The sequence below is a fragment of the Sorex fumeus genome, unplaced genomic scaffold, assembly GCF_029834395.1.
Source record: "Sorex fumeus unplaced genomic scaffold, SorFum_2.1 ptg000131l, whole genome shotgun sequence".
Lineage (NCBI taxonomy): Eukaryota > Metazoa > Chordata > Mammalia > Eulipotyphla > Soricidae > Sorex > Sorex fumeus.
The window spans coordinates 33,978-106,066 of record NW_026606188.1 but is presented as its reverse complement, the minus strand read 5'-3'; the positions used below and the strand labels follow the sequence as shown (position 1 = coordinate 106,066).

General features: G+C 41.7%; 2 protein-coding genes and 1 pseudogene across 2 annotated transcripts; 1 reads left to right on the top strand and 2 right to left on the bottom strand.

The window, feature by feature from the left end:
* Positions 1-24,784: 24,784 nt before the first annotated feature.
* LOC130046066 (regenerating islet-derived protein 3-gamma-like) lies at positions 24,785-26,676 on the bottom strand. Its single transcript, XM_056138985.1, has 4 exons — positions 26,607-26,676; positions 26,206-26,324; positions 25,134-25,251; positions 24,785-24,852 (listed from the first exon to the last, which is right to left on the bottom strand). The coding sequence occupies exons 1-4, from the start codon at positions 26,674-26,676 to the stop codon at positions 24,785-24,787; spliced, it is 375 nt and encodes a 124-aa protein (XP_055994960.1).
* A 3,496-nt stretch (positions 26,677-30,172) lies between these two features.
* On the top strand, positions 30,173-66,942 carry LOC130046065 (regenerating islet-derived protein 3-gamma-like). The gene is made up of 5 exons (XM_056138984.1): positions 30,173-30,263; positions 65,380-65,498; positions 65,726-65,863; positions 66,474-66,591; positions 66,875-66,942. Exons 1-5 carry the CDS (start codon positions 30,194-30,196, stop codon positions 66,940-66,942), a joined length of 513 nt encoding a protein of 170 aa, XP_055994959.1. The 5' UTR covers positions 30,173-30,193.
* On the bottom strand, positions 60,632-62,548 carry LOC130015782 (regenerating islet-derived protein 3-alpha-like; annotated as a pseudogene).
* Positions 66,943-72,089: the final 5,147 nt, after the last annotated feature.

Genomic DNA, 72,089 nt, shown 5'->3' with positions numbered 1-72,089 from the left:
AATCGAAAATGGCTGGACTGGGCCGGCTTTCCAGAAGGCCAACATCCAACCACTGTGCTTTCGCTCCAGCCCTGAAATTCATCTGGAACAGTAAACCCCCACGAATAACTAAAGCAATCCTTGGGAGAAAGATAGGTGGCTTCACCCTCCCCAACTTCAAACTGTACTACAAAGCAGTAGAAATTAAAACATCATGGTACTGGGCTAGAAACAGACCCATAGGCCAATGGAACAGAGTTGAATATCCTGCCACAGACCCATAAATATATGATCACCTAACCTTTGACAAAGAAGCAAGTAATGTGAAGTGGAACAAGGAAAGCCTCTTTAACAAGTGGGAAAAGCTTTCCCTCTTCAGCTGGGAATACTGAATAGCTACCTGCAATATATATATATATATATATATATATATATATATATATATATATATATGAACTCTGACCTCTCTCTACTGTCAGGCACAAAATTCAGATCAAAGTGGAGTAAAGACCTCAATATCAGACATGAATCCGTAAGGTACATAGAGGAAAATATAGGCAGAACTCTCCATGACATTGAAGGTAAAAGCATCTTCAGGGACGAAACAGCACTGACCATACAAGTGGAAGCAAACATATACAAATGCGACATATCAAACTAAGACGCCTCAAAAGAAACCTTAAAATAAACAAGTGACGAGAATACAGAAAGAGCCCACAGAACGGGAAAGAATAATTACCCAATATCCATCTGTTAAAGGATTAATATCCAGGATATACAAGACACTAGTAGAACTGTAAAGAAAAAAACCTCCGACCCCATTAAAAAATGGGGAGAAGAAATGAACAGAAGTTTCCTCAGAAAAAAATACAAATAGCCAAAAGGCACATGAAAAAGTGCTCCATCTCGCTAGCCATGAGGGAGATGCAAATCAAAACAACAATGAGATATCATCTCAAACCACAGAGATTGGCACACATTCAAAAGAACAAAAACAACCAGTGCTGGCATGGATGTGGGGAAAAAAGGGATGCTCTTTCACTGTTGGTGGGAATGCACACTAGTTCAGCTTTTCTGGAAGACAATATGAAAGTTCTTCAAAATCTAGAAATTAAGCTTCCATAGGACCCCGCAATACCACTTCTGGGAATATATCCCGAGGATGCAAAAAAGCACAGTAGAAATGACATCTGTACCTATATGTTCATTGCAGCACTGTTCACAATAGCCAAAATCTGGAAACAACCCAAGTGACCTAGGACAGATGGCTGGTAAAGAAACTTTGGTACAACTACACAATGGAATACTGTGCAGCTGTTAGGAGATGGGAAGTCATGAACTTTTCTTACAAATGGATAGACATGGAGAGTATCATGCTAAGTGAAATGAGTCAGAAAGAGAGGGACAGACATAGAAGTACTGCACTCAATTGTGGAATATAAAGCGACATACCATGGCGCTACACCTAAGGATCGTAGATACACGGATAGGAAGATTGTTCCATAGCTGGAAGCCTGCCTCATGAGCAAAGGGAATAAGACAGCTGAAATAGAGAACAGAGGGTTTTCTCCCCTGATCTGCACGGGATGGGAACGGAGGCGCAGCTCTGGGAAACAAAGCTGAACGTCTCCTCATTCCAACCAGGAGACGTTCCCAACTCCTCGCCCAGTGCCAGGGACTCTTTCCGAGGCCGCTGCCACTTATGCGGCCGCCAAATATTCTCCCGCTACATATGCCAGAGGAACCATAAACTACCTTCTTAGATGGAAACTTCTCTAGTTTAGCTCAGCCACTAGAAACACAGTAGCTGATAAATCATAAGCCTATTTTAAAGCACACTGCATATCAAGCAGAATAGTAACAGTGAACGTGAAGGACTAAACCACACTTGTCGCAATGGTAAATTAACGCAAAAGCCCACCAAGCTTTCTTATGGAAAAGTCTAGCCCAGATGACACCAACAGTACTGTAGTGTTAGACAACATCACTGACAAGGAATTCAGAAGGGAGCTACTTAGGATGCTTAGGGAACTAAAAGAAACAATGGAAAGCAATGCCAATAGAAGACAAGAGGATTTGAAGGCCGAAATGAGGAAAATGCAATCAGAAATGTCAGACCTGAAAAATCTGGTAGGCGAATTGAAAAACTCAGTGGAAGGCCTCAGCAGCAGAGTAACAGCTGCTGAGAACAGAATCAGTGAGCTCAAAGATGAAGTTCAGAGACTCTCCAGAAAAGAGCAGAAAATGGAAAAGAGACTCACAATTCGGGAACAGATGGCAAGAGAAGATCGTGATGAAGCCAAGAGGGGTAACATAAGAATTATTGGAGTCCCAGATGGACAGGAAGAAAATCTTGATGAAGAAGAAACTGTCAAAGACATCATTGCTACAACGTTTCCAGAGCTGAAGAAAAATTGTGACCACATTCAGGAGGTCCGAAGGGTTCCAGCTAGAAGAAATCTGAATAAAAATACCCCACGATACATCCTGATCAAAATGACCAAAACCTTAGACAGAGACAAAATTCTGAAAGCAGCAAGATAGAAGAAAGAAATCTCTTACAAAGGAGCATCCTTAAAATTCACAGCTGATTTTTCTGATGAAACCCTCATGGCCTGAAAACAGTGGCGGGACATAGTGAAAAAACTCAATGAAATAAATGCCTCCTCCAAAATAATTTACCCAGCGAGACTCTCATTCATGATAGAAGGAACAACACACAGTTTCACAGACAAACAACAGCTCAGGAACTTCATAGACTCAAAACCATGGTTACAAGAACAACTAAATGGGCTACTTTAAGGCAAGACAGGCCCCTCAAATACACCAAATTTCAACAGAACAATGCGACAAAATCCCATAACATAATCTCTCTCAATGTCAATGGGCTAAACACAGCAATTAAAAGACATAGAGTGGCAGGATGGATTAGAAATTTGAACCCAACATTCTGCTGCCTGCAAGAAACGCATCTCAATAGTCAAAGCAAACACAGACTCAGAGTCAAAGGCTAGAAAACAATCTTACAGGCAAACAGATCCCATAAAAATTCTAGGGTAGCCATCCTAATATCTGACCACATAGATTTCAGAGTGAAGAAAGTCATAAGAGACAGTGAAGGCCATTTCTTATTGATCAAAGGATCTGTACAACAGGAAGAACTTACTATAATAAATGTATATGCACCTAATGAGAGACCAGCAAAGTACTTAAAACAACTACTCATAGATTTGAAAAAAGACATCAATAGCAACACAATACTAGTGAGAGACTTCAACACCGCTTTGTCACCTCTTGATAGATCAACCAGACTCAAGCTTAGCAAGGACATACTTCATCTGAGAGAAACAATGGAAGAACGGGACTTAGAAGATATATACAGGACAATTCATCCTCAAAAAGCTGAATACACATTCTTCTCAAGCATACATGGAACATTCTCCAAGATAGACCACATGCTGAGCCACAAAGCATGCCTCCATAAAATTAAGAAGATATAGATTGTATCAACAATCTTCTCAGACCATAATGCGCTGAAATTAGAATTAAATCACACACAAAAACAGAAAACTGAATCAAACACCTGGAAATTAAACACTGCGCTATTGAAAAACGAGTGGCTTAGAAAGGAAATCAAAGAGGAAATCAAAAGATTTCTAGAAAAGAATGAAAATTAGAACACGAGTTACCAAAACTCACGGGACACAGCAAAAGCTGTGTTAAGAGGAAAGTTTATAGCTCTACAAGCATTCCTCAGGAAGGAGGAGCGAGCACACATAAATAACCTAACCTCACAGCTTAAGAGCTTGGAGAAGGACCAACAAAAGGAGCACAACCCGAACAGGAGAAAGGAAATAATAAAACTCAGAGCAGAGATTAACGAGATGGAAACCCAAAAAACAATCCGAAAGATCAATGAAACCAAGAGCTGGTTCTTTGAGAAAATTAACAAGATCGATAAGCCTCTAGCAAAACTCACAAAGAAAGGGAGAGAGAAAACCCTAATAAACCGAATCAGAAATGAAAAGGGGGTCATTACAACAGAAACCACAGAAATTCAGAGGATCCTCAGGGAGTACTTTGAGAAGCTTTATGCCACGGAACATCAAAACCTCGAGGAAATGGATAAATTCCTAGAATCCTACAGACTCCCAAGGCTGAACCAAGAAGACCTGGAATACCTGAACAGACCTATCACCATCAAGGAAATTGAAATGGTAATAAAAAGTCTCCCCAAGCACAAAAGTCCTGTCCCGGATGGATTCACTAGTGAATTCTTCCAAATCTTTAAAGAGGACTTACTCCCAATGCTCTTTAAGCTTTTCCACGAAACTGAAATATCCAAAACACTTCCGAACAGTTTCTACGAAGCAAATATCACACTGATACCAAAAGCAGACAGAGATACCACAAAGAAAGAGAATTACAGGCCGATATCCCTGATGAACACAGATGCAAAGATCCTCAACAAACTACTAGCAAATAGAATCCAACTACTCATCAAAAAGATCATACACCATGACCAAGTAGGATTCATCCCAGGGATGCAAGGATGGTTTAACATTCGGAAATCAATCAACATAATCCACCATATCAACAAAAGAAAAGATAAAAAGCATATGATCATATCAATAGATGCAGAGAAAGCATTTGATAAGATCCAGCACCCCTTTATGATGAAAACCCTAGCCAAAATGGGTATAGAGGGGACCTTCCTCAACATAATTAAAGCCATCTACCACAAGCCTACAGCAAGCATCATCCTCAATGGGGAAAAACTGAGAGCCTTCCCTCTAAGATCAGGGACGAGACAGGGATGCCCACTATCTCCACTGCTGTTCAATATAGTACTGGAAGTACTTGCAATAGCGATTAGCAGGAAAAAGATATTAAGGGCATTCAGGTAGGAAAGGAAGAAATCAAGCTCTCACTATTCGCAGATGATATGATACTCTACTTAGAGAACCCAATAACTTCCACCAAAAAACTCCTAGAAACAATAGACTCGTATAGCAAAGTTGCAGGTTATAAAATCAATACGCAAAAGTCCATGGCTTTCCTATACGCAAACAGTGAGAGAGAAGAAAGCAACATGAAAAAAACAATCCCGTTCACAATTGTGCCCCAGAAAATCAAGTACCTAGGAATCAGCTTAACTAAGGAAGTAAAGGACCTGTACAAAGAAAACTACAAAACGCTACTTCAGGAAATAAAAGAGGACATGAGGAAATGGAAAGATATCCCCTGCTCATGGGTCGGGAGACTTAACATTGTCAAAATGGCAGTACTACCGAAAGCATTGTATAAATTCAATGCAATCCCTATAAGGATACCCATGACATTCTTCAAAGAAATGGAGCAAACACTCCTGAAATTTATATGGAACAATAAGCCCCCATGAATAGCTAAAGCAATTCTTGGGGAAAAGAAAATGGGAGGAATCAACCTCCCGAACTTCAAACTGTACTACAAAGCAGTAATAATTAAAACAGCATGGTACTGGAACAAAGGCAGAACTGCAGACCAATGGAACAGGGTTGAATACACTGACATCTCCCCTCAATCATATGCTCATCTAATCTTTGATAAAGGTGCAAGTAATGTGAAGTGGAGTAAGGAAAGCCTCTTTAATAAATTGTGTTGGCATCACTGGACGGCTACATGCAAAAAAATAGGCTTAGAACTCTGCCTAACACCATGTACAAAAGTAAGATCAAAATGGATTAAAGACCTCAACATCAGACCAGAAACCATAAGGTACATTGAAGATAAAGTTGGCAAAACCCTCCATGACATTGAAGCTAATGGTATCTTCAAAGATGCCACGCCACTGGCCAAGCAAGTGAAAACAGAGATAGATAAATGGGACTATCTTAAACTAAGAAGCTTCTGCACCTCCAAAGAAACAGTGACCAAAATACAAAGACAGTCTACAGAATGGGAAAGGATATTCACCAAATACACATCTGACAAGGGGTTGATATCCAGGATATACAAAATACTGGTTAAACTCCACAAGAAGAAAACATCCAACCCCATCCAAAAATGGGGCAATGAAATGAACAGAAACTTTCTCAAAGAAGAAATCCGAATGGCAAAAAAGCACATGAGAAAATGCTCTACATCTTTAATCATCAGGGAGATGCAGATCAAAACCACAATGAGATACCATCTCACACCTCAGAGACTGGCACACATTCAAAAGAACAAAAGCAACCAATGCTGGCGTGGATGTGGCGAGAAAGGGACACTCCTTCACTGTTGGTGGGAATGTCCACTGGTTCAGCCCTTCTGGAAAACAGTATGGACGATTCTCAAAAAATTAGAAATTGAGCTCCCATTTGACCCAGCAATACCACTCCTGGGAATATATCCCAGAGAGGCAAAAATGTATAGTCGAAGTGACATCTGCACTTGTTTGTTCATTGCAGCACTCTTTACAATAGCCAGAAACTGGAAGAAACCTGAATGCCCAAGAACAGATGACTGGTTAAAGAAACTTTGGTACATCTACACAATGGAGTACTATGTAGCTGTTAGAAAAGATGAAGTCATGAAATTTACATACAAGTGGTACAATATGGAAAGTATCATGCTAAGTGAAATGAGTCAGAAAGAGAGGGATAGACATAGAAAGATTGCATTCATCTGGGGGATATAAAGTAACAAAGTATGAGATTAATACCCAAGAATAGCTGAGATCAGCACCAGGAGGATTACTCCATAACTTAGAGGCCAGCTGGGTATCCTAGAGGAAAGGGCAGTTCAGATAGAGAAGGGAGCACCAAATAAAGGATGTTTGGAGGATCCTCCCAGGAGGGGAGATGCATGTCGAAAGTAGACTATGGACTGAACATGTTTGCCACTCAATGCCTCTTTTGCAGACCACAACACCCAAAAGGAGAGAGAGAACACAGGGGATTGCCCTGCCACAGAGACAGGGGGGATGGGGGGGGATGGGGGTGGGAGGGATATTATCCATGGTGGTGGAAAATGGGCACTGGTGGAGGGATGGGTATCTGATCATTGTATAATTGAAACCAAAGCACAAAAAATTGTAAATCTACAACTGTAAAATAAAATAAAATAAAGGGAAAAAAATACACACAAGAATTAGCAGCAGCAGCAACAAAAACAGAAATTTGCAATTTAATCCACATAGTTATATTTTGTATAATAATTATAAGAAAGTGTCAGATTCAGCAATTTACTTATTATAATTATTGCCTATAATATATTTCATTTCACATAGTGTTCAGCACAGGAGTCTACAACAAAATTAATTAAGTCCTCAGTGTACTTAATTGACTACACATAATTTACCACATGCTTATTGGTAGAATGAGAAGTTATCTTCCAAGAGACATTTATATTTTGAGCACACATATCATGTCACTGTACATTAAAAATGAGATCTAGATTGCTAACATGGCATTCAAAATTCTTTAATATCTGGCCCAGTCTATCACACTAACCTCTTTCAGTAAATACAGTAGCTGTACAGTATTTATTAGTCTCCCAAAAATTCTTGAAGTTTCATGCCAACTATTCAATTTATACTGATATTTTCAAAATTCCTGAACTTTTTTCCTCTATGCTTTTGTATTAATTTTGGTTTTCTCTACCCCAAAATGATCTGTTCCTTTTTTTCCACTCAGAATGTAATCTTCCTTAATACCCAAGAATAGCTGAGAGCAACACCAGGAGAATTACTCCATAACTTAGAGGCCAGCTGGGTATTCTAGGGGAAAGGACAATTCAGATAGAAAGGGGAACACCAAGTGGAGGGTGTTTGGAGGATCCTCCCAGGAGGGGAGATGCAGGTTGAAAGTAGACTGGACTGAACATGTTCGCCACTCAATGCCTCTTTGGCTGATAACAACACCCAGGAGGAGAGAGAAAACAAAAGGGAATGCCCTGCCACAGTGGCAGGGGGGGATGGGGGGATGGGAGGATGGGGGGGAGGGATATTATCCTGGTGGTGGAAAATGGGCACTGGTGGAGGGATGGGTATTTGATCGTGGTAGGACCGAGATCCAAGCACAAAAATTTGTAAATCTACAACTGTACCTCATGGTGTTTCACTAATAAAAAAAAAACTCAGAGCAGAGATTAATGAGATGGAAATCCAAAAAACAATCCGAAAGATCAATGAAACCAAGAGCTGGTTCTTCGAGAAACTTAACAAGATCGATAAGCATCTAGCAAAACTCACAAAGAAAGGGAGAGAGAAAACCCAAATAAACTGAATCAGAAATGAAAAGGGGGTCATTACAACAGAAACTACAGAAATTCAAAGGATCCTCAGGAAGTACTTTGAGAAGCTTTATGCCACGGAACATCAAACCTCGAGAAAATGGATAAATTCCTAGAATCCTACAGACTTCCAAGGCTGATCCAAGAAGACCTGGAATACCTCAACAGACCTATCACCATCAAGGAAATTGAAATGATAATAAAAAGTCTCCCCAAGCACAAAAATTCCTGGCCCTGATGGATTCACTAGTGAATTCTTCCAAATCTTTAAAGGAAACTTACTCCCAATCCTCTTTTAGCTTTTCCATGAAATTGAAATATCAAAAACACTTCCGAACAGTTTCTACGAAGCAAATATCACACTGATACCAAAAGCAGACAGAGATGCTACAAAGAAAGGGAATTACAGGCCGATATCCCTGATGAACACAGATGCAAAGATCCTCAACAAACTACTAGCAAATAGAATCCAACTACTCATCAAAAAGATCATACACTATGACCAAGTAGGATGCATCCCAGGGATGCAAGGATGGTTTAACGTTCGAAAATCAATCAACATAATCCATCATATCAACAAAAGAAAAGATAAAAAGCATATGATCATATCAATAGATGCAGAGAAAGCATTTGACAAGATCCAGCACCACTTTATGATGAAAACCCTAGCCAAAATGGGTATAGAGGGGACTTTCCTTAACATAGTTAAAGCCATCTTCCACAAGCCTACAGCAAGCATCATCCTCAATGGGGAAAAACTGAGAGCCTTCCCTCTAAGATCAGGGACTAGAGAAGGATGCCCACTCTCTCCACTGCTCTTGAATATAGTCCTGGATGTACTTGCAATAGCGATTAGGCAAGAAAAAGATATTAAGGGCATTCAGGTAGGAAAGGAAGAAATCAAGCTCTCATTATTCGCAGATGATATGATACTATACTTAGAGAACCCAATAACCTCCACCAAAAAACTCCTAGAAACAATAGACTCGTAGAGTAAAGTTGCAGGCTATAAAATCAAAACGCAAAAGTCCTTGGCTTTCCTATATGCAAACAGTGAGAGAGAAGAAAGCTACATGAAAAAAACAATCCCGTTCACAATTGTGCCCCAGAAAATCAAGTACCTAGGAATCAGCTTAACTAAGGAAGTAAAGGACCTGTACAAAGAAAAATACAAAACGCTACTTCAGGAAATAAAAGAGGACACGAGGAAATGGAAAGATATCCCCTGCTCATGGGTTGGGAGACTTAAATTGTCAAAATGGCAGTACTACCGAAAGCATTGTATAAATTCAATGCAATCCCTAAAAGGATGGTCATGACATTCTTCAAAGAAATGGAGCAAACTCTCCTGAAATTCATATGGAAATATAAACCCCCACGAATAGCTAAAGCAATTCTTGGGAAAAAGAAAATGGGAGGAATCAACCTCCCAAACTTCAAACTGTACTACAAAACAGTAATAACTAAAACAGCATGGTACTGGAACAAAGGCAGAACTGCAGACCAATGGAACAGGATTGAATACACTGACATCTCCCCTCAATCATATGATCATCTAATCTTTGATAAAGGTGCAAGTAATTGTGAAGTGGAGTAAGGAAAACCTCTTTAACAAATTGTGCTGGCATCACTGGATGGCTACATGCAAAAAACAATGGGCTCAGAACTCTGCCTAACACCATGTACAAAAGTAAGATCGAAATGGATTAAAGACCTCAACATCAGACCAGAAACCATAAGGTACATTGATTACAAAGTTGGCAAAACCCTCCATGACATTGAAGCTAATGGTGTCTTCAAAGATGCCAGGCAACTGGCCGAGCAAGTGAAAACAGAGATAGATAAATGGGACTATCTTAAACTAAGAATCTTCTGCACCTCCAAAGAAACAGTGACCAAAATACAAAGACAGTCTACAGAATGGGAAAGGATATTCGCCGAATACACAACTGACAAGGGGTTGATATCCAGAGGATATACAAAATACTGGTTGAACTCCACAAGAAGTAAACATCCAACCCCATAAAAAAATGGGGCAATGAAATGAACAGAAACTTTCTCAAAGTTTCTCAAATGCAATACCACTCAAAGAAGAAATCTGAATGGCAAAAAAGCACATGAGAAAATGCTCTACATCATTAATTATCAGGGAGATGCAGATCAAAACCACAATGAGATACCATCTCACACCTCAGAGACTGGCACACATTCAAAAGAACAAAAGCAACAGATGCTGGCGTGGATGTGGCGAGAAAGGGACACTCCTTCACTGTTGGTGGAAATGTCGACTGGTTCAGCCCTTCTGGAAAACAGTATGGACAATTCTCAAAAAATTTGAAATTGAGCTCCCATTTGACCCAGCAATACCACTCCTGGGAATATATCCCAGAGAGGCAAAAATGTATAGTCGAAGTGACATCTGCACTTGTTTGTTCATTGCAGCACTTTTTACAATAGCCAGAAACTGGAAGAAACCTGAATGCCCAAGAACAGATGACTGGTTAAAGAAACTTTGGTACATCTACACAATGGAGTACTATGTAGCTGTTAGAAAAGATGAAGTCATGAAATTTACATACAAGTGTTACAAGATGTAAAGTATCATGCTAAGCGAAATGAGTCAGAAAGAGAGGGATAGACATAGAAATATTGCATTCATCTGGGGGATATAAAGTAACAAAATATGAGATTAATCCCCAAGAATAGCTGAGATCAACACCAGGAGGACTACTCCATAGCTTAGAGGCTAGCCGCGCATTCTAGGGGAAAGGGCAGCTCAGATAGAGAAGGGAGAACCAAATAAAGGGTGTTTGGGGGATCCTCCCAGGAGGGGAGATCCATGTTGAAAGTGGACTATGAACTGAACTTGTTTGCCACTCAATGGCTCTTTTGCAGACCACAACACCCAAAAGGAGAGAGAAAACACAAGGGATCGCCCTGCCACAGAGGCAGGGGAGATGGGGGGATAGGGGTGGGAGGGATATTATCCATGGTGGTGGAAAATGGGCTCTGGTGGAGGGATGGGTACTTGATCATTGTATAATCGAAACCCAAGCACAAAAAATTGTAAATCTACTACTGTACTTCATGGTGTTTCACTAATAAAAAAAAGAAGAAAAAAAAGAAATAGAGAACGGATCGCTAAGAAAATGATGGCTTGAGGAACTGTTCGGGATAGGAGATATGTGCTGAAAGTAGCTAAAGGATCAAACAAGATATCTCTTGTAGGATGACATTGCTTTGTCCTTTCTCTCTTTCTCCATGAGGAACTCAGGTTTATCACAGTGCTCCTGAGGCACTTCCATTCCATTGTGTTTATCTGTAAATTCTTCTCTATGCTGTCCTCCCCAACCAGTTAATCAGCTTTCCCCGTAATCAGACTCTGTTAACTTGTAAGGTCAGATTACTCAGAAATCTATGATTTTATATGTATGAGTGAAATATTGCCTTTCTCCTCTCCTTATGCCTTATGAGCAGTTTACTTTAAAGCAATGCCCTTTTTAGTATTGATACAGAAAGACCGTTAACATTATGCTTTGTAACTTAGGATTTATTTGGCTTTGAATATTATTCACTCCCGGGCATCTGCTTTCTCGACTTAAGCCTCAGTTGCCCTTAGTTCCTAACACCCCAAAAGCACGGTTCAAACGAGGGACTGAATGGACCCAGGGCAAGCGGTGAGCTACCCTGGCATCGAAATGGGCCAGGCCAAAATGCCACGATTCTTAACTATAAGAGTTTGATCATAGACAAATGCTGTCATGATCCAAAAGTAACAACGAAACTAGGATCCTGCTAGGAGTGGGAAAGACTATCTGACCTGAGCACTGTAGTCTGAGATCAAGATGGCCCTAGGAGGGCAATTCTATAAGTTTAAGATATTTCTTACTGTATCCATACAAAATAATTTATATTATATGTGCTTGTATGCTTTGTCGGACAAGGAGAGGAGAAACACACCCATGGGATTCTGCTCTACGGTGGGTCGTCCTGCTGAGAGAGGATCTGTCCTAGGAGCAGCTTTCCCTGAGGGAAAGAATTTTACCCCTATTGATTGTAACCGCACCTATGTGTAATTGTTACCCCAATCCCTCATGCAGAGAGATATAATGAGACTGTAGAATGGGCAAGGCAGGCAGAGGCAGAGAAGAGAGACTGGTGTGGATGGAGAGAGGATTGGAATAAACTGCGACTAAGGCCCACCAGCCTGGCCCTCCTTTCCTTCCCTTGCCTGGTCATCATTGGCATCGACCTCCCCGGGGTGGGGGAAGCAGCGTGAGACTACCAAATGCAGGCGGTGGGAGCCGCTGTGCTGTGCCCGTTTTTTGAGTGTACACAATCTCTCAGTGTCTGTATTGCAAACCATAATGCCCAAAAGTAGAGAGACGGTATGGGTAATATTTTCTGCCACGGAGGCAGGGGAAAGTTGGGAAAGGGGTTATACTGGAGATATTGGTGGTGGGGGATGTGCACTATTGGAGGGATGACACTGTAACACTGTTCTTGTGTCAAGTTTACTCTCCCTGTCCTGACTTCTAGAAATTCTTCTTCATCTCGAAGTTACCAAAGGAAAAGTGAAGAAGTCTGATTTCATATTTCCAGGTTACAGGAAAACAATGATATCTGGGGGAAAATACAGGTGGCAGTAATCCACAGGAGGCATTTACTGGTACCTAAAAGAAACTACACCTGTGGCAATTCCAAGTGGCTTTGAGGAAGATTCCTCCCCATTTCAGAAATTTCCTAGAACCCCTGCCTTGCCTTTCCCAGCATCCCTTGCAAGGTACGAACTTGGTTTCATTCATTTCTGCGCCCCTCACTCAGAACATCTTTTAAAAGGCTGGTTGTTCTTGATCTGATACACCGACAAACTTCCCTGGTAAGTAAGGTGAGTGGAAGTTGATAGGAGATACTCTCCAATTTAGGGATGATTCTCAGATTCCAGAGGAAGGTTGGGAAAGATTACCGCTCCTGAAAGGACTCAGCAGTGATAAATCTGAGAGAACTCAGGGGTAGAATATCAGAATATCATCTCAGTTCTGTCACCATACTGGGAGACTCAAGTTACTCAGGTAAAATTGCTCCTGAGAGTAAAACAAAGGAAACATGGAGATGGAGCAGTGTCCCATTGCTTGCCTCTCCCTGAACCAACTTTAATCCCTGCTTCTGACAGCTTCTTCCAAAGAGACAAGATTCTGGGCTTGCTGGGCTCTCTGAGAGGGGTGGAGGAATAGAACCCGGGTCGGCCACGTGCAAAGCGAACACCCTACCCGCTCTGCTATCGCTCTGTCTCATATATATTATAAAGGTAAGGTAAAGGTAAAGGCCCTCCCGTTGATCGTCGATTTGCTCGAGCGGGCCCAGTAACGTCTCCATTGGAGACTTTGTTGTTACTGTGTCTGGCATATCGAATACTCTCGGTAGCTTGCCGGGCTCTCCGAGAGGGGCGGAGGAATCGAACTCAGGTCGGCCATGTTGGCCGCGTGTAAGGCGAACGCCCTACCCGCTATATACATAAAAAATTATACAACAAAATATATTATACATAAAACAAAAATGTTATATATATATATATATATATATCACCCTGATATAAGGAATGAAATAAAAACTTGGGAATTCAAAGGGGACAGTAATTAGTAAAACTAAGCAGAATTGCTTCTTAGTAATTCAGGTAATTCAGTCTTTGCTTTGTCATATAGAAAGGTCATAATTTTTTCTGATAAGAGTATTATTATTATTAATTAGAGAGGCTCTGGTAAAGGCCCTCCCGTTGATCGTCGATTTGCTCGAGCGGGCCCAGTAACGTCTCCATTGGAGACTTTGTTGTTACTGTGTCTGGCATATCAACTACTCTCAGAAGCTTGCCGGGCTCTCCGAGAGGGGCGGAGGAATCGAACTCGGGTCGGCCATGTTGGCTGCGTGCAAGGCAGACGCCCTACCCGCTGTGCTATCGCTCCAGAGAGGCTCTGACTTTAAACTCTTCCTGGTAATTAGAGAGGCATGGTAGTTTCTCTTCCGTAAGTGTCCGGTGCCATGCTCGAAGCAATTCTCAGGCCAAATGTTACAACAGCTGAGAAGACTTGTTTTGAAAATGAGCTTCTGAAACAGTTCTAATCTGAAAACTATTTCTCTCAAGCATTTTCTCTTTGTGCCTAACCAACAACCTATTCTAATATATATATATATACACATATATATTTAGACTGCGTTCATTTGTGGGATATAAACAATATATAGATAGTACGAGACTATATAACTTAGGATAGAAAAGGGACCAACATGACAGTAATAGTTGGAAATGATCATTTTGGACAGCAACTGAGTGTTGACAATAGGTAAAGGGATACACCTGATAATCTTTCATTGACTGTGTTGTAAACCAAGAAGTACAAAAGGAGAGAGAGAGAGAGAGAGAGAGAGAGAGAGAGAGAGAGAGAGAGAGAGAGAGAGAAAGAGAGGAGCGCCACAGTGCCATAGTGGCTGGTGGGGAGTGGGGGACAGGAGGGAACCTGGGACTGTGGGTGTGGTGGGAAAGGTACAATGATGAAGATGGGTGTTGGGACATTATATGACTGAAATCCAATTACGAAAAATCTTGTAACTGTACATATCACAGTGATTCAATTTTTAAAACGTCACATTTAGCACTATTTTATAATTTGGCTTTTGCGTTAAAGGATGATACTTAATTCACATTTAATTGGTGCTTAATATTCTCCTCTAAAATTTATTTTTTAATGCATTGGAGAGCACAGAAGTTAATTTTTATATTTTGAGAAGCAAAATTCAGGTTATTATTTTGCTTAAGTGGAATATCAGTGAAACAAAATAATTTTAATTTAATCTTCCTTGTTGATTTTCAGTGTTGATCCTCCATATTCCCAACTTCCATATGTCAAAATTAAATTTCAGGGATCTCTCCTGTAATTGGATAGGCTTATTTTATGTCCTCACTCATACATAGTAAAAGACTGTATCTGATCAAATGAAATAATCATATCTGCGTTCCTCAAAAAGGAGTTAACTGCTCTGATTTTTTTCTTTGTTCAATAAATTGCTAAATTGGGTTATTAAAATATCTGGATGTCTAGAGCCACCCTCAACCTCTGTCCAGTGGTCACAGAGAAAGAAAATTAACACAAACACATGAAAGAAACCAAAAGCGATCATGGAGTGTCCATGGTTTAGGGTCGCCTGGACAGTCCCGGGTGAACACACAGACTGGCCATGTAGCCAATGTGATATCACTCCTATCACCGCCCCAACCCGTTTCTCAATATGTGATCTATTGTTAAGTTGACACAGACATCAAGAACAGTAAGCACAGAAATACTCAATGGGGACATCAAGAACAGAGACCGGGATATCTCAGACAGTCAATCAGCAGGCACTCAAAGTATAGAGTCCTTAGGACTTCCTATTCTATTCTTTGCCCACATTGCACTCTATGTCTAGAAGACCCTAAATTATTTTATACTATTCCTTCCTGTGTATATTTTTGCTTGGCTGTAACCTATTCTGTTCTTTTCCTGGGCGTAAATTGGATGCCCATTTATATTCTAAGACCTCAGCTGTTTTTGCTTAGGGGACTCTCCCAATTTTGGGATTAGAGTAAGGGGATCATTTCCCACGCTGGAAGCAAATAGCATTTGTATTCTACTTGCAATCTCATGATCAATGTACTACACAAAGGAGCATCCTTATTATATGAGCATTTTCCCTTGTAAACATTATATATGTTTATATATAAACTTATATTTCGATAAAGTTATATTTAGGTCCTTATATTTAGATACTTTGAGAAATTTTGTAGAACATGACTTCTATTTAATGAGATAAAACCATATATTATAGTCACTGGTATTTTATAATTTTCTTTCCATTAAAGGATATATTTTAAAACCTGTATTTAGGCATTGTAATTTATAATATTCTCCAAATTAGTGCTGCAGGAAGACAATTTTTCTATACCTCTCTCACCACCAGATTATCAATATCCATCAACCACTGTAACTGTTATCTTTATTGGATATGGATCTCTTTGTTTATGGAATAAAACCTTCATTTAAAAATTTTGTTAAATAAGATTTTGTTAACTCTTTATTTTCTTCCTTAAATTTCTTGTTGATTTTAACAAATCATCTTAGAAAACAATATTATCTATATGTGAAAAATATGCAATACTCAGGTGTTATTTTCACTTCTTCACTTTTTACATGTTCCACTTATCTAAGTGTGCTGTTTGCAATATGGTATTTCAAAACATAATCGGTGAAAGAATGAGATCTTCCTCATTTATAAAGACAATCCTTTTTTTTACTTTTCAGTTGCTGTATTTTTTTTTAATCTTGGTAAATAATATCTTCTGTGCCATTCTTTGGTTTATTTCTCTGAGTTAGTTTTTCTTAAAAGTTATTTTTTTCTCTTTTAATTTTTTATAAAGAAAGATTTTATTACATAAATAGCTTTTCCTAATGAACTATTCTGATGTCCATGAGACCAAATATTCCTCCTCATTATGTATTCTCTACATTGGTAAGTCTGATGCCCTTAGCATTTTGTTATGGATTTTGCATTTTGCTTTTAAATCATGTTGATATTTAAATTTTTAATTTATTACATGATAATTTTTTATTTCCCCAAAATTTTCCACGGAGAAAGGCATGTGCTTTGCATGCAGGACCCCGATTCCCTCCCAGACAGGAAGCTCTGATAAAGTATTACTGAGCAGCACGCCAAAAGAAGACCCTAACAATGCAGGAGTGGTCCTACAACCCAGTATTTGTTAAGACAAACCAAAAAATCCCTGAGGTTTGTAAAACAGTTATTTACTCCATTAAAAAAAAAGACAATGTGACCCTCCCCCCACAATGGTACTGAACACAGGCTCACATTCTCACTTCCTGTCCTTCACTTTCCATAAAGCAGAGCTCTCATTCACCTTCCAGAAGCTGATATCAGACAGGTCTGCATCTGGAACGGTGGTTGACTCAGCTGCTCCCTTGCTTGGGACATGACTAAATGTCCTTTTGCCCTAAGTCTTTACCTGAAGCATGATGATATGGTGACTAGAAACACGTTCATTGCTTGCAATGCCCACAAGTAGGGGCTGTGCTTCCCACAAGGAGATATTGAGGCTTCAATGCAATGGTTGGATCATGTCCCAAAAGGGTAGAGATGACCCTGCCCCTCTCTTTTCTCATGCTTATGATGGGGCTCCAGTGGTGCTTACCATCCCTTGGTGTCCCAAGCATGGGGGTTGAAGATACTGGTCCCCATACTTCTCTTTCCCCTCTCTCCCTGTTACTTTTTTTTTTAATCAGAAAGAATGTCCCATGGCCCTTTCCATAGCACAGAAGGGTAGGGCATTTGCCTTGAATGCGGTCAAACTGGGTTCAATTCGTCCGTCGCTCTCGGAGAGCCTGGCAAGCTACCAAGAGTATCCCAACAAAACAGCAGAGGCTGGCGAGATACCCGTGGTGTATTCAATATGCCAAAAATAGTAACAACAAGTCTCACCTTGTTTCCTGGAGCTAGCAGATGCCATTGGACTACAATAGCATAAGACAGGGATGAATGCAGACGTTACTGGTGCCCACTCGAGCAAATTGATGAAAAACAGGAGGACAGTGCTACCCTAAACTTCTCTATATACTCACAGTCTAGCCCATATGGCAAACCCGAGATGTATCAGTGCTGTAGGAGCAGAGACTCGGTTTCACACTCTAGGGTAGAATCAACAGTAGAGTGGGAAGCTGAGAATGGATTCAGCACTTATAAAATATCACTGTGAAGATAATATACATTGTGAAGGAAACACCAGAGGGGGTGTTTTGCAATTTGAAGACCAGCACTCTGAAATCATTTGGTAGGAATGGTTATTATTTAATTAATGTATACACTTAATTTTATGTGATGACCTCAAAAACAGGAGAGCAGTAGTACTGGTAGATGCAGCAGAAGCTGGGAAAAACATTCGTAATGCCCGCCTGTCCTTCACCAACTACAAAACCAAGATGACTGCCCTCCGACATCATGATGGATCTATCACATCTTCCAGAAGGGCAATGCAGAAGATTATTCATGACTTCTACTCAGATCTCTTTAATAGCCACATCCACTTGCCCACATACCACATACCACATGATGGATATGTTGTTCCCAATGTTCTTCCTTCCGAAATCCAACATGCCATCTCGTCGGTAAAGAAACAAAGAGCACCTGGCCCAGACAAGATCAGACCTGAACACCTGAAGAACTTACCATCAGTACTCATCAATGCATTGGCTCGACTCTTCACACGCTACCTGTCTGAATGCAAGGTTCCATCCCAATGGAAAACCAGCAGGACAGTACTACTATACAAGAAAGGAGACATCCACGACATTGGCAACTATCGCCCAATCTGCCTATTGTCTGTCATCTACAAACTATTCACTCGAGTCATCCTGAATAGGATTAGCAGAACACTAGATGAAGGACAACCATGTGAACAAGCTGGATTCCGAAAAGGATTCAGTACCATCGACCATATCCACACAATAACCAAGCTCATTGAGCTATCTCGGGAGTTCAAGATGCCGCTCTGTCTAACGTTCATTGATTTAAAAAAGGCCCTTGATTCTGTTGAGACGCGGTCATGGAAGCCCTAGCCAATCAGGGCGTACAAACTCAATACATCAGGATCCTTCGTGAGCTCTATTGCGGATTCACTACCAAAATCTCACCATTCTACAAAGAAGTAATCATCCATATCAAGAAAGGGGTTCGGCAGGGTGATACCATTTCACCAAAACTCTTCAGTGCCACCCTCGAGAACATCATGCGACGACTGGAATGGGAAAACATGGGAGATAAGATGGATGGTCGGCAACTACACCAACTCCGCTTTGCTGATGACATCGTTCTAATAACACCAAACATCAGCCAAGCGGCACAAATGTTGAACGACTTTGACCGTGAGTGTGGAAAGGTCGGACTACAGCTGAATCTTCCGAAGACAATGTTTATGAGAAACAGCCTTGTTCCTGACGCACCATTCGCTCTCAACGGAACCACCATCTCCGAATGCAACAGTTATATATACCTAGGTCGAGAAATCAACATGATGAATGACCTGGCACCTGAGTTGCACAGGAGGAAGAGAGCGGCTTGGAATGCCTTCAAGAGCATTGAAGAAATAACTAAAAGGACAAAGAAACTCCAGCTACGAGCACATCTCTTTGATTCCACTGTTCTTCCTGCATTAACATATGCCTCAGAGACCTGGACCCTACGAAAACAGGATGAGAACACTATTTGGGTCTCTCAAAGAGGAATCGAAAGAAATATGCTTGGAATATCACGATTCACTCAAATGAGAGATAGAATCTGGTGTTCTGATCTTCGTCAACGCTCAAGAATCAGGGACGCTGTCTCATTTGCCAAGACATCAAAAATCAGATGGGCTGGACACATAATGAGGTTTACAGACAACCGCTGGACTAGAGCCATTACTGATTGGATTCCACGAGACATCAAAAGATCACGTGGACGCCCACCTATAAGATGGTCAGACTTCTTCGTCAAGACCCTAAATGATCAGTTTGAGGCTCTGCATGTTCCTAGAACGAACAGATACCATTGGGCTACGCTAGCACGCAACCGGGATGAATGGAGACGTTACTGGCACCCGCTCGAATAAATCGATGAATAACGGGGATTAAGTGATTAAGTGATTAAGTGATACACTTAATTAATTTATACGCTTGATTAATTGATAGGAGCATATCACTTGTTGACTATGAAATTTATTTAAATGCATCGTGAAAAACTTCTTTCCTTGCATGCAGCCAACCTTGACTCAATGCCTGGCACCACATATGGTTCCCTAAGCCTAGTGTGAAATAAGCCCTGAGAACATTGGGTCTGCCACATCTATCTAAAACAGAAAGAAAGAAAAGGAAAAGAAATTAATTACTTGGGGAAGAGACTACAGGGCATAAATCAAGATGCCTTGCATGCTTCTGATCCAAATTCAATCTCCAATACAACACGTTCCGCTGAGCATCTCTGGACATAATCCTAGAGGATACTACTGGCACAAACCAGGTAATTCCTGGTACCTCAGGGCCATAACAACACTACATCCATGGCCCTTGCATTACCCAATAGTTCAGTTGACTGAGAATTTTCAGAGGTGACTCTTTGCCTTCCTGAGTACCACTTGGGAGCTCTGCCCTCCCCCCCCCCCCGAAAAAATTAATCACTTGAATTTTTTGCTCCGGTGCTTATATATCGATCATTAGAGACTGTGATTACCTCCCTTAAGCTTTTTTCCCTAAGAGTGTACTCATTATCAAGTTTTGTTCTACACCAACATATCCCAGCCAAGAGCCGTAGAGTCGCCTGAGAGTTCCAAGGAGGCCACACCACCACTGAAATATGTAAATGGGGAGCCATAGAATGAGACTAGGGGTGGCCATTGAGAGGACATTGGAGACTACAATAAGCAAGATTAGAAGGGAGCCATGGTCAGAAATTGAGGAAAACTCTTCCAGAAAGTTTTATAAATTTCTTACCCTGGTAAACACTTTTGAATATTTCAATGTAGGGGCTGGAGCGATAGCACAGCGGGTAGGGCATTTGCGTTATAAGCGGACAACTGGCCAACCCGAGTTCGATTCCTCTACCCCTCTCAGAGAGCCCGGCAAACTACCAAGAGTATCTCGCCCGCACAGCAAAGCCTGGCAAGCTACCCGCGACATATTCAGTATGCCAAACACAGCAGCAACAAGTCTCATGATGGAGACGTTACTGGGCCCACTTGAGCAAATCGATGAACAACGGGAGGACCGTGACCTAATGTAGAACAACTAATTCTTTCACTAGTAGTCAGATTCTATCCAATTTAATCCTTGGTAACTTTACGTTGTCCAGACATTCGAAGTTTGTCTGTGGATACACTTGATATCAATGTTCTCTTCCCTGATATTTACAATCTTATCTTTCTCTCCTAAAAAGCTATTCCTCTTAAATTCACGTTGACGATGGTCAGGGTGCTTCAATGCATATATGAGCCACAAATGTGCAAAACTTTGTGTGAAAGACTTTGTGTGAAAACTTTGTGTGAAAACATTGTGTGAAAGATGCTGATGTGTATGTATATCACCTTATCATATAATTTTAGAGAGAACTAGCTGAGACTCATACAATCAAAATTAAAGCACAATGTTGAACTCATGAAATATTAGTAGAAGGAAGAAGAAATAAGAAAATATTTCCTTTTTCTTTAATTTAGTAAAGAATTTAGTAAAGTATTGTTAGTCAGCTGGAGCGATAGCACAGCGAGTAGGGCATTTGCCTTGCATGCAGCCGATGTGGCCGACCCGGGTTCAATTCCTCCGCCCCTCTCAGACAGTCTGACAAGCTACCGAGAGTATCTCGCCCACACGGCAAAGCCTGGCAAGCTACCCGTGATGTATTTGATATGCCAAACACAGTAACAAGTCTCACAATGGAGACATTACTGGGCCTGCTCAAGGAAATCGATGAACAACGTGAGGACAGTTGTTATTTTAATGGGTTTAATTTGTTTGATCTTTAACTAACCAGTATCATTACCTCTAGGTGCAGATAATATTGCTGTCTCCTACACCACCACCTCCTCTACCTCTAGAAGCCATGAACGCTGCCACCCAGTTAAAATTTTACTCTAGCTTTGCTGCCCAATTAAAAAATCAGATTTCCTTGAGCTCACAGATTCATAAGCAGCCGTGCAACACCTCAAAACTCTACAACACTGATAATCCAGCAGTAGCATACCAAATTAAATGGGATGCAACGTAGAAGACAACCAATACTGACTGACAAAAACATGAACCCAGAAGACGTAACTTGTAACAGTATTTTAGTAATCCCTTGCGCATGAACTTGCTGTCTCCAGGGTGAGATCAATTTTACACAAGTTTTCTTCTAAAGATATATATTTTTAACCATTCCACTAGAAATTTAATGGTAACAAACAGTACAAAATAGGTTATTGTGGGCTACTATGGGAGCAGGCTTGAGGGGTATTTGGTAAAATTGGAGAGAATGGTGGAGTGAAGGTGACAGTGGTGGTAGGATTGGTTTTGGGATATTGAATGCTTAAATAAATGATCCCAAACTACTTTGTAAACCACAGTGTTTAAATAAAGTGTAGGGGGGAAAAGATAAAACAAGAACTTACATGCAAGCATAGCATCATACGAATTATAAGAGATTTATAAAATGAAACATTATACACAAGAAGAAAATAGAATGAACGTCAAATGCCCAAGCAAAAAACCTAAAACCAAGAATCCTCTTCTTTGAAAGTATCTGATTTATATTTGAAGGGATGATTATAAAAATTATCAAACTACAGTTGAGAATGTTTTTTAGATATAAAAATTTTCTGCAAGAAATGCTGAATGTCCATCTATAAAAATCAATAGCCAAAATGCACGAAAATAAAATTCTTCATAGGCGACTAGTTCATTCCTTCATATCAGTAATTTCTCTTAATGGGAGTAGACTAAACTCCTATCATAAGGCAGAGGGAATGGATGGATCAGGAAACATAATACAGTAGTCTGCTTCTTACAAGACACACACTGGAAATCTGATAATAAAAGGAGAATTAAAATGAAAGGTCAGTAAATTTGTAAAAGAAAATGGTAGGCTTAATAAAGCAGTGAAGTTTATACTTGAGGCAGACCAGAAAGTGTTCAAGTAAAGAAAGTAATGCCAGAAATAAACATAATACACAAGTTAATGGATGAATAAGACAATAGGACTTAAAAATTATCAATGTGTTGATATCCATGGCCAGGAAAAACAGGGGTAAGGGGACTGATCAATGGTTGGAACTAACCACAGGCGTGTGGGGGGCTGAGGTTAGGTAAGTTAGAGAAGAGACCAGTCTGACAGTAAAAACTTGGAATGATCAATCAGGACAAGATCTGAGTGTTAAAAGGAAAGAGAGAGAAAGAGAGAGACAGAGAGAGAGAGTAAAAGCATATGCTATAGAGGCAGGCTGGGGGGTCAGGTTAGGGTGTGGTAGGAGGGAACCTGGAGTCACTGGTGCTGGAAATGTACACTGGTGGAGGGAAGGGTGATGTAATACTGTATGACTGAACTCTGATCATGAACAAACAGCTTTGTAATGGTATATTTCACAGTGATTCAATAAAAATTTTTAAAATTATCAATCTATTGGCACAAAACAAAGGAACAGAGAATTTATAAAACTATACTAGAATGAAGTTATACTAGTAGAATCATGTTATAGATGAATGACAGCATGATACCGCTGTAATCAAAGACCTTAACACCTCATTCTCCTTTAGACAAATAAACCAGAAAGATTATGTGTAAGTAAATAGAAGCTCTACCAGAGGCACTAAAAGACTTGAGACTAATGGACATACATAGAACTCTCCATCTCTTAAAGCCAAGTATGCATTCTTCTCAGCGACCATGGGATATTCTCCAAATAAAGCACAATGATATAAATAAACTAGAAGAGAAAATAAACCCAAAAAATTTAAAAAGTAGGACTAGAGTCAGCTATAAATGAAAATGTAGAAGAAGAAACTTTAACTGAATTAAAAGATAGTCCAGGCAGTCTACAGAGTTGAAGAAATATATGCATACCATATATTAGATCAAATGCTATAATCAAAGCTTTATGAAGATCTCATAAAACTCAACAGCAAATAAAAAGTTTTCAAAATTACAAAACTTTGGCGAGAGAAAATAAAATAATGTGTCCAAAAGAGAGTATGTGAACGGTAGGTAATGTGAAAAATGTTAGCTTTCTGTTACTTCACGAAAAAAATTACAATGAGAGATAATCTGATGCCAGTGAGATTGGTATATATTAAAAAGGTGGACGATAATGTTGGCAGAGATGTTGTGGAAAATGACCTCTCTTGCACTGCTAGTGAAAACATTCTCTAGTATATTCTCAAAGGTGAATGATTTGGAGGTTTCCAAAAAGAAAAGGAAAATATGAGCCTCAAACTTGCTGTTCCTCTCTCTGAGCAATAGGCCCCATCTGCTATAGGAGTCTGCCTTCATGAAGTTTCTCTTTGTCTCAGGTTGGATCTTACTTGGGGGATTCCAGAACAAATATCTAGGTCCCAAACAGTACAGCAGCAAAGAGCAACGAAGAGGTCCCACAATGTATAAAACAATTTGCTGGGGGATTGAAAATCAATCCCTATTTTTTTTTCAGGGAGGGATATCTATGAAGTCAGAAAGAGAGAAAACCCTAGATATTTCTCACAAATAATTCTTCCCCACTGATGGCTCAAAGGGCACAACACAAAAAAGCATACCATTTTAAATGAAAATATTTATTGCTATTCATTTGGGCGTTGAAAATGAAAAATGCTCGCAGTGAGACAGGGGAGGAGGCGGAGGGAATGTGGTGTCCAGGGATGAGAGCAGGTGGAGATTTCCTTCCAGGCTCCATATTAAGACTGGAAGAACATCCTCGAGGAGCTGCATGTGGATTGACCCTGTAGATTTCCGACCAGATTTAGCCCTCAAACTTGCAGACGTAGGGCAGTACATTTCTACAGTCAAAATTTTGCCATATTTCGTACCCTAAAGAAACAAGAAGAAGAGAAATGAGTGGAATGCTTAAAGCTGTGAACCTGAGAGAGAGTCATCACAGACAGGGGCATAGTGCCTCCCTTGTTCTGTGTATCATGATCCTGCTCCAAGGAAAAGAGGCTCAGTAGAAAGAGATCTGAGAGAGGCCCGGAAAGGGCAAATGAGTCAGGAGTTGGAATTTACCCTTCTCCAAAAGGTCAGGCTTAGAAACTAGTTTTGGGGATATGTCAGAAATGGAACAGATATAAACATATAAACTTGTTTGTTCTTACCTGTGTAGTGAAGAACGGCTCCACAGTACCCGGAATTGGAAGGGACTCCGTTCTCCCAGGCCTGATAGTTCAGCAGATCACCATTACTCCACTCCCATCCACCTGCATTGGGTTGAGTCTGTGAAGACAGGACAGACGGACAGATGATTCTCAGACGCACCTGGGATGCTCTGGCAGCATGTGCACTGGAATCCCTGAGTGACAGCCAGCATCAGAGAATCTGTTTGGCTCTTGGTGGAGATGACCTAGAGAGGAACTTTAAAAATTCTCCCTAAAGCCTTGATCTAGTGGGTAAGATCAAAGTCACCAATACCATTGAGAGTAGCAAGGATTGCTCAGCACAACGTGCTGCAATACAAGCCACGCACCTCTGGGCCTCAAAGGTCCTGTAGATTCTCTAGTGAACAGTGTAGCCACGCTTCATTCATCAACAACTCAGCACATATTAGGAACCATCACTGGCCACAGCACATAACTGACCTAGGAAGCCTTCAGTACACACTGTTTGAAAAGGGGGATTGATATCAGCTAGAGATGAGGCCATGCCACACAACACACAACTTCAGATGGTCTCAGGGCGTCGTTCTCCAGAAGAGCAACTGAATACTCTGGATTTCAGGATGGCCTGATCTAATTATTGGGCAGACTAAGAGAATCGGATGACTCAGGATGGCAAATGGAGCTGTAAAGTTACCCGAGAACAGGAGCCGTAATCTCACCTCTGTGTTGTCCTGGAGTCCAATCCAGACAAGAGAGGGTGCTGTCCCACTGTTCTTGATGAGGGAGCTCACGAAGTAGCCCTCAGACTTAGTGGACACAGACACGAGGTGTCCATTGCGATGTTTCTGGGTTTCTGACTATGAGAGGAAGAACGAGATTGGGAGAAGCATGCATTACACTAGGATTTAAGAAGTGGAGGAAGATAAGCAACAGCGGGTGTACTGTAAATTATGCGTGTCATTCTACCTAGAATGTCCCACTAAAATGGAAGCTCCCGTGAACTCCACTGTCTAAGGCCCCCTCGCCCCTGCACACAGGAATAAACATTGCAGTTTCAAGTACAGCTACTCACTTGAGCCTCCATCCAGGATTTTGCTGTCTTAAAAAAAGCATAACACTGGTTGCCATAGGCCTTGGAGCCTTTGGGGCACCTGACTCTTGGAGACAGCTCTTCATTCTTCAGGTCTTCCCCTGACATAGGAAAATGTAAAGGAGTGATGGAGTGGAAAAGAAGAAGGGGTATTTTTTTGGAAAGGGCAACACGGAGATATGCATGAGGACAGTACTTGGAATAGAGAACCATGACCATCCCTCAGCCTTTCCAACACATTCAGAACGCTTTCAAGTGTCAACAGAAACATACAATGAGGAATCATCTATTTCACTATTTCACTTGGACTTTATGAAATGCACAAACTGTGCTCTCGGATCTGTGTATCGCACGACACAGGGGCTGGATGTGGGAGCGCTTACCTTTCACATGGGCTTGGAGCACCAGGCAGGAGAGCACCAGCCAAGGAACAGTGGCCATGGGAGGCAGCATCTTGTCTCACTGGAGGAGGCTGTCAGAGGCAGGGATGAAAGTTGGATGGGTCAGGCAGAAGGCAAGCAGTGAAGCCACTGCTCTATCTCCCTGTTGTATTTGTCTAATTCCCAGATGATCGTTATCTCCCATTATGGTGACAGAACAGATTTGATATTCTGAATATTCTAACCAAGACGCCAATCAGGGTTATCAAGGCTGAGTCTGACAGTGCTTGTGTCCTCTAAGGAGTGGGAAGTTTTCCCCTCCTCCCTCTAGCGTCTTCCATCAGTTCCCACTTACCTTTCTTGCAGGGATTTTTGATAGCCCATAGGTCAGGAGGGACCAGCCTTTTAAAAGATGTTCGGGGGCGGGACACAGCAGTGAAGAATGCAAAGTTACAACCTTGAGGCCGTGCAGGGAAAGACTAGGCAGGGATTCCTGGAGGTTCTTGAGATATGGTGGGAATTGCCACAGGTGTGCCTCTTTCAGATAGCAGAGAAATGTCTTCTCAGGACTCCAAGCACCTATATTTAATCTTTTCACTATGACTAAATGGAAGAGAGTTTTAGCACTATTTTCCTTGTGAGTCTTTTGTTCTTCTCTCCTTTTGTATAACAGTTTCACAGTGTCATATTATGTATGTTTAGAAAATTTTTCTTTCTAAAAATTTTGTTCAGAAAATTTTGTGTCAGTCAGAGAAAAACTCCGTTCATTTATAAGCAATCTACCAGGAATTTTATCACTAAGACAAATATATACAGATATGATTTTATTATAAGTATATTTATAATTTCATATATTATATAAGTGGAAAAGTGAAGAAAAAGGATGATACATTTCTCAACTCAAACACAGGTTTAATTAGTAATAGATTTTAATCAGTCCATATAACCTTATAGAAAATTTTTCAATGAAATGATTTCAAAGACACATGAGTCTGTGATTCTATAGGTGTTTTTAAGTTCAAATATAGTGAAGTAAAAAGAAAATTTGAAAAAGAAAGCAAGTGATAATGTGTAGATATGTTGCTCTAATATTACGTGTAACCTTAAGGAGATTGATATATGGAAGTATATATCAACACCAGCAAAGCCAGATCTTAGGGAACTACAGTTCACTTTCCTCCTAACTACCTTCGTGTCGCTACTTTTACCATTTGTTTGTAATTTAGTTTTCTCTGGGGAAATTTCTCTGGATGATTATTTCATTTAACAATTTTGTTTTCTGTTAGGGCACGGATCGTGATCTCCCTTTAACGACAAAGAGACTCCAGAGACTGCAAACAGCAAGCAAGGTTTATTGTAAGACTGGCTAGCCAGGGTCAAGCCGCCTACACAGACACGCAGGTCAGTTAGGTGAGGCAAGACCCCGAACCTCTTCAAAGGGGATCTTATATAGGCCTTCATTGGCCGTTACAGCAAAGCCCGCGCATTTCATAGCCAATAGATTTGTAACAACATATGCTTTCTTAACCAATCCATGTAGAAGTACATCACTCCTTAGCCTATAGATTCAAAGATCAGCATTTACGTACATAGGCATTGTGACTAGTGGGCATCAGGTAACTTGGACATTTGGTTATCACCTTGCTTCCTCAGATTCTCAGCCCTGCATTCCGGAGGTGGATAAGGGAATAGTTCTTAAGGGAGGTAACAGATAAGGAGGGCAGGAAAGGGAGAGTTACTAATTTATAGAGTTTTAACTCTGGAATCTCCCTCAGGGTCCCTAGGGACCTAACATTTTCAAAATGGGCTAGAGTGATAGCACAGTGGGTAGGGCATTTGCCTTGTACGCAGCCGACCAGGTCGACCCGGGTCGATTCCTCTGCCCCTCTCGGAGAGCCCGGCAAGCTACCAAGAGTATCTCGCCCACACGGCAAAGCCTGGCAAGCTACCCACGATGTATTTGATATGCCAAACACAGTAACAAGTCTCACAGTGGCGACATTCCTGGGCCCGCTCGAGCAAATCGATGAACAACGGGAGGACAGTGACTGTGAGTCTCCCAAATGTGTCTGCTCCAGATCATTGGTTTTGGGAATTGTGATATTCCGGAGGACTGGAGCGATAGCACTGCAGTAGGGCGTTTGCCTTGCACGCAGTCCGCCCGGCCGGGCCAGGTTCGAATCCTCTGCCCCTCTCGGAGAGCCCAGCAAGCTAGCGAGAGTATCTCACCCACACGGCAAAAGCCTGGCAAGCTCCCCATGATGTATTCAATATGCCAAACACAGTAACAACAAGTCTCAAATTGGAGACGTTACTGGGCCCGCTTGAGCAAATGGATGAATAACGGGAGGACAGTGCTAAAGTGCAGAGATTCCAACTGATCCAACGGAGTTCCAGGGACAATATGGCGAAACTCGACAACAGGATAGCACTTCTAATAGCGGGTCCAAGGATGAGGGGACACCCTGGCCCATAAGTGCTAGGTGTGACTAGAATTATTCTGCAGAGACACAGACGTTAAAAGTAACACACAGTGGTCTTTCAGGGGACGGTGTGTTAACAGGGGTGAATGCATGAAAAGTCCTCTCTTTGGTCAACATACTATCATTCCCTTTCAGATTGCATGTGCGCACATGTGCGTGTGTGTGTGTGTGTGTGTGTGTGTATGCCTATGTGTGCATGTGTGTGTGTGTATGTGTGCTGTTTTGAGGGCTACACCAGTGGTACGTGTCTTTTATAGTATTGTTTTGTGCAGGTATTGTCTGATCAAATATCATTTTATTTTAGAATTCATATCATTGTGTGATATAATTAAAGGACTATTTATTAAAAACATGACAAAATTAGAGCACCTACAACACGAACAATTTGCCAATGACACTCTAACACTGTTCTTCTGTCAAATTCACTCTCCCTGTCCTGATATCTAGAAATTTCTCCTCTTCTTAAGGTACCAAAGGAAAAAAGTGATGAAATCTGATTTCATATCTTGTAGGCTATGAGCAAAAATTGATATGTGGGGAAAGTTACAGATGGCAGTAGTCCAGAGGAGGTGTTAATCTGGTACCTGAAAGAGGCTACACCTGTGGCAATTCCCAGCCACTTAGAGGAAGACTCCTCCCCATTTCAGAAATTTACTAGAAACCCTGCCCTGCCTTTCCCTTCTGCCCTGCCTTTGCAAGGTCAGAACTTGGTGTCATTCATTGCAGTGCCCCTCCCTCAGAACATCTTTTAAAAGTCTGGTCGTTCTTGATCTGACACACCACCAAACCTCCCCGGCAAGTAAGGTAAGTGGGATTTGATACGGGATGCTCTACAAGACAGGGCTTAGTCTTGGATTCCAGAGGAAGGGTGAGACACATTCCTGCTCCTGAGAGGACAAAAACGCTGTCAGGCTCAGCAGTGATAAATCGCAGAGGCCTCCTGGGTAGAGTATTCAGAATATCAAGCCTGTTCTGTCACCTTATTAGGAGATACCATTCACCTGGAAATGAGACAAAACAGGGAGATGGAGCAGTGGCCCCTCTGCTTGCCTTCTCCCTGAACCAGTTTTCATCCCTGCCTCTGACAGCCTTCTCCCGTGAGACAAGATGCTGCCTCCCATGACCACTGTTGCTTGGCTGGTGCTCTCCTGCCTGGTGCTCCAAGCCCAGGTAAAAGGTAAGCCTTCCCACATCCAGCCCCTGTGTCTTGGGACACGCAGATCCGAGAGCACAGTTTGGGCATTTCATAAAATCCAAGTGAAATAGTGGAATAGATGATTTCTCATCGAATGTCTCTGGTGACACTTGAAGCATTCTGAATGTGTTGGAAAGCTGAGGGATGGTCATGGTTCACTGTTCCAAGTACCGCCCTCATGAAGTACTTGATGCCTTTTTAAACAAAATTGCACATTCTTCTTTTTACTTTGTCATATCTTTACTTTTCCTATCTCAGGAAAAGCCCTGCAGAATGAAGTGCTTTCTCCAAGAGCCAGGTGCCCCAAAGGCTCCACGGCCTATGGCTACCACTGTTACGCATTGTTTAAGACAGCAAAATCCTGGATGGATGCGCATGTGAGTAGTTGGACTTGCAACTGGAATGTGTATTCGTGTGTGTGTGCAGGGAGGGGGATTAGACAATGGAGTTCAGGGGAGCTTCCATTTTATTGCGACATACTAGGTAGAATGATAATCACAATTTACATTACACCTGCTGTTGCTTATCTTCCTCCACTTCCTCAGTCCTAGTGTAATGCAAGCTTCTCCCAATGTTTTCTTCCTCTCATAGACGGAATGCCAGAAACGTCGCAATGGACACCTCGTGTCTATGTCCACTCAGTCTGAGGGCTACTTCGTGAGCTCCCTCATCAAGAACAGTGGGGCAGCACCCTCTCTTGTCTGGATTGGACTCCATGACAACACAGAGTTGAGATTACAGCTCCTGTTCTCGGGTAACTTTACAGCTCCATTTGCCATCTCGAGTCAGCCGATCTCCTTACTCTGCCCAATAATTAGACCATCCACCCTGAAATCCAGAGTAGTCTGGTGCTCTTCTGGAGAATGAAGCCCTGGGTCCATTTGATGTTTGTGCTGTGTGGTGTGTACTTGTCTCTAGCTGATATCAATCCCTATTTTCAAACAATAAGTACTGAAGTCTTCCTAGTTCAGTTATGTGCTGTGGCCAGTGATGGTGCCGAATAGGTTGTCAAGTGGTTGTTTCTTGATGGGTGGGTATACTGTGCACTACATAATCTACATGCCTTTGAGCCCCAGAGGTGCATGGCCTGGACTGCACCACAGGTTGTGCTAAACAATCCTTGCTACTCTCACTGGTATTGATGGCTTTGACACTTATACACTAGACCAAGTCTTTAGAGAGAATTTTTAGAGAGGAGCCCACAAAGCGCCAAACATTTCTCTTAGGCTGGGTGTAACTCAGAGATTCCAGTGAAGATGATGCCAGAGCATCCCTGGGGCAACTGACACTTAGCTGTCCGTCTGTCCTGTCTTCACAGACTCAACCCAATGCAGGTGGATGGGAGTGGAGTAATGGTGATCTGCTGAACTATCAGGCCTGGGAGAAAGGAGTCCCTACCAATTCCGGGTACTGCGGGGCCGTTCTTAGCCACACAGGTAAGAACGAGACAAGATTCTATGTGCAGATCTGTTCCACTCCTGCCATATCCCCAAAAACAAGTTTCTAAGCCTGACCTTTTAGACAGGGATGAATTTCAAAATTCATGTCTCATTTTCCCTCTCCTAGCCTCTGTCTCTCTTTTCACGGAGGCCCTTTTTCTTGGTGCAGGAGCATGGTTTACAGAAGGTGGGAGGGACTTTGGACCTGTCTGTGATGCCTCTCTCTCACACTTGCAGCTTTCAAAACTCCACTCATTTCTCCTCTCCTTGTCTCTTTAGGCTATGAAAAATGGCAAAATTTTGACTGTAGGAATGTACTGCCTTACATCTGCAAGTTCGAGAGCTAAATCCCGTCAGATATCTACAGACTGAATCCGCAGGAAGCTCCTCGAGGATATTCTTCTGGTCTTAAATACATTCTAGAAGGAAATCTCCACCCATTTTCAACCCTGGACACCCCATACCCTGTACCTCTTCCCTAGTCTCACTGATATCCTTTCTTTTTATGCTTAAAGCCTGATTTGTTAAATAATGATAATAAATACTGATATCCATATGATGTCTTTTGAGTTCTGTTCTCAGACCTTCACTGAGGAAAGACTGTGCCTGAGAGAAATCTAGTTCTTCCTTTATCCACCTTCATCCAGATCCTTAGGAACCTTCATCCAATTGTAAAGCCCCACTGAGGTGATCCAGCAACATACCCCTGCAAAGATTCTTGGCTTAAGTCCTAGATTCAAAAGTCTGACAGGCTGATTCTCACCCTGGAAACCCACTCAGGTCTGCTGTCTCTGCTCACACTGTCAGCTATACCTGGCCACTCCAGACCACTCCCCACCCCCCTTCGACTCGTAGCTCCATTCTGTTGCTCATCTTGATTTTCTCAAGTCTCTTTGCTTCCCACTTCCCAGAATGAACCTATCAATAGGAAGCAGAAACTTCTGCCTAAGCAGCCCAGAGGCACACATGATTGAGACTTGATTGGGATTCCAAGTCTGCGCTCTGCGCGACTCTCACTGGAAACTTCAGTTGTGTCCATCTGAGGACTGGACCTGCATTCAGTTCACTGACTTGCCTACATTGTTTGGTTCCCTGGTAATTTCTTTCACCACCCATGGTGCCGACCTGGGTGGACTTTGGGTCCAACTCTTGTTGCAGTCCCTTCTCCAACCTATGAGTTTGTAAAATCTTTCAGTCCTGTTTATGTAAGCGTAAAGTGCTGAGTTGATACTGCCCTGACATACCCTGTGCTGATGTTAGCACTCATGCATGTTCTGCTCTCTCTGGAGCCTGATATTTAGAGGACAATACCTCTGAACTCATGCTTTCAGTAATAATCCATTTTTTAAAAAAATAATCTATGACAAAATGAGTGTTGCTCAGTGTACCTGAGATCAATCATATGTAGTTTGATCAACCATTGGCACTAGTTTCTGTGTGATGTGAGCACAGTGCCACAGTGCTGCTGTGCTTATAGGTTCTGCGGACAACACTGCGAACCAAGGTGTGCTATGGGGACCAGCAGCATCAAGTGATACTCAGGACATGATACACATTTGTCTCCTATTTGTAGTATCTGATAGTTCAAAATGATGGCATTTATCCTCAATCCTCTGTGTGCCTTGCATTATAATTTTACCCAATCCAGTAAAAGTTGTATCTTGGAATTTTGCTTCCCAGGCAGAATAGTACAAATTCTTGTACTTTTTTGTAATGGAGATACATGTAAATGAACAAATTTTTATGAACAAGTGGACTTGTTTTATGAACAAGTCACCCTCATAGCTGCAGCCACCAGAATATGGAGGGTCCTTCCATCTATGAGTACTTAGAGAGAGAGAGAGAGAGAGAGAGAGAGAGAGAGAGAGAGAAAGCTACTTGAGTCTCAAACTGTTGGAAATAGTGAATAGTGTTTTCGTTAGTTTCTTTGGATATACTCACGAAGGAAATAACTTTGGTAGCTATCTCAGTAATGTTCAGCACCTTTAATGTGTTTCTATTTTGTACTCTGTCCAATTCAATTGATGACAAAGTAAATCATCATTTTGAAAACCATCAAACAAAATCTCAAATGCTAACAAGTCTCAACAAAATCCCAACATATAATCTCTTATTGGAAAAGCATTAATGGTTATTAACAGTTGGAATTCTTTTCAACTTAAGAATATGTTGCTATGTTGGAAGAACTGTAGAATTAGAGCCTGAACCTGAATAAGTAAAACTTACTTATTTGGTGTAGAAATCTCATGATTTGAAATAAGTACGGTATAAGAATTATTGAAATTGAGCCAAAAGGGGTTTTCCTTATGCTTCGTAAAAATTTGTTCCAAGATTTAATGCTGCTATATCTTTATCTGTTTCTATATCTACATCTATCTCTACCTATCTATATCTATATGTGTATCAATATCTCTATCTATCTATATAATGTTGTTTGGCTGGAGTGATAGCATAGCGGGTAACTTGTTTGCCTTGCACTTGGCCGACATAGCCGACCCAGGTTCGATTCCTCTGCCCCTCTCGGAGAGCCCAGCAAGCTACCGAGAGTACTCGCCCACACGGCAAAGCCTGGCAAGCTCCTCGTGACATATTCAATATGCCATAAAACAGTAACAACAAGTCTCACAATTTGTTGTGAGACCTTAGTGGTGCCCACTTGAGCAAATCAATGAACAACGGGAGGACAGTGCTACAGGACAGTGCTACATAATGTTCTTGTTGTTGTTTTGTTTGTTTGCAGCGGTATTGCACTGGATTGTTAAAATGAGGGTTGAAATAATTGTGGTGTCTAAAAAACAGGTTCAAACGGTACTGCTTTCGTTCAAAACATGAGTTTCTAGATTTATAAAATTGGTTGCACAACTTAGCCTACCAGTGTTTTATTTGATATGAGGCTTTTGGTAGCTAAAATTTCTAGAGCTAATTAGCAATCTTATGACGGGCTGATTATTACCCGTCATAAGGTTGGCAGAGCCTGGCAAGCTGCCCATGGTGTATTAGATATGCCCAAGACAGTCACAATGATCTTCATTTACCTGACCCTGAAAGAGCTCCCAATACGCCTTGGGGCTACAGGGACGAATTGAGACATTACTGGTACTCTTTCGAGCAAATCTATGAACAACAGGACGACAATGATAAAGTGATACAGTGATCCCCACAAAACAAGTCCAAGAAGATAGCGAGTTTTGAAAGACTATTATTATATTAAATTTATAATGATCATTTTCTTAAATCTTTTCACTCATCTAAATTCACAGCACTGAAGACCAGTAACGTCTCCATTGTGAGACTTATTGTTACTGTTTTTGGCATATTGAATATGCCGTGGGGAGCTTGCCAGGGTCTGCCGTGTGGGCAGAACACTCTCGGTAGCATGCCGGGCTCTCCGAGACTGAGGAAACCGAATCCCGGTCGGCCACCTGCAAAGCCAACGCCCTACCTGCTGTGCTATCTTCCCAGCCCACAACTTGCTAAAATTATCACAAACCTTGGAAAACTACATTTTATTTACTGGTGCCACTCTATCTTATGATGTAGTTCTCAACTATATATTTATGTTGCACCACCTTAATAAAACAGGTTGAACCACCAAATTTCCAATACCAAGCTAATACTGTGAGATAAATCTTGAGGCATCTATTACCACTAAGGGACTATTACAATGACAAGGTATAAAAACGTAGAAATTGATAAGTATTAAAACTTTTGTTAGATGTTTTAGAACCCAAAATAAAACTCAAATTGGAAAAACAACAGAAATTGGATTTTTGAATATATATGTATATATATATTTTTTAGAAGAAGACTTGTATTCAATTTCTGTAGTTTACTGAATTTTATGCATTAGCCATAAACTGTTTTATATTAAATTGTTTCATTGTTGCTGGAGAAAATAAGCAAGAACTCAAGAACTTTATCAAAAATGATGTTCATATCTTAAATTACATATATTACTTTAACAAAAGAAACAGTACTTTCTCAAGAAATTATTTAATATATCTCTGGGTAGCATATACATAAGATAATTCTGAAACATCTATATGCTCATTTTTATTATCCCTTATTACAAAACTTTTGAAAGATATTAAAAAACATTTTCAATATTGTTTTTTTAAGCAAGAAAACAAATTAAGAAGCGCTTCTGTGCAGGGGCCAGAGCAATAGTACAGCGGGTAGGGCATTTGCCTTGCACACGGCTGACCCGGGTTCGATCCACGGCATCCCATATGGTCCCCCAAGCACTGCCAGGAGGAATTCCTGAGTGCAGAGCCAAGAGTAACCTCGGAGCATCGCTGGGTGTGACCCAAAAAGGAAAACAGAAAAAAAAAAAAGAAAGGCGCTCTTATTTGCAATTCTGGAAGAATTTGGGAACAAAACAAAGCAATGCGTTACCCACCTAGGTATTGTCAGATAAATATTGATATAAAAAAAAATAAAATATAAATAATAAAGTAACATATAAAAACTAAGAGAAAGACTATCTTCCTAAAAAAAAAAAGGTAAGCAATACATGTGTCACTTCCCTCATCAAACAGGACGAGTATAATTTCCAGCACTTTTTTATGTTGTTTTTGAAATTTTTTTGTGACAAAATTAATGCTTGCAAAATGGGAAAGAGAATTTTGAGGGGGAGGAGAAAGGGATATGTAATTTAATTCTGAAAAAGTTTCATAGACTTCATCAGCAGATCAATCAAAATTCTGTCTTGTTGATGTTCTAGGTCATTGATAAAAATATGAAGATAATATTCTCTTTGTCTGTGACTTTTTTTTTGCTTTTGCTTTTTGGGTCACACCCAGCGATGCACAGGGGTTATTCCTGGCTCATGCACTCAGGAATTACTCCTGGCGGTGCTGGGGGGACCATATGGGATGCTGGGAATCGAACTCAGGTCGGCTGCGTGCAAGGCAAACACCCTACCCGCTGTGCTGTCGCTCCAGCCCCCCCGGCAAGCTACCGAGAGTATTCGATATGCCAAACACAGTAACAACAAAGTCTCCAATGGAGACGTTACTGGGCCCGCTCGAGCAAATCGACGATCAACGGAAGGGCCTTTACCTTTTATTCTCTTTGTCTGTATGAAACTTTAAACCCAAATACATGACATCAGACTAACCCCCACAAGTAAAAATAAGACAAATTTCAATAATTGTATGTGACCAATCTCTGGCTAACACTTCAAATTCCCAAGGGCAACCTAAATACAAGACAAACCTGGTGGCCAGAGAGAATATATAATGGTTCAGGGTCTTGCTGCGCTGACCTTAGCTTATTCCTTTGTGGTGCATCTGTTCCCCTGGGTATCTTCAGGAATGATGCCTGAGTACATGAGCACAGAGCCAGCTGTCTCCGATGAGCACTGCTTGGTAGTCTCAACAGACACACAAAAATATAAGTTTAAAGGACATTATATGAAAAGTAAAAAAAAACCTGAAGCAGTTTTGAGTTTTAATTAGTATGGATGCATCCATAAAATTAATTTGTTGTAGCAAGTTCTATGCTAAAACATATAAAAATAGAAAATTTTGGGACAAGATATGTTTCAGTTCACTCTGTTAAAATTACAATATTTTGAAAATGTAAATTTAAGGTAAAGTGTTTAAAAATTAATTTTAAAGTTGGGAAAGTAAATTTTCAATTTCCTATAAAATTCTGTTAAAATTACTCCTAAATAGAGTAGTTTCCTCCTTACAAGCATTCAATGAACAGTTTAAAAACTGTCATCCTTTGAAGGGTCACAGGATCACCCCTTGTCTACACAGGTGGTTAATGGAATGACTTTCTCTTTTTTTTTAATTGAACGACCTTGAGATAGAGTTACAAGCTTTCCAGTTTGGGTTAAGATCACACAATGATTAAACACCCAATCCTTTCACCAGTGCACATTCCCCACCACCAATCTCCCCAGTATACCCCCACCTTTCCCACCTTCCCTCTACCTCCATGGCAGACAACATTCCTCATACTTTCTCCCCTTTGGGGCATTATGCAGACACTGAGAGGTTACTTTGCTTGCTCCTTTATCTACTTTCAGCACACATCTCCCATCTCAACTGATTCCTCCAACCTTCATTTTCTTAGTGATCCTTTCTCTATTCCAGCTGCCCCCTGCTGCCCACTCCTCCCCCGCTCATGAGGCAGGCTTCCAGCTATGGAGCAATCTTCCTGTCCCTTGTATCAACTGTCCTTGGGTGTTAGTCTCGTGTTATGTTATTCTATACTCCACAAATGGTGCAGTCATTCTATGTCTCTCCCTCTCTTTCTGACTCATTTCACCTAGCATGATACTCTCCATGTCTATACACATAGAAGCAAATTTCATGACTTCATCTCTCGTTACAGCTGCATAGTATGGAATGACTTTCTTATACATAGACTGAAATTTTCCCAGTGTTCCTGGCCCTGTGGTCTATGACCACTTTGGCATAAACCAGGATGGAGCTGAGAAGTCAAGGTCTAAGTAAAGGAGAAACTGTATAAGTGCTTTATTTTTCAATATTACTAATGTGAAAACAGTCAATATATTCAATGGCATTGATATTTTGGTATACACATTTTGCTGCTATCACATTTTGAAATTCATTTCTTATGTCAGATGGAGTAGATGCAGTCTTCCCCCCTTCGCCAGATGGAATCCCGGTGACCGTGTGCTTCCACAAGCATGGCTCCGGTGTGTGGGCACCAGTGCAATTCTCCGGAACCGGATGGGGCCACTGGGCCTGGCAGTTCCATCTTTTAGAGCCTAATGGACAGCCCATTATGAAAATGCGGTGATGAGGCACACGGGGCCTCATGGGATGGGGGGTGAACCAGCTCGCTCCTCGCCCTGACAAGGTCCCGAATTGCCACCCACTAATGCCTCTTCGGATCCTAACGACCAAGATCCCAGAGGCACACAGCCCAATCTCAGAAAGCAGCGTCTTTTGGCAGTAATCCCCATAGACTTATTACCAAAATATCAGAAATCCCAAACCACGTGGCCACAATAGCGGCCGTGCGACATCATATGCTCTTCATAATCAGCAACAGAAAACAAATTATCTAATGATGTCTTTTTGGCAGGTCTGAATGTTGGGGAAAATTCCAAATAATAATGGTGGGTCTTTTGTCATAATATTGAATGTGATCAACATAGAGAGAGATTAAAGTGTAAATCTGCCACATAGGCAGGGGGAGGGGAGGGAGGGGGCCGCACTGGGGTTCTTGGTGGTGGAAGATGTGCACTGGTGAAGGGATGGGTGTTTGGTCATTGTATGACCGACCGACACTTAAACTGAAAGGCTTTGTGACTGTTCTCACCGTGATTCGATAAATAATTTAAAAAAAAATAATCTGCTTTTATAGCCACGTAGTCTTGAACCTGAGCTTATCAGTTAATAAATAAGCGGAAAAATTATTCACTCCTTGAATTTAACTTTATATCTTTATAAATAAAGATAAGAAAACAGCTATATCATTTACAATGGGAATTGATTGCTACAGTGTATGGAACGTACTTCACACAGCACCTGACTGAATGAATAGATTTTCAATAAGATTACTAGCCAGTATTCATTATTATTATTATTATTATTATTATTATTATTATTATTTTTATCCTACAGATTTGTTAAGTAAATGCATCCATGACAATGTATTGGAAAGATTATTTTACTCATTCTCAGATCTTTGCTGAATTATGCACATTTTACTCACATTCATAATTCTCTCTTAAATTACCTTTTCATATCCTGTACATTGATAGCCTTTAAAGATTTTGTTGGTTAATAGAGATTGTTCCGATATCACTTGATCACTTGACATCCTGTTACTCATCGATTTGCTTGGGCGGAGCCAGTAACGTCTATATTCGTTCCCGTTGTGTGCTAGTGTAGCCCAAAGGCGTCTGCTCGCCCCAAGAACACAAAGAGCCTCAAACCGATTGTTCAGGGTCTTGACAAAGAAGTATGACCATCTCGTATGGGGGCAGCCATACATCTTTTGACATCTTGTGGAATCCAGATGGTAACAGCTCTAGTCCAGCAGTTGTCTCCAAATCGCATTACGTGTCCAGCCCATCTAATTTTTGCTGCCTTGGCAGACGAGACGGTGTCCCTGATCTTGGATGTCGAAGGAGTTTTGGTGAAATGGTATCACCCTGTCGAACCCCTCTCTTGATGTCGATGATCACTTCATTGTAGAACGCTGAGATCCTGGTAGTGAATCCGTAATACAGCTCACAGAGTATCTTGATGTATTGGGCTTGAATGCCCTGATTGGCTAGGGCTTCAATGACCGCTTCCGTCTCAACAGAATCAAAGGCCTTCTTTAGATCAATGACCGTTAGACAGAGCGGCATCTTAAACTCCCGAGAAACCTCAATGAGCTTGGTTACCCTGTGGATATGGTCGATCGTGCTGAATCCTTTTCAGAACCTGGCTTGCTCTCATGGTTGTCCTTCATCTAGTGTTCTGCCAATCCTATTCAGGATGACTCAAGTGAACAGCTTGTAGACGACAGACAACAGGCAGATCAGGTGATTATTGCCAATATTGTGGATGTCTCCCTTCTAGTCCTGGTTTTCCATTGGGAAGGAAACTTGGATTCATACAGGTAGCACGCGAAGAGCTGAGCCAGTATATTGATGAGTACTGACAGCAGATTCTTCAAGTGTTCGGGTCTGACCATGTTTGGGCTGGGGGCTGTTTTTTGTTTGTTTGTTTGTTTGTTTGTTTCTGGGGAAATGGCCTGTCGGATTTCCGAAGGAAGAATAAGGGAAATGACATATCCATTCTGTGGAATTTGGTGTCTTGACAAGTGGGCGTGGCTATCGAAGAGATGCAAGTAGAAGTCATGGGTAATCTTCTCCATTGGCGTTCTGGAAGATTTGATATGTCCATCAAGATTTCAGAGGGCAGTCATCTTGGTCTTGTAGTTTGCGAAGGATAGGTGGGCATTGCGAGTGCTTTTCCCGGATTCTGCCGCATCGGCCAGCACTGCTGCGCTCCTCTCTTTGAGGTCTTCCTTTATCGCTTCTCTGCAGTGCTTTTGGAGATCGGACGTTCACTTTTGCTTTCCTAAGGCTCGCGCCAAGCCTCCTTGGCGAATGAGCTTGAGAGTTTTCAAAGACAGGCCACTTTTTGTGACTTTCTCTCTCTTGGTGTTCTTTGCACATCATGGAGGTGCTGATCCAGTCGATCGTATTCTTTATCAATGTTCTCAAGGACTGCATCTTCTCATGTTGCAGCAATAGTGTCAAAGAGCTCATGAGTGGTGGTCGTTCTGGGAGTTTTCTCCTTAAACTTTGCATCCTTTTCTCCCCACTCCATATAGTGGAATTTACACAAAGGAGATGGTGGTCCAAACCTGTCTGGAATTTTGGGACAAGAGCGACAGTCAGGCAAAACCGTTAGCTGAATATGACATGGTTGATTTTGTTCTGGAACTGTCCATTGGGAGATGCCCCCATATCCAATGTTTAGATTCGGTCTTCTGGAACTGTGAGTTACCGTGGATGGTCTTGGTCGACATGATGAACTCAGACAGTCTTTCACCGTGTTCATTCCATTCTAGGCCACGGATTCCGATGTGGAGTTCTTCAGCTGATCTTCTCAGCTCTATCTTGGCATTAAAATCACCGACAATGATCTTGTAGAAGGTGAGGTCTTCTTTATCGAACTTCTTCAGCTCCATGTAGAACTTCTCATTTTCTTCTTCATCGTAGTTGGATGTTGGTGCATAGACAACAAAGATAGAATCTGCCAGAAGTGAGCCAAATCTATTCAAGTGTAATCATCCGATTCGGGTTGTTAGGAATTTGAATGAATCAATGCTCATGGTCAAGTTCGTGTTGACAAGGACACCGACACCACCGACACCTCTTGTGTCGTGTGTTCTGAGGAACAGTGCTTCTCCAGTGTCAAAAATGACGTGATGTGTTTTTTGCCTTCTCGTCTTGGTCAGACCTGTGATTTCGTACTTGATCTTTCATGCTTGCACCATCAGGTCCTCAACAGATTCATCTGATGCCAGTGTACATGCGTTGAAAGTATAGACAGTCAGTCGTTTTAGTTCTTCATTTTGGCAGCCTGGTTCGGCCCTGAGATTTTTATCAGCCTCTCTTTCATCTTCTTTCTTAACGCTGCCATATTGGGGACCGTTTCAGGGTCAGGGGAATGAGAACAGTTGCATTTACTGTTTTTCCCATATCGAGTATGCCACAAATAGCTTGCCAGGCTCTCCTGTGTGGGCGGGATACTCTCGGTAGCTTGCTGGACTCTCCGACAGTGGTAGAGTCTTTTAAGGTGGCCTTTAATCACCATTGCAGGTGTTCCCATGGTTCAAACCATATTTGGACCCCATCAAATATGGTGCGGTAATCTTGGAAGATGGGTATTTTCTTATGATGTGTTGCATCATGTTTCAATGTAAGTTGTTATAAATATAAAATCAACATTTTTGTGCACATATTTTTCTAAATGTTTAGTGTGAAAATTATATTTTTATCAGTAAGACTTACTTGTTAAAGAGTGCAAAGGATCAGACGAACTTTTCAAGAAGAGAACCCTTGCGACCCACGAATGGCTCCACTGGCTTCTGAATGGCCATGATCCCAGAGGCATACAAACCAATCTCAGAATGCAGCTGCTTTTGACAGAAATACATCTGGACTGAGCATTAAACCACGACGTTGTGCCACTCCGGGTGGGGAGAGGCATTTGTCCCTCTCCCTTTTCCCCCTGGCGGCACGGTGGCTGCCACCTTTCAGGGTCTACTGGACAGAGCGTTTTGAGCCTGCAGTGACACGGCACGCGGGGCCTCATTGAATGGGGGGGTGGAACCGTCCCATCTCCCTGTCCTGACGAGGCCCCAAGTTGACACCCATAAGTGGCTCCTCTGGCTCCAGAACGGACATGAACCCAGAGGCACACAAACCAATCTCGGAACCCAGCGACTTATAGCAGAAATCCCTCCAGGCTTATGACTAGAACCTCAGAAATCCAAAATCACACAAAGCAGCCCCACGACATCATATACTCTTCATAATCAGTAACAGAAAACAAATTATCTAAAGATGTCTGGTCAGCAGTTCTGATTGTTGGGGAAAAATCCAAAGAATAATGGTGGGTCTTTTGTAGAAATATTGAATGTGATCAGAGTGTAGAGAGTAAAAAGTGGAAATCATCTCCCACACAGGCAGGGGGAGGGGTGTATGGTCATTGCATGATCAAGACTTAAACTGGAAAGCTTTGTAACTGTTCTCACGGTGATTCAATAAAATAAACAAATAAATAAATAAATATGTGAATAAATAAATAAATATTTAATAAATAAATAAAACTTAAAAACAGAAAAGAGCACTTTACTCAGTCGTGTATTATTCCCATCAATTGAGATACGATTTAACTGCAAAAATAGAACGACGACACAATAAAGTTACTTATAATCTTATCATTATTACTCTCGAGAACTCATGTTTTTCCCATTATTGTCTGTTATTTGCCTCAAATATGATGACTAGAGCCATACTTGGTGTCTATTTATGATAACCATTATATGATCGGCCTGTATCTGTTCTAATTTTTGTAGGCACAGAAAACTAAGGATAACTGCCAACCTAGATATAAGGAGCAAAAATCATGCAAAACTGAGAAAACAGTGAAAGAGACACAAAAAAGTAAAAGAAGGAAAGGTTTGATAGAAAAGCTTACTAGTTTCCTCCTGGGCCCTGATCCTTCCTGTAATTCTTACTACGAAGAAAGAAGAATCAGACAGTCCATAAAAATAAATGCCAAGTTATATGAATGAACCCACCATACTTGAACTTGGCCTAATGAGCTCAAAATTAAATAAGTATATTAGATTTTCTTTACGTCTTGCTGGAGAGACATTGAAAAAGGGACAAGTAAAAAGTTTCTTATAGTGCTTGGAATGTTATCCTTTATAGATTTCCTTTTATTCAAAATTATAATTTCCCAACCAGTTCTAAGGCATGGAGTCTACAATTATTCAGAGCTGAGATGTCTTGCCCTGGGGGAAATGAAAACACATTTAAAAGTGCTTTCACGCTCAAGAACTGTTTACTCCGTAATAGTAGTTCACTCTCCTAATGTCATCCTGGATCCAGATATTTTGACACTTCAAAACTTCAATAGACATCTTTGAAATGGGCCATAATATTAGGGTTTAATTTTAATGGAGATGTTTAAAAATATCATTTTAGTTCCCATCTCAAATTATGCTTATATGTCACTTAACAGATAATAATCAAGTAAATGATCACCGCATAGCTACATGTCTAATATATACCCCTTGTTGCTGAAAAGTGTGAAAGTTCTAAACGACTAAGCTACAAATGAATGTCTTGTCATACTTAATATTTTTTATTTAATTAAGCTCAACCTGAAAGCTATCACTCAGATGATTGGTAATATTTTCAGCTGTTAATTGTATTTTATCAGTATCCTGCATTAATTTTCTTTTTTTTTTAATTTTAACGAGTCGTCGTGAGATACAGTTACAGACTTACAAATTTTCGTGATTACATTTCAATCCAACAATGTTCTAGTGTCCATTCCTCCAGCAGTGCCCACTCTACACCACCGACGTTCCCACTGTTCCTCCTGCCACCCCCATCTCTTCCTACCCCCTGCCTCTGTGGCAGACACATTCCCTCTTTCTATCTCTTTCCTTTGAGGTGTTAAGGTTTGCAACAGAGGCAACTAGCAGCCATCATGTTTGGTACATAGCCTACTTTCAGCATGCATCTACCATCCAGAATGATCTCTTCAACCATCATTTGCTTAACGGTCTCTTCTCCATCCCACCTTCCCTTTTTCCCAAGCTCATGAGATCGGCTTCCAAGCCGTGGGAACACCCTCCTGGCCTTTATCTCTACTATCATTACGTGTTATTCTCATAGTATGTTATATTATGTTATATTCCACAAATTGGTGCAGTCATTCTCTGTTGCATTAATTTTCTAGGACTATGAAGACATGATATCATGTCCCTTCAACTAGTATTTTTCCCAGTTTGTAGAAATTGCCTACTACTCCATGAGAAAGGACTCACCCTTTAACACCGACATGAAAATATACATACCTATTTCCTTAATCAAAACACTTGAACATCTCTAGTATTGCATTTCCTAATGCATTTTTATTCTTTGGTGTTCATTCTAGTTCGATACTACTAGTAAACTAGCTAAACTTCCATAACCGACATGATAAAAACAGTTATGTTTCATATCCCTATGATAACATCGATCCTGCCAGCCAATGACTGTTGATATAGATTCCAAATCCCATTTAGAATTTTGCTCTTAAGATAATATACACCAAATATTGTTAATATTTTCCCTGGATAACAGATTCAGAGACTCTTGTTTTCACGGTGGTGTTGATGCAGGTAATTATGGTACGATCTTAGTAAATAGCAATCTATACTAGTTGTGAAATATAAGATTGTGATTTGGTATAATTTGAATTGCGATTGATAGGGAAAATCCATTCAACTGATCCCAGCGAGAACTTTAGAGTTGGAAAGTATCTCAAGAGACTTCATGGACTAAGGCGCTTCACAAGACCCCATATTGAGCTATTTGTGTACAAAAGTTTCGAGGGCAGTGTGTTCTTTAGTGAGTAAATTTTTTCACATATATGCTATTCCTAAGGAGAGACTCAGACAGGAGCCATCAAAAACTAATATTACAGGAAAAATGAAGAAAACAGTTCTTCAGTCCGAAGAATAACACGCGTGGTCTATAAAAATGTTCACTACAATACTTTAATAATCACTGTATTACTGTCATCCTGTTGTTCATCGGGTTACTCAAGCGGGTGCCAGAAATGTCTCCTTTTGTCCCAGCCCTGAGATTTTAGCAGCTTCTCCTTGCTCGTCTTTCCCAATGCTGGCATATTGGAGGCTCTTTCAGGGTCAGGCGAATGAGACCCATTATTATTACTGTTTTTGGCATATGGAATATGCCACGGGTAGCTTGCCAGGCTCTGCTGTGCGGGCAGGATACTCATGGTAACTTTCAGGCTCTCCGAGAAGCATATATTTTAATAAATATACATGTATATATTTATAAATATATATTTATAAATACATAATATATATATATCCCTCTATGATTTGTTGTCTACTGTCTGAACCCCATCGAATATGGTGTGGTAATCATGAAAAATATGTAGGGAGTATCTTTATGGTGTGCTAATAATATTAATGAGAAAATAAAGATAAAGATAGAGTTGATGGATTTCTAGTAGGATATTTAGGAGATGTTAGTTCTGTTCTTCCGAACAAGAACATCCTAAATTTTTCTTCTCTTCTTGTTAATATGGATGCACAGAACTAAATGTGACCTTGTCATAGAGAAGAGGAAAATCTTAGTAGTTTTACACAAATAGTTGTACTAAAATACCGGTGGCTACAACTCAACGATTAATTTAAAAGAAAACTGACTTAAGTGTTAATTGTGTTTCTTCTCATTAGGGGGATGGTAAGTATGCACAGACACGTTTATAAAGCAGTGAATTTAAGCTGATCAATATTATGAGCAATGTATCATAACTCATTGAATGAATCTTGTAGAATAAGGAAGGAGTGTTCCTTCTGAATTTGAAAGATAAAACTCAGGTCAGCTTAAATTGTTTAATCTTTATTGTATAACTTACAGAAGGAAAAAGCAAGAAAGAAATTGAGGTGTGAAGGAAGAAGGTGAGACAGTGAAGTAATGGAGGAACATGCGTTAGGGATATCTGATCTGCCAGTGACGTGGGAGAGAGGTATAGCCATAATTCCAAAGAAGAGATTTAGCAACTGAAATCAGCCAACATGAAATCTCAACTAAAACCACTGAACTTTAAGACATAGCTGTCAAGGGGGCAGGTGGCAGGGCAGGGGTGAGGAAGCGGGGGGAGGAAGTGTGGGATCACTAGAGGTGGGAAGTAGATACTCGTGGTGGGATTGGTATTGGAGTATTGTAGCCTGAGACTCCACTATGAATCACTTTGTTACTCGTGGCTCTTTAATTCCAAAATGAAACTTAAAATCTGTTATCAGAAGAGACCAGAGCATAGAACAGCAGACGGTGAGGGGGGTGGGGCAGCACCCACCCAAACAAAACCCCAGTAGCCGCTCACTCCCTTACTCCAAAATTGCTACCAATTCTCTGGTTGGACTCCCTCATCTTGGGCTGAGCCTCATAGAGAAATTAACCCGTCCAAAACAGAGGTACACAGGTCCCTGTGACTGAAATCTCCAGGTTTTCTCACAGTTTTCTCCCCTGCCCCACCACCTCCTCTACTTTCAGAAGCCCTGAAAGCTGCCACCCCGTTAAAATTTTTTTATTAGTGAAACACCATGAGGTACAGTTGTAGATTTACAAGTTTTTGTGCTTGGGTTTCGATTATACAATGATCAAGTACCCATCCCTCCACCAGTGCCCATTTTCCACCACCATGGATAATATCCCTCCCACCCCCATCCCCCCCACCCCACCCTGCCTCTGTGGCAGGGCATTCCCTTTTGTTCTCTCTCTCCTTTTGGGCGTTGTGGTCTGCAAAAGAGGCATTGAGAGGCAAACATGTTCAGTCCATAGTCTACTTTTGCACTGCCCAATCAAAAAGTGTAGATTTCCTTGAGCTCACAGACTCATTCACAGCCATGCAACATCTCCAAACTCTACAGCACTGATAATCCAGTAGCAGCATACCAAGTTGAACGGGATGCAATGTAGAAGACAACCAGTCTTGATAAGGAAAACATGAACCCAGAAAGGTCAACTTGTAACAGCATTTTAGTAATTCCTTCTACATGAACTTGATGTCTCCAAGGTGAGATACATCTTAGACAAATTTTCTTCTAAAGATGCACGTACTTTTATCATTCCGTTAGCACATTAACGGTGACAAGCAATATAAAATGTTATTGTGGGCCCGGTATGGGAGCAGGCTCAGGGGTTGTAGGGAAACTGGGGAGAACGGTGGAGGGAAGGTGACAGTGAAGTGGGATTGGTTTTGGACATTGGAGCTAAAATAAATGATCCCAAACTTCTTTGTAAACCACAGCGCTTACCTCAAGTGTAGGGGGAAAAGAACTTACAAATATTTTATAGAAGAAATTTTAACTCAATTAAAAGATATGCAGGCAGTCTAAAGAGTTGAAGAAATAGATGCACATCACATGTCAGATAAAATGCTAAAATCAAAGCTTTAAAAAGATCTCATAAATCTCAACGATTTGCTCGAGTGGGCCTCCATTGGAGACTTTGTTGTTACTGTGTCTGGCATACCGAATACTCTCGGTAGCTTGCCGGGCTCTCAGAGAGGGAAGAAATCTGTAACTGGCTGTGATCAATTAATTGTAAACACCACTGCACTGGAGTGATAGCACAGTGGGTAGGGCGTTTGCCTTGCACGTAGTCGACCTGGGTTCGATTCCCAGCATCCCATATGGTCCCCCAAGCACCGCCAGGAGTGATTCATGAGTGCAGAGTCAGGAGTGACCCTGAGCATCGCCAGGTGTGATCCACAAATCAAAAATTAAATAAATCTCAACAGCAAATAAAAATCCTAAAAAATCACTGAAACTTGGGAGAGAAAGCGAAGTAATATGCCCCAAAGAGAGCATGTGAACACTAGGTAATGTGAAAAAGTGCTAGCTATCTCTTACTTCCTGGAAAACAAAAATGACAATGAGATATTATCTGATTCCAGTGAGATTGGTATATATTAAAAAGATGGAAGATAGTGTTGGCAGGGATGTTGTGGAAAATGAGCTCTCTTGCACTCTTGGTGAAAACATTCTCTAGTATATTCTCAAAGGTGAACAATTTGGAAGTTTCCCAAAAAAAGAAAAAAGGAAAAAGAAAAGAAAATCATTAGCCTCCAACTTCTTGTGCCTCTCTCTGAGCAATAGGCCCCATATGCAACAGAGGCCTGCCTACAGGAAGATTCTCTTTGTCTCAGGTTGGATCTTTCTTGGAAGATTCCAGAACAAATATCTTGGCCCCAAAACAGTACAGTGGTAAAGAGCAACAAAGTGGTTCTACAATGTATAAAAACTTTGCCGGGGATTGAAAATCAATTCCTATTTTTTGGGGGGAGCGCGAAGTGGGTTCTGTAGGAAGTCAGAAAAACAGAGAAACCTAGATATTTCTCAAAAACAATTCTTCCTCGCTGATGGGTCTAAGACCAGAATACAATTTTCAATGAAAATGCATATTGCAATTCGCTGATAATTTAGGCGCTGAAAATAAAAAATGGCTTGAAGTGAGACTGGGGAGGAGAGAGATTGAAGTAGAGTTCATGTATGAAGACTGGGTGGAGTATATTTACTTCCAGGGTAGATACTTATAATACTTATATTAAACTTATAGTATCCACACATAAAGCGGAATACTATATTCAGCCTGTATTCTTCCAACCTGATCTAATTCTCAAACTTTCAGATATAGGATGAGGTCATTTTATAGTCACAATTCTTTCCGTTTTTACAACCTAGAGAAATAAAAGAAATGAAGTGAATGGGAAGAGTGAAAGAAAAAATGGACCTGTGTTTTACAAACGTTGGGTTGGGTGGTCTGAGGCACTGAGACAAGGAAGGCGAGAGAAATTGTTGTTCACGGAGGATCACAAGGCTCACTCATATCTTGTGACCAACAGCAGCCTTCTCAGCCTCCTTGTATTTGCCGGCTTATTATAATCATGTCCAATGAAACGCAACAGCTAGGAAGAATCAAACCAAAGAACCGCAGGTAAAGGAAACATTATCAGTTACAGGAAGGACAACATGGTCAGTTACACTCTCCACATGCCCAACACTAAGCTCCACAAGTCACCACTTCCTCACACCCGGGGTCTGTGATAAACAGTAGAGGATGTTAAAATCTAAATTTGAGCTAGGTTTAATATGTGAGAAGAGGAATCTGCTGCTTTGTGCTACGGCCACTTGCTGAGCACGAAGGGTCAGTTTTGGCCTTTTCCATCTCAGTCAGACTCTCAAGCTTAGGTTCGACCACTCAATGCAATGTGCTTTTCTGATTCTGCTTCGTGCTTGCAGGGCAGCGTCCAAGGACTCATCTTCATGATCTAGTTGGGCACCAACAGACCTGATGGAGAAGCTTTCCAGATATGTCAAAGTCTCTCCCTCCTTTCCATCCGTATCCTGCGTTAGGAAAAAGAGACTCGGGGAAAGGAGAATAGAGAGTGGGTTGGAGTAGGTTAACTAACATGACTTTCCCTCCTCATCTTGAAATCCAAAAGTTCAGGCTCGGAGATTGGAGGTAAGTTGATGGGAAAGAACCTGATGTAGCAGCTGCTCTGATAAAGACTCTCGCTGCAGACTAATCTAGCCAGGACATTGTCTTCCCGGGTAACACAGTTCAGCACATCATGGTTAATTCACTCCTACCCACCTTGATTGGGTTGGAAGCTCTGTAGCATAAGATATGAAGTGGTCACAAAGAAGTTCAGTTGCTACTGGGATACTCTGATTCGTGGAGATAGCTCTTTCTTCTGCAAAACTTGACCGGGCATAGAAAATTTTAAAGGAGTGGTGGGGTGAAAAGAATAATGGGAGCTGGCATGGAAAAGATACCCAGGGGATATGCATGAATCTAGTACTTGGAAGAGTGAGCTATGATAACCCCTCACAGTAAATAGCACGTTCAGCATGCTTTCAACATGACCTAAAACCTCTAATGAGGGTCCACCAACTATACTATGTAACCTTGTTTCTGTCATAAAGTCCAAAATGCTCTTGTGGATCTGAGTATTCCATGACCGTGCGGGGGATGGAAGGGGAGTGGTGGATGTGAGCACACTTACTTTTCACTTGGGATTGTGTTAGGGTCGAGATGCTCACCGCCCGTGAAGGAAGACTCCAAGAGACTTTCTCATGCAACAGGCACAGGGTTTATTGTCCAACATACTGGGGCTTACTGCATGTCCCGAAAACAGGACAGAGGCAGAGAGCCCCGAGCCAAAGAACAGTGGGTTTTTATAATCAAGAATAAAGGAATCTTACAGTACAGCAATCTGCAGCTTTACTAAGAACAGAACGACACTTGCACAAGATTAACTCCTTCTGAACATCTGAGCACATGTCCCCATATCAGGCCCAACCACAAGGTCCTAGCAGGGGGTAGGTGGGAGCTGCATTATAACTCTTTCCAGCCAGCTTTTACAACTCTAGCTTTCACAGCCTTTACAGTTTTCTGGTTAACTCTTTCCTACCACTTAACTCTTTCATGACTATTTGCCCAGGCGGCCCTTACATTTCTATCTCTGGCCTTACAATTGGAGCACTAGGCAGGAGAGCAGCACCCAAGCAACAATGGGAACAGCCACAGGATGCTGCATCTGACATGACTAGAGGAGATTGTCAGGGGCAGGGATGGAAGTGCTCAGGCAGGCGGCAAGCACAGGGTCCACCACCCTTTTCCTTTTGTCTGATCCCCAGGAAGAAGTGGACCTGACTGACATACCTCTCTGTCTGGTGACTGAACAGGTTTGATTCTCTGATACTCGACCCCTTCCACCTCTTAGGCGGAACATGACTGAGTCTGAGAGTGTTTTGTGTCTCCTTAGGAAAGACATTCTTCTGCGCCCTCCCTCCGGTACCTGAGACGCAGACATGTTTGGAAATGCATCTTGTCTCAGCTCCCATTTACCTTCCTTGCTGGGATCTGTGATATTCTGTCAGGTCAGGAACGGCCAGCCTTGTAGAGGACATTCTAAGGGAAGCACACTGAAAAGTATAATACAAAAATGGGGCCCGGAAAGGACTGCTAGGAAAGAGTAGGAGGGATTCTGGGAGATTCCTTGAATAGCTGCAGCAAAGAATGGGAAATGTCGAAGATGTGATCTCTTTCTAGTAGCAGATTAACTTCTTTCCAGGGCAACAACCAACCCGAGCTTTCCCCACAGTTTAGCTTTCTGAAAAACTAAGGAGAATGGAATTTGACATGTTCTGTGAAATACAATCTTAGTGCTTTAGACCCTCCTTCTGTAATTTGTGTTACTTTAAGTCCACCCCATCATTCCCCACACCACGTTCCCTGCAACCGGGCACTCTTGGTCTGTAACCCAGTGACCACAGTTTACTACCATTAATATCATCCTTAAACTTGAGTTGTTTCTCTAGATGAGAGATTATGCTGTATTTGTTTTTCTGCGCCTAATTTATTTGTCACACGAAGAAGTCCTCCAATCCCATCCTAGTTGTTATGCACTTCATAACTCCATAACTATTTTTCACGTGTCTGCATAATATTCAATTGTGTATGTATTTTTATCCATTTTATTATACTAGACATTTTAATTTATCCATATTCATATTGAATATGAATATACTTATATGTATATCTTTCTAAGATTATTTTTTTGTTTGGGTGGTGGTTGGATAGAAGTGTGATAGCTGGGTCACATGAGAGCTCCAACTTATTTTTATGAGAACTATACATTTCATTTTCTAAAAAGGCACTAGTAGACAACATTCTCACTAATATTGAATAACTGTTTCATTTTTGCCACCCCTGTTTCCAGGAAATATTTCCATTGTCATATATATATATATATATATATATATATATATATATATATGCTCCTGGACATATATCACGATCATCCTGTTGTTCATCGATTGCCTCGAGCAGGTACCAGTAACGTCTCCTTCTCCCTAGCCCTGAGATTTTAAAAGAGCCATATTCAATGCTCTTTTAGAGTTAGGAGAATGAGACCCATCATTGTTACTGGTATTTGGCATATTGGGTACGCCACGGGGAGTTTGCCAGACTCTGCCATGTGGGCAGATTACATTCGGTAGCCTGCTAGTTTGTACAAAGTAAGAATGAGATAATAAGATGTCCGGGAGCTTCCAGGAGCTAGGTTTTATAGTCTCTGGGTCATGGCCGTTGATGGGACCAACCTGGCGCTGGCAGCAGCTGGTAGGTGTGACGCCAACTTACTGGAAGATGGGGGATCTGGGTGGAGAAGGCCCAGCCCCGATCCGAGCAGGCTTTGAGATCTCAGCCCCGGGACCCGCATGCCTGGTTCCTCTGCCGGTTCCTTCATGCATGAGGCTTGTCCGGACGAGTGGAGAGTGATCGCAGCGTGACTGTGGCTGGTTCTGGAGGTCTCCGGCTGCTGAAGCTCTGCTCGGTGGGGGGGGGGGGGGGATTCAATCCACCCCCTCCGAGGGGCCCTGGTGAGGACAGCCAGGTACAGGGACAGGAGACTCTGGACATATATCTATATATGAACATATATACATGTATCTTTCTATATGTATAAATGTGTGTATATAAACATATTTGTGTGTATTTGATTGTGGTTCCCTGACACTAAATGACGGTTATCACCTTTTTATATTCTTATTGCCTATCAAGTTATGTCTCCATGTTAGAAGAGTTACTTAATTTCTTCTCCCCAATTTTTGATAGGGGTATTGTAGTTTTCTGTTACTTAACTTTATTAATGTTTTATAAATATGGGATGTTAGTGCTTTATCTAATGTATTATATTCAAACAACTTCTTCCAGTGTTTTTATTTCAGCCCGCTTTCCTTTTGCCATGCAATAAGTTTTATACTTTTCATATTCCCACCTGCTTACTTTTGCTTTTGCTATGGTTTCTAGTGCAATTAAATCATTGAAAACATGCCTGGAATCCAAAGCCTGGACATATCTGTCTATATTTGCTTTAACATAATTTATGGTATCTGGTTTAATCTCATCCTTGATCTACTTTGAACTTTTATGGATCCATATTGATTTTTATTGATAGTGGGTATTCAGTTTTAAAACAATATTCTTTTCTGTTCAATTTTGTTTGTGGGACACCGTTCATATTCTACAGAGTTTAATGCAAGCTTTACACTCAGGGGTCACTGCTGTCAGTGCATGTGGGAACATATATGGTTTATGGAAAAGAAGTAGGCTCTGCAGCTTGCAAGACAAGTGCCTGTTTTCCTATACTCTCTTCCCCCCAACATCACTTGACAAAACAGCATTCCTTGCTCCACCAATGTAACTAGCACCTTTGTGAAATATTTATCTGAGGTCTAAATCTGGTTCTAAATTGCAAACACTTTGATATGACAACCAGCACCATGCAGTTTGATTACTATAGTAGTGTCGTATAAATAAAATTAGGAAATGTAATACAGCTGAACTTCTCTTCCTCAGGATAATCTTGGCTACTTATGTGGTGGGAAGCTTCCATATGAAATATATGATGTACAACCTGGTACTTTAAGACTGTCTTTGGGATGCTCATAGAAAGTGCATTGTCAGCATAATGCTTTGGGTAGAATATGACTACTTCAGGAAATTTTGATTATTCGAATGAATATATATGGAATATAATTCTATTCTATAGTATCCTCTTTTACTTCTTTAAGGAGAAACTAAATATTACAATGGCAGAAGACTTCTGCATTTTTTAAAAAATTTTATTGAATCACCGCGAGATAGTTACAAGATTTCATGTTTGGGTTACAATCACACTGATCAAACCCCCATCCCTTCAAAAGTGCACATTCCCCACCAACGAATATCCCCAGTTTACCCCTCCCTTTCCTACCCTTCCCCTGCCTCCATGGCAGACAATATTCCCCATACCCTTTCTCTACTTTGGGGCATTATGGTTTGCAATACAGACCCTGAGAGGTTATATGTTTGGTCCTTTAGCTACTTGCAGCACACATCTCCCATCCCGACCAGTTCCTCAAACCATCATTTTCTTAGTGATCCCTTCTCTATTCCAGCTGCTTTCTCCACTTTGCTCATGAGGCAGGCTTCCAGCTATGGAGCAATCTTCCTGTCCTGTGTATCTACAGTCCTTAGGTGCCAGCCTCATGTTATGTTGCTTTATATTCAACAAATGAGTGGAATATATGTCTATGTCTGTCCCTCTCTTTCTGACTCATTTCATTTATCATGATACTCTCCACGTCTATCCATTTATAAGCAAAGTTCATGACTTCCCATCTCCTAACAGCTGCACAGTATTCCATTGTGTAGATGTACCAAAGTTTCTTTAACCAGCCATCCATTCTAGGGCACTTGGGTTGTTTCCAGATTTTGGCTATTGTGAACAGTGCTGCAATGAACATATAGATACAGATGTCATTTCTACTGTGCTTTTTTGCATCCTCGGGATATAGTCCCAGAAGTGGTATTGCGGGGTCCTATGGAAACTTAATTTCTAGATTTTGAAGAACTTTCCAAATTGTCTTCCAGAAAGGCTGGATTAGTGGGCATTCCCACCAACAGTGAAAGAGCGTCCCTTTTTTCCCCACATCCACGCCAGCACTGGTTGTTTTTGTTCTTTTGAACGTATGCCAGTCTCTGTGGTGTGAGATGATATCTCATGGTTGTTTTGATTTGCATCTCCCTGATGGCTAGCGAGGTGGAGCACTTTTTTCATGTGCCTTTTGGCTATTTATATTTCTTTTCTGAGGAAACCTCTGTCCATTTCTTCTCCCCATTTTTTGATGGGGTTGGACGTTTTTTCTTGTACAATTCTACTAGTGTCTTGTATATCCTGGATGTTAATCCCTTATCAGAGGGATATTGGGTAAGTATTCTTTCCCGTTCTGTGGGTTCTTTCTGTACTCTTGTCACTTGTTTCTTTTGAGGTTTCTTTTGAGGTTTCTTAGTTTGATGTAGACCCATTTGCTTATGTTTGCTTCCACTTGCATGGCCAGTGCTGTTTCATTCGTCCCTGAAGATGCTTTTAGCTTCAATGTCATGGAGAGTTCTGCCTACATTTTCCTCTATGTACCTTATGGATTCATGCCTGATATTGAGGTCTTTACTCCACTTTGATCTGAATTTTGTGCCTGACATTAGACAGAGGTCACAGTTCATATTTTTTGCAGGTTGCTATTCAGTTTTCCCAGCACCACTTGTTGAAGAGGCTTCCCTTGTTTCACCTCAAATTTCTTGTTTCTTGTCAAAGGTTAGGTAGTCATATATTTGCGGGTCAGTGACAGAATATTCAACTCTGTTCCATTGGCCTATGGGTCTGTTTCTAGCCCAGTACCATGATGTTTTAATTTCTACTGCTTTGTAGTACAGTATGAAGTTGGGAAGGGTGATGCCACCCATCTTCTTTCTCCCAAGGATTGCTTTAGCTATTCGTGGGGGTTTATTGTTCCAGATGAATTTCAGGGCTGGAGCGATAGCACAGCGGTAGGGCATTTGCCTTGTGCGCAGCCGGCCCGGCCCTGCCGGGATCAATTCCTCTGCCCATCTCGGAGAGCCCGACAAGCTACCAAGAGAATCTCTCCCGCACGGCAAAGCCTGGCAAGCTACCTGTGACGCATTCGATATGCCAAACACAGTAACAACAAGTCTCACGATGAAGATGTTCCTGGGCCCGCTCTGAGAAAATCGATGAACAATGGGAGGACAGTGGACAGTGCTATGAATTTCACGAGTTTTTTGTCTATTTCTTTGAAAAATGTCATGGGTATCCTGATAGGGAACACATTAAATTTGTATAGTGCTTTGGGCAGTATTGCCATTTTGATAGAATGTTAATCCTCCCTATCTCTGAGCAGGGGACGTGTCTCCATTTCCTAGTGTCCTCTTTTATTTCTTGAAGTAGTGTTTTGTAATTTTACTTGTGTAGGTCCTTCACCTCTTTGCTTAAATTGATTCCGAGGTACTTGATTTTCTGAGGTACCGTTGTGAACAGGATTGATTTTTTAATGTCTGTTTCTTCTGTTTCATTATTTGTATATAAGAAAGGCATGGACTTTTGGGTGTTGATTTTGTAGCCTGCCACTTTACTAAATCGACTTGTTGTTTCTAGGAGCTTTTCTGTAGAGCCTTTTGTGTTTTCTAAGTATAGTATCAGATCGTCTGCAAATAGTGATAGCTTGACCTCTTCCTTTCCTATCTGTATGCCCTTGATACCTTTCTCTTGCCTAACTGCAATGGCCAGGACTTCCAGTAATATACGGAATAGGAGTGGTAAAAGTGGGCAGCCTTGTCTTCTGCCCGAACTTAGAGGGAAGGCTTTTAGTTTTTCCCCATTGAGAATGATACTTGCCGTGGGCTTGTGGTAGATGGCTTTGACTATATTGAGGAAAGTTCCATCAACACCTATTCTGTGGAGAGTTTTCATCATAAATGCGTGCTGGATCTTGTCAAGTGCTTTCTCTGTGTCTATTGATACGATCACATGGGTTTTATCTTTTCTTTTTTTTTTTTGATATGACAGATTATGTTGATCGATTTCCGAATGTTAAACCATCCTTGCATCCCCGGGAGGAATCCTGCTTGGTCACGGTGTATGATCTTTCTGATGAGTTTTTGGATTCTATTTGCTAACAGTTTGTTGAGGATTTTGCATCTGTGTTCATCAGGGATCATGATCACGATCATCCTGTTGTTCATCGATTGCCTCGAGGAGGCACCAGTAACGTCTCCTTCTTCCTAGCCCTGAGATTTTAAAAGAGCCATTTCAATGCTCTTTCAGGGTTAGGAGAATGAGACCCATCATTGTTACTAGTATTTGGCATATTGAGTACGAGACGGGAAGTTTGCCAGACTCTGCCAAGTGGGCAGGATACTTTTGGTAGCCTGCCAGGTTCTCCAATGGAAAAATTAAAAAAAAATAAGACGTTGCGTGCTGCAAATGTGGCCGTGCGCTTCCGGGAGCTGGGTTTTATAGTCTCTGCTTCTTGGCTGTTGATGGAACCAACCTGGCGCTGGAGGCAGCTGGTGGGTGTGATGCCTACCTAGTAGAAAATGGGGGGGTCTGGGTGGAAAAGGCCCAGTCCCAATTTGAGCAGGCTTGGAGATCTTAGCCCTGGGAGACCCGCGTGCCTGGCTTCCTTTGCCAGTTCTTTCATGCATGAGGCTTGTCTGGAAGTGTGGAGAGTGGTTCCAGCATGGATGGCTGTGGCTGGCTCCGGAGGTCCTCAGCTGCTGGGGCTCTGTTGTGGGGGGAGGGAAACTCAACCACCCCCATCCAAGGGGCCCTGGTGAGGACAGCCAGGCGAGGGGGCAGGAGACTCTGCGCTGTTCTTTTCCGGGAGCTGGGTTTTATAGTCTCTGCATCTTGGCTGTTGATGGGACCAACCTGGCGCTGGCAGCAGCTGGCGGGTGTGACGCCTACCTACTGGAAGATGGGGGGTCTGAGTCTATCATCAGGGATATTGGCCTGTAGTTCTCTTTCTTTGTGGTATCTCTGTCTGCTTTTGGTATCAGGGTGATATTTGCTTCATAGAAACTGTTCAGAAGTGTTTTTCATAATTCAATTTCGTGGAACAGATTGGGAGTAAGTCCCCTTTAAAGATTTGGAAAACTTCACTAGTGAATCCATCTGGGCCAGGATTTGTGTGCTTGGGGAGACTTTTTATTACCGTTTCAATTTTTTGATGGTGATAGGTCTGTTCAGGTGTTCCAGGTCTTCTTGGTTCAACCTTGGGACCCTCTAAGAAACTAGGAATGTATCCATTTCCTCGAGGTTTTCGTATTTTGTGGCATAAAGCTTCTCAAAGGACTTCCTGAGGACCCTTTGAATTTCTGTAGTTTCCGTTTTAATGTCTGACTTTTCATTTCTGATTCGGTTTATTAGGGTTTTCTGTCTCCCTTTCTGCATCGTTTATATAGTTGATTCCTATACATTTGAAGTTTATGGACATAATTTTATTTGCCTTATTCTTGGGGTGGGGGGTCACACCCCGCAATGTTCTAGATTACTCCTGGCTTTGCGCTCAGGAATTACTCCTGGTGGTGCTTGGGAGACTATATGGGATGCTGGGGATTGAACCGGGTCGGCTGCCTACACAGCACAAGCTCAACCCATTGTACCATGGGTATAATTTTATATAGAAAAATGTACATAATGCAATTAGTGTATTATAACAAAAATATACGATGCAGTCAAAACAAAATAAGTTGTAAGAATTTTTGATTTAATTTTCTTTATTATTAATTTTTTAATTTAGATGTTGGCTAGTAAAACACCTACATGGAGTTTAATATTTCATATATTTAAATGTATAATAATTAGCTATTAATTGTGGTTTCCATGGTAAACTATAGATTCTGAAATTTTATTTCAGTGTATTAGCAGAGTTTTGGATTGTTGGTCTTATAGCTTGTGTTATAAATTAGGTGCCGCAACGCTATTTACTGAAATGGAGTGGTACCTGCAATGAAAATACACTTTCTCATTTTTGGCATTGTATGTGACCTCTTCAATACTTTTAGATTAAGATGACGGATCATTTTTAAGAACTGTATATATATATATATACAAATAAAAATAAAATATATTTATAGAAAATAAAATCTATCTTTTTAAGCTACTTTGCTGAGCTGTTTTTCAAAATGATGACTTATTTTCTCCCACATTGAACTGGACAGAGTGCAAAACGGAAACACTCAGAAAGTTCCCAAAGAACATTCCACTAGAAGTTTATACACAGCAATATCACTATTTCCAATAGTTTGATACTCAAGCTACTCTATCTTTCTCTAGGCACTCATAGATGGATGTACCCTACATCTTCTGGTCCCTCTGCAGATATCAAGAGTAAAGAACACATGATAAGCTGTTCATTTAAATGTATATGTTTCACGGAAAAGAACTTTCAATTTCTCCTATTCTCGATAATAAAATTCCATGGTAAAATTTTTGTATTACTTGATAAATTATAATCCAGGGTAGACGGAGGATTGAAGAGACATTTCGATCATTCAGGACAAGTGGGATGCTAGAAAATTGTAGGCATATGTGTATCATATCCACATCCCTCAGTTTAACTTCAGATACAAGATGATCCCCATCACACTTGGGTTCTCAGTGGTGTCCACAGAACCTACAAGATCAGCAGCACTGCAGCTCTGTGACCTCACATCAAACCAAAACATGTGCCGCTGGCTGGTCAAGCTACCAGTGGTCCAGGATAACCTGAGCCACTCAGGTGTTGCCGAGACTTAAAAAACAATATAGATTATACTGAATAAATGAGTTCAGAGACACTGTCTACAAATTTCAGGCTCCGGGAAGACCTAATCATGTAAGCAAAGATAATGTGCAGTAGAGGATGTGACAGAGCAATACAATCTATGCCAGCACCTGTGCTTGAACAGGACCCTAACATATCGCAAAGAGAAGGGAGTGCGATAGGTGTCGGAACCAAGGCCCATCCAGGTCTGCGTCATGGGAGGTGAAAGAAATTAACAGGGAGCCACACTATGTAGCCAAGTCAATGAACCTAAAGCCAGCCCAGTCCTCAGATGGACAGAGCTGAACTCTCCAGTGAGAGTCGCGCATAGCGCAGCCTTGGGGATCCCTTAATTGTGTGTGATGCTGGGTTGCTCAGGCAGAAGTTTCCGCTGCCTATAGATTAGTACTCTCAGGTGTGGGGGGGGGGGAAGCAAAAACACTTGGAGAAAATCTAGATGAGCACAGAGTGGAGCTATGGGGCCGGGAGCGGAAGGGTTGCTCTAGAGTGTCCCGGTATAGGGGACAGTGGGAGCAGAGACAGGACAGCTGAGTGGACTTGCAGGGTGAGACTCAGTCTGTCATGCTTCAGAATCCAGGACTTAAGCCAAGTATTTTGCAGGCATGTGTTGCTGGACCCTCAGTGGTGATTAACAATTGAGATTTTCCTAGGGATCCGGATGAAGGTGGATGAAGAAAGAACTGGATTTCTCTCACACAGAATTATTCCTCAGTGATGCTCAGAGGAAAGAATTCAAACGACATCATATGGATAGAAGTGTTTATTATTATTATTTGGCAAACCAGGATTCAACTGGGGAGGAGGTAGATGCAATGTGGTGTCCAGGGTAGAGAGCGGGTGGAGATTTCCTTCCAGGCTCCCTTTAAGCCTGGAAAGATATCCTTAAGGAGCTGCATGTGGATTCAACTAGCCGGTTGCTGACCTTATTTAGCTCTCAAACTTGCAGACGTATGGCAGTACAAACAGACAGTCATAATTTTGCCATTTTTCATAGCCTAAAGAGACAAGAAGAGGAGGGATCAGTGGAATGCTTAAAGCTGGAAACAGGAGAGAGAGGCATCACAGACAGGGCCAAAGTCCCTCCCTCTTTTTGTGTGTCATACTCCTGCTCCAAGGAGAAGGGGCTCAGAGAAAAGAGAGCTGAGAGAGACTAGGAAAGGGCTAGCGAGTCATGAATTCGGGAATGTACCCCCTTCCAAACGGTCAGGCTCAGAAACTGGTTTTGGGGATATGTCAGAAGTGGAACAGATATAAACATAGAAACCTCTTTGTTCTTACCTGTGTGGCTTAGAACAGCCCCACAGTACCCGGATTTGGTAGGGACTCCTTTCTCCCAGGCCTCATAGTTCAACACATCGCCATTACTCCACTCCCATCCACCTGCATTGGGTTTAGTCTGTGAAGACAGGACAGATGAACACCTGAGTCTCAGTTGCTCCTTTGATGCTCTGGCAGCATTTTTACTGGAATCCCTGAGTGACACCCAGCACCAGAGAATCTGTTTGGCTCTTTAAAGAGGAGATCTGGAGAGGAAATCTAAAAATTGTCTTTAAAGTCTTGATCTAGTGTGTAGGAATAAAAGTCACCAATACCACTGAGAGTAGCAGGATTGTTGAGCACAACATGTGGTGCAATCCAGGCTAGGCACTTCTGGGCCTCAAAGGTCACGCAGATTCTGAAGTGGACAGTGTACCCACCCTTCATTGATGAACAACTCAGCACATCTTAGGCACACCATCACTGGCCGCAACAAAAAAATTGACTTAGGAAATCTTCGGTACACATTGTTTGAAAAGGGGGACTGACATCAGCTAGAGATGAGGCCATGCCGCACAACGCACAGCTGCATATGGGCTCAGGGCTTCATTCTCCAGAAGAGCATCTGAATACTCTGGAATTCAGGGTGGCCTAGTCTAGTTATTGGGCAGACTAAGGGAATCAATCGGATGACTCAGGATGGCAAATGGAGCTGTAAAGTTACCCGAGAACAGAAGACGCAATCTCACCTCTGTGTTGTCATGGAGTCCAATCCAGACAAGAGAGGGTGCTGTCCCACTGTTCTTGATGAGGGAGCCCACGAAGTAGCCCTCAGACTGAGTGGACACAGACACGAGGTGTCCATTGCGACGTTTCTGGCATTCCGACTATGAGAGGAAGAAAGAGATTGGGAGAAGCTTGCATTACACTGGGACTTAAGACGTGGAGGAAGATAAGGAACTGCAGGTGTACTGTAAATTGTGCTTGTCATTCTACCTAGTATGTCCCAATAAAATGGAAGCTCCCCTGAACACCATTGTCTAAGGGCCCCACCCACCCAACCCCTCCCACCCCCAGAAATACACATCATTCCCCTTTCAATTACAGTTACTCACATCCGCATCCATCCAGGATTTTGCTGTCTTAAAGAAAGCATAACAGTGGTTGCCATAGGCATTGGAGCCTTTGGGGCACCTGGCTCATGGAGACAACTCTTCATTCTGCAGGTCTTCCCCTGACATAGGAAAATGTAAAGGAGTGACGGAGTGAAAAAAGAAGAATGGGTATTGTGTTGGAATGGGCACCACGGGGATATGCGTGAGGGCAGTACTTGAAATAGTGAACCATGACCATCCCTCAGCCTTTCCAACACATTCAGAGTGTTTTCAAGAGTCACCAGAAACTTTTGATGAGAAATCCTCTGTTCCACTCTTTCACATGGATTTTGTAAAATGCCCAAACTGTGCTCCCGGATCTGAGTATCCCACGACACAGGGGCTGGATGTGGGAACGCTTACCTTTCACCTGGGCTTGGAGCACCAGGCAGGAGAGCACCAGCCAAGGAACAGTGGCCATGGGAGGCAGCATCTTGTCTCACGGGAGAAGGCTGTCAGAGGCAGGGATGGAATTTGGGTCAGGCAGAAGGCAAGGAGAAGAACCCACTGCTCCATTTCCCTGTTATATTTGTTTAATTCCCAGACGACTGATATCTCCAAGTACGGTGACAGAACAGATTTGATATTCTGAATATTCTTCCCAGGATGCCTTACAAAGTTATCACTGCTATGCCTGTCAGCGCTTGTATTCTCTTCGGAGTGTGAGTCTTTTCCCTCCTCCCTCTAGTGTCTTGCATCAGTTCCCACTTACCTTTCTTGTAGGTATTTTTGAGAGTCTGTAGGTCAGGAGAGTCCATCCTTTTAAAAGATGTTCTGGGGTTGGGAAACTTCAATGAAGAACGCAAAGTTGCAACCTTGAGGGCCTGCTGGGAAAGAGTAGGCGGGGATTCCTGGAGGTTCTTGAGATATGGAGGGGTCTTTCCAGCAGCGGCTGGGAATTGCCACAGCTGTGCCTCTTTCAGATACCAGAGAAATATCTCCTCAGGACTACAAACAACCTATACATTAGTTTTTTCTCACGACTACATGGAATAGAGTTTTAGCACTAATTTTCTTGTGGTTTCTTTTGGTCTTCTCTCTTTATGTATAAAATTTTCACAGTGTCATGTTATATATACTTAGAAAATTTTGTTTTCAGAAAAATTCCATTGAGAAACATTCATGCCAATCACAGAAAACTTCCCTTTATTCATAAGCAGTCTACAAGGAATTTATCAGTATAACATATATATATACAGACATACTTTTCATTTGAAAGTATATTTATAATTTCATATAAGATGTAAATGTGAACAAAAAGGGTGATACATTTCTCAACTGAAACACAGGTTTAATTAGTAACATATTTTAATCTCTCCATATAACCTTAGAGACAATTTTTCAATGAAATTTTTTCAAAGAAACATGAGTCTGTGATTTGATAGGTGTTTTAAAGTTAAATTAGAGTGAAGTAAAAAGAAAATTTGAAAAAGAAAGCAAGTAATAATGTGTAGATATGTTGCTCTAATATTACGTGTAATCTTAAGGAGATTGATAGATGGAAGAATATATCAACGCCAGCAAAGCCAGATCTTAGGGAACTACAGTTCACTTTCCTCCAAACCACCTTCATGTCGCTTCTTTAACCATTTGTTTTTAATTTTCTTTTCTCTGAGGCTATATCTCCTGATGATTATCCATTTCACTATTTTGTCTTCAAAATGTGTCTGCTCCTGTGCGTTGGGTTTTGGGAACTGCGATATTCCAAGTGATTCAATGGACTTCCAGGTACAATATGGTGAAACATGACAACAGGACAGCACTTCATCAAGGAGGGCGTCCAAGAATGAGGTGCCACCCTGGCCCGTCAGTGCTAGGCATTACTGGAAATATCTTACAGAGTCCAAGATATTCAAAGTAACACACAAGGGTCTTTCAGGGAACAGTGTTTTAACACGGGTTGTTGCATGAAAGGTGCTGCCTTTTGTCAACGCACAATCATTCCGCCTTTCAGATTGAAGGTGCACATGTGTATGTGTGTGAGTGTGTATATGTGTGCATATGTGTGTGTGTGTCTGTGTTGTGTTGAGGGCTACACCAGTAGGTATGTATCATGTATAGTATTATTTTGTGCAGGTATTGACTGATCAAATACCATTTTACTTTCTAATTCATATGATGGTGTAATATAACTATAAAATTATTTATTAAAAACATGACAAAGTTAGAGCACCTACAACATGAACAATGTGCTGATGAAACATAACAGAGTTCTTCTCTCAAGTTTAGTCTCCCTGTCCTGATTTCTAGAAATTCTTCCTCTTCTACATGGTACCAAAGGAAAAAAGTGATGCAATCTGATTTCATATCTTGTAGGCTATAAGCAAAAATTGATATGGGGAAAATTACAGATGGCAGTAGTCCAGAGGAGGTGTGAATTTGGTACCTGAAAGAGGCTACACCTGTGGCAATTCCCAGCCACTTAGAGGAAGACTCCTCCCCATTTCAGAAATTTGTAAAACCCCTGACTTGCCTTTCCCAGCAGCTCTAACAAGGTCAGAATTTGGTGTCATTCATTGCAGTGCCCCGCCCTCAGAACATCTTTTAAAAGTGTGTTCCTTCTTGATCTGACACAACATTAACCAACCCGGCAAGTAAGGTGAGTGGGAGTTGATACAAGATGCTCTCCAAGTCAGGGCTCATTCTCAGATTCCACGGGAAGGCTGGGAAAGATTCCCAATCCTGAGAGGACACAAGCACTGTCAGACTCAGCACTGGTAAACCTGAGAGATTTCATGGGTAGAATCTCAGAATATCAAATCACTTCTGGCACCCTACTGCGAGACTCGAGTTAGTCAGGTCAATGAGAATAAAACAAAGGAGACAGGGAGATGAAGCAGTGACTTCTCCTTGCCTTCTGCCTGACCCAAATTCCATCCCTGCCTCTGACAGCCTTCTCACGTGAGACAAGATGCTGCCTCCCATGGCCACTGTTCCTTGGCTGGTGCTCTCCTAACTGGTGCTCCAAGCCCAGGTGAAAGGTAAGCGTTCCCATATCCAGCCCCTGTGTCGTGGGATACTCAGATCCGGGAGCACAGTTTGGGCATTTTACAAAATCCATGTGAAAGAGTGGAACAGAGGATTTCTCATCAAAAGTTTCTGGTGACTCTTGAAAACACTCTGAATGTGTTGGAAAGGCTGAGGGATGGTCATGGTTCACTATTTCAAGTACTGCCCTCACGCATATCCCCGTGGTGCCCATTCCAACACAATACCCATTCTTCTTTTTTTACTCCGTCACTCCTTTACATTTTCCTATGTCAGGGGAAGACCTGCAGAATGAAGAGCTGTCTCCACGAGCCAGGTGCCCCAAAGGCTCCAATGCCTATGGCAACCACTGTTATGCTTTCTTTAAGACAGCAAAATCCTGGATGGATGCGGATGTGAGTAACTGTAATTGAAAGGGGAATGATGTGTATTTCTGGGGGTGGGAGGGGTTGGGGGGTGGGGCCCTTAGACAATGGTGTTCAGGGGAGCTTCCATTTTATTGGGACATACTAGGTAGAATGACAAGCACAATTTACAGTACACCTGCAGTTCCTTATCTTCCTCCACGTCTTAAGTCCCAGTGTAATGCAAGCTTCTTCCAATCTCTTTCTTCCTCTCATAGTCGGAATGCCAGAAACGTCGCAATGGACACCTCGTGTCTGTGTCCACTCAGTCTGAGGGCTACTTCGTGGGCTCCCTCATCAAGAACAGTGGGACAGCACCCTCTCTTGTCTGGATTGGACTCCATGACAACACAGAGGTGAGATTGCGTCTTCTGTTCTCGGGTAACTTTACAGCTCCATTTGCCCTTCTGAGTCATCCGATTGATTCCCTTAGTCTGCCCAATAACTAGACTAGGCCACCCTGAATTCCAGAGTATTCAGATGCTCTTCTGGAGAATGAAGCCCTGAGCCCATATGCAGCTGTGCTTTGTGCGGCATGGCCTCATCTCTAGCTGATGTCAGTCCCCCTTTTCAAACAATGTGTACCGAAGACTTCCTAAGTCAATTTTTTTGTTGCGGCCAGTGATGGTGTGCCTAAGATGTGCTGAGTTGTTCATCAGTGAAGGGTGGGTACACTGTCCACTTCAGAATCTGCGTGACCTTTGTGGCCCAGAGGTGCCTAGCCTGGATTGCACCACATGTTGTGCTCAACAATCCTGCTACTCTCAGTGGTGTTGGTGACTTTGATTCTTACACACTAGATCAAGGCTTTAGAGACAATTTTTAGATTTCCTCTCCAGATCTCCTCTTTAAAGGGCCAAACAGATTCTCTGGTGCTGGGTGTCACTCAGGGATTCCAGTGAACATGCTGCCAGAGCATCAAAGGAGCAACTGAGACTCAGGTGTCCGTCTGTCCTGTCTTCACAGACTAAACCCAATGCAGGTGGATGGGAGTGGAGTAATGGCGATGTGTTGAACTATGAGGCCTGGGAGAAAGGAGTCCCTACCAATTCCGGGTACTGTGGGGCCGTTCTAAGCCACACAGGTAAGAACAAACAGGTTTCTATGTTTATATCTGTTCCACTTCTGACATATCCCCAAAACCAGTTTCTGAGCCTGACCTTTTGGAAGGGGGTACATTCCTGAATTCATGACTCACTAGCCCTTTCCTAGTCTCTCTCAGCTCTCTTTTCTCTGAGCCCCTTCTCCTTGGAGCAGGAGCATGACACACAAAAAGAGGGAGGGACTTTGGCCCTGTCTGTGATGCCTCTCTCTCCTGTTTCCAGCTTTAAGCATTCCACTGATCCCTCCTCTTCTTGTCTCTTTAGGCTATGAAAAATGGCAAAATTATGACTGTCTGTTTGTACTGCCATACGTCTGCAAGTTTGAGAGCTAAATAAGGTCAGCAACCTGCTAGTTGAATCCACATGCAGCCTCTCGAGGTTATTCTTCCGGTCTTAAAATTCATTCTAGAAGGAGATCTCCACCGAATTTCAACCCTGGACACCACGTCCCTTATACCTCCTCCCTCAGTCTCACTGAATGCCTTTCTTTTATGTTTAAAGCCTGGTTTTTCAAATAATTACAATAAACACTTCTATCCATATGATGTCTTCTGAGTTCTGTTCTTAGACCATCACTGAATAATAACTGTGCCTGAGAGAAATCTAGTTCTTCTTTTATCCACCTTCATCCTGATCCCTAGGAAAATTCCAGTTTTAAATCCCCACTGATTGTCCAGAGCATACCACCACAAAGATCACGGTCACAGTCCTCCCGTTTTTCATCGATTTGCTTGAGTGGGCCCAGTAACGTCTCCATCATGAGACTTGTTGTTACTGTGTTTGGCATATCGAGTACATCACGGATTGCTTGCCAGGCTCTGCCATGCGGGCGAGATACTTTCGGTAGCTTGCCGGGCTCTCCGAGAGGGGCGCAGGAATTGAACTCAGGTCAGCGATGTTGGCTGCATGCAAGGCAAATGCCCTACCGCTGTGCTATCGCTCCTGGCTTATGTCCTGGATTCTGAAGTCTGAGAGGCTGAGTCTCGCCCAGGAAACCCGCTCACAGCTATACTGGGACATCCTAGACCAACCCCCTTCTTCTCCCCGCACCCCCCCTTGCCTCGTAGCTCCATTCTTTTGCTCATCTAGATTTGCTTCAAGTACTTTGCTTCCCACTTCCCAGAAAGAACCGATTTATAAGAAGCAGAACCTTCTGCCTAAACAACCAAGACACTCACACAATTTATAAATCCCAAAGCGGTGCTATCAGCGACTCTCACCGGAGGCTTCAGCTGTGTCCATCTGATGACTGGACCTGCATTCAGTTCATTGACTTCCCTACATAGTTCAGCTCCCTTTTAATTTCTTTCACCATCCATGGAGCAGACCTGGGTTGGCCTTGGGTCCGACACTTGTTTCACTCCCTTTTCCCACCCATGAGATTCTGCAATCTTTAGGTCCTTTTTATGTAAGCATGATGTGCTGATGTTGTTCACACTGCCCTACCATAGCCTGTGCTGGTCTTAGTAACTTATGCATGTTCTGTCTTCCTGTAGCGTGATATTTACAGAACAACACCTCTGAACTCATTCGTTCAGTAATAATCCATGTTTTTTTGATCCACAGCAGCAGCAGTGTTGATCATTGTACCTGAGATCGATCATATGTAGTTTGATCAACAATTGGCACAGGCTGCTGTGTGATGTGAGCACAGCGCCACAATGCTGCTGTGCTTGTAGTTTCAGTGGACATCATGAGAATCCAGGTGTGTTATGGGAACCATCGGGCATCAAGTCGAAATCGGGACATGATACACATCTGTCTCCTATTTGTAGCATCTGACTGATCCAAAATGATTGCATTTATCCTCAATTCTCTATGTGCCCTGGATTATAATTTTACCCAAACCAGTAAAAGTTGTACCTTGGAATTCTGCTTCCTAGGCAGAATAGTACAAATTCTTGTATTTTTGCAATGGAGATACATATAAATGAACAAGTTTTTATTTGCTTTTCACCCTTAATCACCAGAATATGGAGGGTCCGTCCATCTATGGATACCTAGAGAGAGAGGGAAAGCTACTTGAGTCTTAAACTGGTGGAAATAGTGAATAGTGTTTTGGTTAGTTGCTTTGGATAACCTCACAAAAGAAATACCTTTGGTAGCGATCTCAGTAATATTCAGCACCTTTAGTGTGTTTCTATTTTGTACTCTGTCCAATTCCATTGATGACAAAACAAATCATTTTGAAAAACATCCTAACAAATTTTCAAATGTCAACAAATCTCAACAAAATCCCAACCTAAAATCTCCTATTGGAAAAGCATTAATTAATGGTTATTAACAGTTGAAATTCTTTTGAACTTAAAAATATGCCGCTATGTAGGAAGAACTGTAGAGATAGATATTGAACCTAAAGTAAAACTTGCTAAAGTATTAGGTGTAGAAAGCTCATGATTTGAAATAACTGAAGTATAAAAACTATTGAAATGAAGTCCAAAAAGGTTTTCCTCATGCTTCATAAAAATTGGTTCCAAGCTTTTATGCTGCTATGCCTATATCTATATCTATCTATCTATCTATCTATCTATCTATCTATCTATCTATCTATCTATATCACTGTCACTGACCTCCCGGATATGAGGGCGATCTGGCTGGAACATCTGTCACCCCTTTGATCGTCAGGGTTGTTTCGGCTGATCTGGTTGGCTAGGCGGGTGTCCTTTACCGCTCCATGTGTATCTCTCCCAATGCTGCGTGCTCTGTCGAAGATGACGCACTTGCCTGAATATAGATGGACTGGTCTTCGGTGGAGGGCATACAAGTAGCTGTGTTTCCCTGCTAGAACCCTCAAACAAGCATATATACAGTTGCTTATATCGTTTATATAGCTTATATATAGTTGTATATATAGCTGTTGTTCTTGTTTTGTTTGTTTTTATCTGCATTGCATTGGATTGTTAAAATCGACTTGAAATAAATTGTGGTATCCAAAAACAGTTTCAAAAGGTACTGGTTTTGTTCAAAACATGAGTTTCTAGATTTATAAAATTGGTTGCAAAACTTACCCTACCAGTGTTTTATTTGGTCTGTGGATTTTGATAGCTAAAATTTCTAGAGGTAATTTAAAAAAGGTTTTCCTCATGCTTCTTAAAATTGGTTTCAAGTTTTTATGCTGCTATGTCTATATAGTCTCTCTTTATATATATATATCTTAATCACTTAATCACTTAACTTCCCGGTAGTCGTCGATTTGCTCGAGCGGGCGCCAGTAACGTCTCCATTTGTCCCTGTCGCGTGCTAGTGTAGCCCAATGGCATCTGTTCGCTCCAGGAACATGGAGGGCCTCAAACTGATCGTTCATGATCTTGACGAAGAAGTCTGACCATCTGGTAGGTGGGCGGCCACGCGGTCTTTTGACATCCCGTGGAATCCAGTCAGTAACAGCTCTAGTCCAGCGGTCGTCTTTAAATCTCATTACGTGACCAGCCCATCTGATTTTCGACACCTTGGCAAATGAGACAGCGTCCCTGATTCTTGATCGTCAACGGATGTCAGAACTCTGGATTCTTTCTCTCATTTGAGTGAAACGTGATATTCCAAGCATAGCTCTTTCTATTCTTCTTTGGGAGACCTGAATAGCGTTCTCATCTTGTTTGCGTAGGGCCCAGGTCTCTGAGGCATATGTTAATGCAGGAAGAACAGTGGAATCAAAGAGATGTGCCTGGAGCCGGAGGTTCTTCGTCCTCTTAGCTATTTCTTCGACATTCTTGAAGGCGTTCCAAGCCGCTGTCTTCCTCCTGCGCTGCTCGGGTGCCAGGTCATTTGTCATGTTGACCTCTCGACCTAGGTACACATAGCTGTTGCATTCGGAGATGGTTGTTCCGTTGAGAGCGAATGGGGCGTCAGGAACGAGGCTGTTTCTCATAAACATTGTCTTCGTAAGATTCAGCTGTAGTCCTACCTTTCCACACTCACGGTCAAAGTCGGCCAGCATTTGTGCCGCTTGGCTGATGTTTGGTGTTATTAAAACAATGTCATCAGCAAAGCGGAGGTGGTGTAGTTGCCGACCATCTATCTTCACTCCCATTCCTTCCCATTCCAGTCATCGCATGATGTTCTTGAGGGTGGCACTGAAGAGTTTCGGTGAAATGGTATCACCCTGCCGCACCCCTCTCTTGACATCAACGATCACTTCTTTGTAGAATGGTGAGATCCTGGTAGTGAATCCGCAATACAGCTCACGGAGGATCCTCATGTATTGGGCTTGAATGCCCTGATTGGCTAGGGCTTCAATGACCACTTCTGTCTAAACAGAATCAAAGGCCTTCTTTAAATCAATGAACGTTAAGCAGAGCGGCATCTTGAACTCCCGAGAAACCTCAATTAGCTTGGTTATCGTTTGGAGATGGTCGATGGTGCTGAATCCTTTGCGGAACCCGGCTTGCTCGCATGGTTGTCCTTCATCTAGTGTTCTGCCAATCCTATTTAGGATGACTCGAGTGAACAACTTGTAGATGACAGACAATAGGCAGATCGGGCGATAGTTGCCAATGTCATGGATGTCTCCCTTCTTGAACAGTAGTACGGTCCTGCTGGTTTTCCATTGGGATGGAACCTTGCATTCAGACAGGTAGCGTGTGAAGAGCCGAGCCAGTGTATTGATGAGTACTGACGGCAGGTTCTTCAGGTGTTCAGGTCTGACCTTGTCTGGGCCGGGTGCTGTTTGTTTCTTTATCGATGAAATGGCGTGTTGGATTTCGGAAGGGAGAACATTGGGAACGACATATCCATCCTGTGGAATTTGGTATGTCGGCAAGTGGACATGGCTATCGAAGAGATTTGAGTAGAAGTCATGGATAATCTTATATATATATATATACATATATATATAATAGTGTTGTTGTTTGGTTTGTTTTTTTGCAGCTGCATTTCACTGGATTTTTAAAATGAGAGTTGAAATAATTATGGTACCTAATAACAGGTTCTATATGTACTGGTTTGGTTCAAAGAATGTGTTTTTCGATTTAAAAATTGGTTTCATAACTTATCCTATGAGTGTTTTATTTGATTTGAGGCTTTTGATAGCTAAAATTTCTAGAGTTAATTTGAATCTTATGATGGGTTGTTTATAACCCATCATAAGATTGTCAGATCCTGGGAAGTTACTCAGCAGAGCTTAGCAAGCTACATATGGCATATTCCATATGCCAAAAATAGTAACAATTATCCTCATCCCCTTGATTCTGAAAGAGTCCCCTATAAGCCATCGGGCTACAGTACCGTGTGACAGGGACAAATGCAGACATGACTGGTGCCCACTTGAGCAAATCAATGAACAACAGGACGATAGTGATACAGTGATATAGTAATCTCCCATAAAACTAGTCCGAGAAGATAGTGAGTTTTGAAAGACTATTATTACAATAAATTTATAATGATTGTTTTCTTAATAGTTTCCATTCATTTCAATTCATATCTTGAAGACCAGTAATGTCTCCATTATGAGACTTGTTGTTACTGTTTTTGGCATATCGAA

Excerpts from the sequence above, each read along its gene's own strand:
- LOC130046066 (XM_056138985.1), bottom strand. The coding sequence starts at position 26,676 with ATGCTGCCTCCCATGGCCACTGTTCCTTGGCTGGTGCTCTCCTGCCTG. Across the intron at positions 26,325-26,606 it reads GCTCCAAGCCCATGTGAAAG|GGGAAGACCTGAAGAATGAA; the intron begins GTAAGCGCTCCC and ends TTCCTATGTCAG. Across the intron at positions 25,252-26,205 it reads AATCCTGGATGGAGGCTCAA|ACTCAACCCAATGCAGGTGG; the intron begins GTGAGTAGCTGT and ends CTGTCTTCACAG.
- LOC130046065 (XM_056138984.1), top strand. The coding sequence starts at position 30,194 with ATGCTGCCTCCCATGACCACTGTTGCTTGGCTGGTGCTCTCCTGCCTG. Across the intron at positions 30,264-65,379 it reads GCTCCAAGCCCAGGTAAAAG|GGGAAGACCTGCAGAATGAA; the intron begins GTAAGCCTTCCC and ends TTCCTATGTCAG. Across the intron at positions 66,592-66,874 it reads GGCCGTTCTAAGCCACACAG|GCTATGAAAAATGGCAAAAT; the intron begins GTAAGAACAAAC and ends TTGTCTCTTTAG.